The sequence below is a fragment of the Helianthus annuus genome, chromosome 4 (genome assembly GCF_002127325.2).
Source record: "Helianthus annuus cultivar XRQ/B chromosome 4, HanXRQr2.0-SUNRISE, whole genome shotgun sequence".
NCBI lineage: Eukaryota > Viridiplantae > Streptophyta > Magnoliopsida > Asterales > Asteraceae > Helianthus > Helianthus annuus.
In genome coordinates, this window is record NC_035436.2 from 166,633,167 (window position 1) to 166,705,255 (window position 72,089).

Genomic DNA, 72,089 nt, shown 5'->3' on the forward strand with positions numbered 1-72,089 from the left:
GCGTTTGTACGAACATCTTGCACCATAAGGGCATGGACCAACAGGCCACTTCGCCGGCGCTTTTGAATAAGTTGAGATGATCATCCGGGTCGGCGAGACCATCATACTTGCCAACCGTTTGGGGCATTTTAGGTTTTTCCTTGACAGGTGCCTCGGCAATCCTTCGAGTGAATTTAGACCGGAACGTCGCGTCTACCGGCTTGTACGGTCTAGTAAGTTCATCTTCTTCCACATTTGTAGGCTGCACTGGTGGGGCGTTCATACCTGGGACAGTTCCTACTATTGGGTTGGAGTTTCCTAATGGGGACACCCGGGGCCTGACTGTGTTTCCCCTGTCGTACACAGGCTCAGCCGTAGGCAGAGTCTGGGTATAAATCGGTTGTGGCGTTGGGACATTCCACCAGGGCGGCATGTAAGCCGCGTATGGCGATTGAGTGCTTCCCTGCATGGTTCCCTGGGGCGGATACGCCGAACCCCCGTACGAGGGTAAATACCCATAAGGGGGTGCATAACAATACCCAGGGAAGTATACTTGGTTTCCTGGTGTGACGGGGGCGTTCATTATTCCGGCCGGCATGACGACCGGCTGGTGAGGCGGTGTTGATAATGCCGCCGTGAGCGCCGCTGAGTATAGCGGTGGCATCGAGTTAGAAACCAGCGGTTGGTAGTATTGAGGCATGCTAGTTTGCGATACGATGGTGCTGGGGCTCGCCGACGCGATGACAGGGACGGAAGAGAGGCGTGAAGCCTGTGTATTAGTAGTTATCGCTGGGGTGAACATATTACCGTTAGCTCCCCCCAACTCCCTTGATTGTAGTTGTGAGGGCATGTAAAGAAACGGACTCGTCACCACTGTCTGGGAAGAGACGGTGGTGATGTTGTCAAAACCTGGCGGTGGTCCTTCTGCCTCGAATTCTGGGTCTAGCGACCTCGTAATGGCTGGGGAAGACTGTGGTACGGCACCGGGGCTCGCCCCCAACGCCAAGTTATTGTTTGTCATCGTTTGATCTGTTGCGTTCTGATCACTTGCCATGAGGTTCTGTCACTGAATAGGTCCCACGAATGACGCCAATGAAGAAACACTGACCTATGTAGTGACTTTGGGCTAGGACTTCAATGATTAGTGACCCGAACGCTTGGCTGCAAAACAGAAACACCGTTAGGACTCGTTACAGGAATGGGGTTATTCCTGTAACCACCCTCCGGCGTGAGAATAAGTCTCGGTTTTTGGGAGTAAAGGAAATTGAGGAGAAGAAGTTATATGAGAGTAAGATGATCATACCTTATACGTTTACCTCTATTTATAGGTTCTCCATTAGGGTTTCCTCTAACCTAGGATATATTCCGATAAGTTAGAGATTTACATGATCTTCCCGAAAAGTTGGAGATTTGGTTGTGTAACTTCCATGCAGATATGGAAAGTTCTAGAATAATCATTTATATTTACATTAAAATAATAGGTTGTAACCGGGCCGGATTGACCGATGCGGGTCACACCTCGTCAGGTAGCAATGGTCAATAGGTGGAGTGGTGTGGTGGAGCTGGTGGTGGTCAGAATGTGAGGTTGGTGGCGGTGAAGGTTGAGGTAGGGTGGGTGGTGACGGTGATGGTTGTGGGGTGGTGGGAGATGGTGGTGGGTGAAGTCTGAGAGAGAGAATTGTAAAGAGAGAGAGAGAGTTAGTTGTATATATAATTTTATTTTTATTTTTTTTTTAAATAATATTAAAAAAAATGACTTAAATGATCAAATTCCTTGTGTAATATGATTTAACAGAAAAATTTAACTGAGCGTGTAAGATTTTGAAACATTAAGTACAGAACTTGTAAACTTTTACGCTAAAGGGCAACGCCTGGAAAACTGTGTATAGATAAAGGACAAAACTTGTAATTTACTCTTTTACAAATTACCCTACAAGATCAAAATTACCCTACAAGATCATTTGTAGGGTAATTTTGATAATTACTCTACGAGTAAATAATTACGAAAATGTCACTGTGTTTTTTTACCTTTTCACCCTATTCTAAGTTTTGTATGACAAGGGTATTTGTATTTCATCTTTTGTCATTCTTTGCATCTATCCGGATCAGTAATCATTTTGTATGGATGAATATGGTTTGAATTGTTTTCTGTTAACAAATGAGGGGGAAATTAGGAACAATGAAAACTAACATTGATTTTAATCAACTAACCCCTTGCAAGCACAAAGCCACTCACTTGGGTTTTCCTAAATCGATCAAGAGTTGAATAAACTATCTGCTTGATGAAGAGATAATTCTGATTTGAAGGATTATCTGGAAAGTTAATATGGGTTAAAGATAATATAAGTTAGTTGGAGATAAAATTAGTTTGAATTATTTGTTTATTAGATAGGTTTATATTAATAAAGTTAGAGTTTGATTAGAATTAGAATATGTTTAGTATAAATAGAGGGTTATGTATTCAGTTTTATTTGTCGAGTTGAGTTTAATAATAAAAGAGAATGAGACGTATTGTTTGTATTTGATTTTATATGTTCATGATTGGAATCCTGGGCCAACACTTGATGCATTGCTGCAACTTTGCTATCATAAATCTTCCAAACCAAACCTGTGATATTACTGGAACCTTTGAATGACGTGGAAGCTTTCTAGAAAACTAATATACATGGTGTTTTTAGCATATGTCCTATGGCTTAAATGCTGTATAAATCAGTCACCACATTTTGTTGATGGATGGAGATGTATTTGTCGTAGTCAAGATGTCATTGTAAATACCATCATGCCCTGTTCAATTATTATCATTCATACTTCATCAACCAGCGTCCTAATCTAAGTTGATCAAACATCGACCGTCAATGAAAGGAGACTCAAATCAAGAAGAATCCATCGTCGAAACAGAACTACAAACCGAATTACTTGTTCACAATCATCATGATCTTAAGGGTGGTATGATAACCATGCCTTTCATCATAGGTACCCCAATTTCTTACTTCCTTTATTCCCATTCCCATTCCAAATTTTGATTTTGTTTGTGTTTCGCGGGGCAGTGAATGAAGCATTTGAGAGAGTGGCGAGTTATGGATTGATGCCGAACATGATATTCTACCTCATGGATGTTTATCACATGGAACTTGCCACTGGAACAAGCATACTTTCCATCTGGTCAGCGCTTTCGAATGGTCTCTCCATTTTTGGAGCTTTCATCTCTGATTCCTACTTTGGACGATTTCGGGTCATTGCATTTGGGTCTCTCTCCACTCTTCTTGTAAGCCAAAATCATCCAATTTTGCTCTTTCATCCTTATTTAGACATATTTATCCAAATTTTACGATAGTAACATTCAAACTAGAATTAGAATAATAACTAACACACAAACTTAAATATAAATAATAAAAACTATAACAATGTTGTTGTTGTATGACAGGGGATGACTTTTCTCTGGTTAACCTCCGTGGTTCCACAATTAACACCTTCTTCTTGCAATGAACCCGAAACCGGTTGCAACCCAACAACACCAACACAACTAGCTTTCCTTTTCTCATGTTTCATTCTACTCTCAATCGGGTCTGGTTGTATCCGACCGTGTTCCATAGCCTTTGGTGCAGACCAGCTTAAACACCATCCAACCCCAAACAACCAGAGGCTCATTGACAGCTATTTTAACTGGTACTATGTTTCTATAATGATCTCAACAGTGGTTGCTTTTACTGCTATGGTCTACATTCAAGAGCAACTTGGTTGGCAAGTCGGATTCGCAGTTGCTGTTCTCATTATGTTCTGTTCTGCTCTTATGTTCTTACTCGGGTCTTCTCTTTACGTCAAAGTGAAGCCTAGTGAGAGCCTGTTTTTAGGTCTAGTTCAAGTTTTAGTCGTCGCCTTTAAGAACCGTGGGATCGAACTTCTTCCTGATGACTGCTACAATCATAGTAAAGAACTGGACCACGCTGAGCTAACCGACAACTTAAGGTTCGAGAATTACTACCAAACTATAGCTTCCAATTTACGGTCGAATATTTATACTTGTAGAATGCGTCAACATGAAAAATAAGTATACTAAAGCGAAACCATGCTTACGCGCCGGATAATGTGTCGGGTGCATAAAAAAAAAGAAAAAAATAACTCTATTCGTGGGTCTTGAATCTTTGAGACAAGTCCCATCGATGTGTAAAGAGGCAGCACACCTCATGCCCTCTCAGGCGCGTGTTGGGGCGATAAGTGACGATCCCCATGGCCTTAGTTTTTCCAAGTTTTTAAACAAAAAAAAAATTAAGGTAAAAAATATTCAAAAGGCTATTTTCGTAAGTTTTTATAGCCAGAAGGGATGTTGTCAAGATTTTCCTTATTTTAAATGCACAAAACACCAAAACTGTTTATAACTAGGTGTTGCCCCACCCACGTTGCGGGGCACTAAGCCAAATATTTCTCTTTCATATACGTCTGTGTTTCGTTTACTTGTACATACTACTCATAACACGATCTTAAAAAACATTACATCTAGAAAACCAATGAAAACAAAACACTATCAATACTTTTGCTAAAAAAAAAACTAAAACGATGAAAAAACTATAATTTTTAACTGGGGCAAAATTGTAATTTTTCAGTACAAATGAGCGTCTACCACACAACCGCCTGACACGAATAAAAATTACACCGAGTCAATAATTAAAACAAAACACTACCATAGATTTGTTAAAAAGAAAAAACTAAAACGAAAGCATGACTGTAATTTTACACTGGGGGCAAAGTCGTAATTTGACAGAAAAAAACAAAAACAATGGCAAACCTGTAAATTTGAAACCAAAGACAAAATCGTAATTAGGATGGGTGAGAAAAAAACGAAACCAATGGCAAAACTGTAAATTTAAACGGCGCAAAATCGTAATTTGGCTGGACCATTGTGGGAACAAAATCGTAATTTTTGAAATGGGAACAAAATCGTAATTTTTGAAATGGGAACAAAATCATAATTTTGAACAGAGAGCAAAATCGTAATTATATTTTGAACTGGGCGCGGAATCATATTTTAAACTGAGGGCAAAATCAGAATTTTGAGCTATGAGGAAAAACATAATTTTATTTTGAACTGTCGGCAAAAACGTAATTTTGAGATGAGGGCAAAATCGTAATTTTGAGCTAGGGGGAAAAACATAATTTTATTTTTAGCTGGGGGCAAAAACGTCATTTTAAACGGAGGGCGAAACCGTAATTTTAAACTGGGAATAAAATTAAAAATGAGTTTTTGAACTGAGGGGAAAATCGTAATTTTAAGTCAGTGGCAAAAATATAATTTTATTTTATACTGTGGGTGAAAACGTAATATTAAATAAAGACCAAAACCGTAATTTTAATCTGAAATAAAATTAAACTAAAAGTGGGTTGGTTCAATGCCTGACACTATTCCCTAAAATGTATATGTAGTAAATTATATTTTACTTAAATGCACAAAACACCAAAACTGTTTATAATTATATTTACGCAATAGCTGTGTATGAAAAGTTAAAAAAATATTGAGAAAAAATATTTCTTCATAACACAACCCAACCAAACTCGTTTGGCATATTACTTATCCAGTAACAAACAACCTGCTTGACCTTCTAAATTTGTTACCTAACTAGTGTCATTTGGAGTTTAGGTTTTTCAACAAAGCGTGCGTTCTTAAAGACTTAAACATTGATTCTTCGGGGCTAGATCCATGGAGTGTGTCGAATGTTGAAAAGGTGGAATCCCTTAAATCACTAATCCGGGTATTACCATTGTGGTCCACGGGCATTCTATTATTCACGACCATTTCACAGAATTTCCCAACACTCCAAGTGAAAACAATGAACAGATATGTCACCTCATGGTTCGAGATCCCGGCTGCATCATTCACCATATTCATGGTCTTGACACTCACAATATGGATCGCATTTTATGATTGTATCTTGGTCCCATTTATAGCAAAATATACACACGAGCCACGTGGGTTCCATCCAAAAACTCGAATGGGCATTGGATTAGTAATCTCAACCGGGGGCATGATGGTATCTGCAATTGTGGAAACCAAAAGACGGGATTTCGCAGGTTCGAATACAACAACCGTCATGTCAGCAATGTGGTTGGTTCCACAATACGCATTGCTAGGTTTAGCTGAGGCTTTAAATTCGATTGGGCAGATTGAGTTTTACTATTCTGAGCTTCCCAAAGGCATGTCTAGTATAGCCATAGCCATGTTCCTAGTGAGCAATGCAATTTCTGGGCTCTTTGGAAGCCTTTTGATTAAAGTTGTGGACACAATCACAACCAAAGGAGGTAACATAAGTTGGCTTTCGAGTGATATTAACAAAGGTCATTTGGATTATTATTATTGGTTACTTTGCTTTTTGAACCTGCTTAACTTTTTCTACTACTTAGTGTGTTATCATGTCCATAGAAGTTCGTCATCGTAGGAGAATATAGGTTGGCGCATGAGCTCGGAGAAGAATCTGATTTTAGGCATTTCAAAGATCAAATATGGATTTTTAATTTTCCGTTTGTCATTACTGTTGGTTCAGGCCCTTTCACACTCTACACAAACTCATGTGTGTATGTAAAATTGTAGAGAAGAGGAAATATAAAAAAAGGAAAAATGAAAGTTGTTGCTGTATGTATTCGATAATCACAGAAAGATGGGTGTATCTTTCATTAAATAATTGAGCTATATATATAGCCTACTACACTAACAAACAAACCGAAATAAACCAAGTCTTCCTAGGAAATAGGTACAATGAGACCGACATGTTCAAAAGTATATACCAAATTCTACCTAATAAACTATTAGAATAAACCATGAAACATAAATATTCATGTTGACCATTTGAAACGTGACCGATAATGTGTCGACCCATGACCCATAAACGAACCCGATTAATCCAACAATTACAAGTATGTCATAACAATGTATTATTAAAAAACACGAATGTGGGTAATACAATTATATAAATATTATGTTAATTTCTTTTTTTAAGTTATAATTATAATATAAAATACACACCCAATTTTATTTATGATATAAAACATATTGTAAAAATGTGATATAATATAAATGGGTTAAACGGGTATGATATATTATAAATAGGTTAAATGAGTCAACCCACCAACCTGATCAAGTTGACCCGAATCCGACCCGTTTAGCTAAATGGGTTCACACGTTTAACCTGAAACTGACCTGAACCCATTTAAACTAAACCCTAACACGTGAATTTTCTGTTTTGTTCTTGTCGTGTCGGGAATTCACACCTTTACTTTAAATGTATTTATTTTAATATATTAAAACTAACAATACAAATCAATTACCTAGATATTTGTCATTTGGGTTGTAGCTCAGTGGTAAGAAGTAAAGCTTCTTTAGGGAAGACCTAGGTTCTAATCTTGGGTGTGGCGTAATTTAAGAGTAGTGTGGTGAATGTATCGTTAGCCTTTAAAAAAAATTAAAATTAGGCGTAACGTGATGAGTGTATTGTTAGCCTTTAAAAAAAGAGTAAACTGCCATTTTGGTCCCTGTGGTTTGGGCAGTTTTGCCACTTTAGTTCAAATCTCAAACCTTTTGCATCTAGGTTCCTGTGGTTTCAGTTTTGTTGCCATTTTGGTCCAAAAGTGAAATCAACTCAAATTCCTCAAATTAAATCCTGATGTTTTGTCCTTTTCCTCAAGGGTAATTTGGTCATTACAAGTATTATTTTAACAAATTATTAATTAAAATAATTAAATTAATTAATCCCTTTACCATATAAAAGAAGCACAGACCCAACCATCATCTTCTCCAAACCCAACTGAGAACTTCAATTTAGAAACCCTAACTCACAGATTTCGGCAACCTAAATGTCTGAAACAACAAAAATTGAATGCTGCAATGACACTTAGAGTTTGTAACTGTGTTGCGTATGAGATCGTGCAGCAGACGACGACGTTGGTAATGATTTCGTCCGACGAAGAACGATTCGATGAAATCTCCGTCAAATAATAACCCTAGATTACAGATGTCTACTACGTGAGAGTCTGGAACAACGGAAATGGAATGATGTGATGATATTTAGGGTTTGTAATAGTGTTAGGTGTGCCGCGGAGAAGACGGAGACAGTGGTCTGCTCAGGGGAAGACGTTTGATGAAATAACAACAAAAGGTACCGTCGGGACCGAGAATAGCGGTAGATGTGACATGCAGTTGGCTGTGGTGAGAAGAAGGAGATGCTGGCTGTGGTGAAAGGAGGTGGTGGAGGCGGTGGTGTTGAGGAGGGGAATGATGGCTGTGGTGAGAAGGAGGTGATGGTGGCGGTGGTGAGAATGTAGTGGTGGCGGTGGTGAGAAGGGGGAGGAGAGAGTGGTGTCACACCCCAACCGATGGCGGAAACATCGGGGTGCGGCACTGAGCGAAAAAGATTGTCCAGGAGAAATCCATAACAACTAAAATTACCAGATATTTAACATTATGTCCCATACCATAATATATCAAGTAAAAGCAGTTATTACAGACATTGTTTTCTCAAAGACAGAGACAACTTAGATTTTATTAGATTTGTTTCTAGACTCCATCCTAGCATGATTTCAACAAACATCAAGCAAAAGCATCCTAAACACCTGTCATATACGTTAAAATAGAGGTCAATACACATAACCAACATGAAACATGTAGCAAAGTGAAGCTAGTAGGTTATCGACAATGAAATATGCACATACGTGACTGCGAGTTGTAGAATGCGCAACACATATCCCCACCGGGACACGTGAAGTAAAGCCCTTAACAACCCCTGTCCACGACAGGTGCTGAGTCCAAACTATAGTACTATCGTTGCTAAGGTTTCAGGCAACAATCACTGTGTAAACATAACATACCAGCATTCATCGAGTAACACGTATAACATGCAGTAACGGTTAGCGTATAAAAGTGTTTGTGTTGTGTGTCGATTGTGATTTAAATATAGGTAACGTATGTAACACCCAAAAGTGTGTAAAGCGAAAAAGGAGCGCTGAGACATTAGCCTGAACAATTAACGATAGCATAAGCGAAGAACAACATGTTAAACGGTGCAAGTAAACTTAGTGACGAATGGTCATCCGATCGGATGACAATCCGAACAGATGGTCATTCGATCGGATGTCAATCCGTTCAGATGGTCATCCGGTCGGATGGCCATTCGGTACGATTGACATTCGTTTGGGATGGATGTGTTTGTGTATGATGGCTTTGAAGTTTTCATTGTAGCATTTTGAAAACAGAGAAGTATCTCTACCTTTCAGGTCATTCGATCAAACGGTCGTTCGATCGGATAGCGATCCGTCCGGCGAGGCATTTCTCAGAGAACAAGTTCACAGCAGGATTATCATTCGATCGGATGGTCTTCTGATCGGATGGAAATCCGTTAGCAACTGATGATCTTTGGAAATTGTGAAAATGTTTAAGTGTGGGAGACCAAGTGCAATCCGATCGGATTGTCGTTCGATCGGATGGCAATCTGATCGGACGGCAATCCGATCGGATTGTCGTTCGATCGGATGGCAATCTGATCGGACGGCAATCCGTTCCACGACCTGATCATTTTGAAAACTTGAATATTTTGCTTAGTTTGAAAAGTTCGCGGTTTGATCGAGATGGTATGACAACGTGTCAAACTACGGGAACTCCATCAGTCCCAAGTCATCCGATCAAACAGGAATCACCCTAATCCGACCAGTTAACTGTTCTTGACGATTGTTCATGTTTAACCTGAAATCGGTTGTCTCCTTGACAGGAATCAGATCTCAGTCTGACACTTCACTAGAAACGAGTAGAAGGCCTGAAAAGTTCCGATTCTATCGATTTTGAGTGCATTGAGTGTAAAAGAGTTGAAAAAAAGTTATGAAACCATCTTTCAATCCTTTTAACTCTGAAAACATTTAGATCTCGATGAAATCAGTGTTTAATCATGTTGAAATCACTTAGATCTGAGTTGTTCTTGGTGGAATGAGGCCAAATCTTGAAGTTCATAAGAACCTCATGATGACATCATCCTAGAACACCTCAAATCCGCTGATTTCACGGTTAAAAGTGAAGATTCAAAGGTGAAAATGATGAAGAAGTGTGTGTAGACGATGGATGTACAAGATTTGTGTTGAAAACTTACAAGAATCGCGAGAAATCGAGAGAAGAGAGCGCTGGAGGCGCTGGTCGAACGAGAGAGCTGTTACATCACTGTTTGTGATGTGACAGGGGGTATTTATAGGTTGCCAAAAGAGGAAAGGTGTGCACAAGTGTCGGATCAGATGGCAAACCGATCGCATGGCTATCCGATCGGATGGTCATCCAATCGGATGGTCATCCGTACGGATGACCATTCGATCGAATGGTCATTCGATCGAAGGTTTGCCACGAGTGGGTTTCGACGTTTCGTTTCGCGTGTTGAGCGTTGCGATGCGTTCAAGCGAGTATCGCTGCGATAGTATTAAACAGTAGCAACAAATAACCTAACCGACACTCACATAAATAATCTTCCGTTTAGCGTTTGCGATTAGTTTGCATTGCGATTGAGTTGCGATTGCGTCTTCGATTAATCACCACCAAACATAAGTAAACATGCACAAGTAACACATAAGTAGCAAACACATGTAAAACAATACCCAGAACACATAATTCGAGTTGCGATGCGATAGCGATAAGTCGATAAATAGATTAGCAATTAACATGCGATTAAACCTCGATTGTTATAGATACTCCACATAATACAACTAAAGCAAACAAATAATAGGATTCGATTACAAGTCACTGTGTACAATCAATAGTTAAGCAAGGAGTGACAGATCGCAATTAGCAATCTTTTCTTCCTTTGATTTTGACTTTGACTCGCACTTTGACTTTTAAAACACGGGGTGTTACAGCCTCCCCTTCTTTAGGGAATTTCGTCTCGAAATTAAGGCGAAGGCGTAACAAAGAGTTGAGGGTACTTCTCCTTCATGTCACTTTTGAGTTCCCAGGTGAACTCTGCGCATCGTTTGCCTTCCCGGCGAACCTTCACAATGGGAATGCGTGAGCACCTGAACTTCTTGGTTTCTCGGTCCATGATCTCGACAGGCTTCTCCACGAAGTGTAATGTTTCGTCCACTTGCAGATCCTCAAGTAGCACTTGTAAATCCTGCTCGGCCAGACACTTCCTGAGGTTCGAAACGTGGAAAGTCGGGTGGACGTTGCTAAGTTCATTCGGTAGTTCGAGTCTGTGGGCCACCTTCCCAATCCTTTCCTGGAATTTAAAGGGTCCAACATATCGAGGCGCGAGCTTTCCTTTCTTGCCGAATCTGATCATACTCTTACAAGGTGATACCTTTAGGAGTACGTGATCGCCAACGTCAAATTCAAGGGGCTTGCGGCGTCTATCGGTGTAACTTTTCTGACGACTCTGAGCTTTCAGCAGATTGTCTCCAATTTGGAGGATTTTGTCAGTCGTTTCTTGCAACAGCTCAGGACCGGTAATTTGCGCATCCCGGATCTCGTGCCATACAATAGGCAATTGACATTTTCTTCCGTATAACGCCTCAAATGTTTCCATTTGAATGCTAGAATGATAATTGTTATTATACGAGAATTCGACTAAAGGTAAGTGCATGTCCCAATTACCACCGAAATCTATGACACACGAGCGAAGCATGTCTTCAAGGGTACGAATCGTTCTTTCAGTCTGACCGTCGGTTTGAGGATGGAAAGCTGTACTTAGATTAAGAGTAGTACGGAGAGCAGATTGAAACGTTTCCCAAGGACGCGAGGTAAGCCGACCATCGCGGTCAGAGATGATGTCACGAGGTGTCCCATGTCGACAAATAATTTCGTCCGTGTAGATTCGGGCTAATCTTTCTACCTTAAAGTCTTCTCGTATCGGCAGAAAATGAGCAGATTTAGTTAAACGATCAACGACAACCCAGATGCTGTCATGACCTGATGGCGTGCGCGGGAGTTTCGTTATAAAGTCCATAGCTATACTCTCCCATTTCCACATAGGGATCTCGGGTTGGATGAGTAAGCCAGAGGGTCTTTGTTGTTTAGCCTTGACTTTTGAGCAAGTTAGGCATTTCGAAACATAGATAGCGATATCTTTCTTAATGCCCGGCCACCAGTACTTGTAGCGAAGGTCCTGGTACATTTTGTCGGCACTGGGATGAATAGAATATCGAGACTTGTGGGCTTCGTCCAGCAGAATTTTCCGTAAGTTGGTACGCTTGGGGATCCAAATCTGGTCTAGATAATGGAATATCCAGTTCGATTTATTCACCAACTGTTCGCTATTGTGGAGAATCTTTTCCTTCTTCAAAGTGCGTTCGGTAAAACAAGCATGTTGAGCGTCACGAATAAGAGCTTCGAGATTATGTTGGGCTTGGATATTACGAACGCTATGCAAATAGCTTCGTCGACTTAGAGCGTCGGCAACGACATTTGCTTTGCCAGGGTGATAACGAATCTCACAGTCGTAATCGTTGAGAAGTTCTACCCATCGGCATTGGCGCATATTCAGTTCTTTTTGGCTGAGGATGTGTTGTAGGCTCTTATGGCTGTGAAAACCATACACTTGGTACCATAAAGGTAGTGTCGCCAAATCTTCAATGCAAAAACAACTGCACCAAGTTCGAGATCGTGGGTTGTATAGTTCTTCTCATGGATCTTGAGCTGACGAGATGCGTAAGCGATAACCTTGTCCCGTTGCATAAGAAGACAACCAAGACCAAGGTTCGAGGCATCGCAATAGAAAACGAAGTCATCGTTTCCGTCGGGGTAAAGCGAGAACAGGAGCATTACATAGCATATGCTTGTGAGTTCGAAAGGCAGTCTCTTGTTCAGTTCCCCAAACAAAAGGCTTATCTTTATGCGTCAATGAAGTAAGCGGAACGGTGATTTTCGAGAAGTCAGCGATGAATCGATGGTAATAGCCCACCAATCTGAGGAATGAACGAATATCGGATGGTGATTTTGGAGTAACCCAACTCTTAACAGCTTCGATCTTCATGGGGTCGATGTGTATACCTTGGCTATTAACGATGTGACCGAGGAATTGAACCTCCTCTAGCCAAAATTTGCACTTGGAGAACTTGGCATACACTCGATTCCCCTGGAGTAGTTCGAGAACCAAACGTAGATGCTGCGCGTATTCGTCTTTCGACTTCGAATAGATAAGGATGTCGTCGATGAATACGGTGACAAAACGATCAAGAAATGGTTTACACACGTGATTCATCAAATCCATGAAAACCGCGGGTGCATTGGTTAAACCAAAGGGCATTACGACGAATTCATAATGGCCGTATCGAGTTCGGAAAGCGGTTTTCAGTATATCTTCCTCCTGAATTCATAACTGGTGATAGCCTGAGCGTAAATCAATCTTCAAGAAACACGTAGCACCTTGTAATTGGTAAAACAAATCATCGATTCGAGGCAAGGGATAGCGATTCTTGATAGTCAGCTTATTCAACTCCCTATAATCGATGCACATCCGGAACGATCCATCCTTCTTTTTGACGAAAAGGATAGGCGCGCCCCAAGGAGAGGTGCTAGGGCGAATAAAGCCTTTGTCAAGCAATTCCTGGAGCTGACTCGAGAGTTCGCGCATTTCAGACGGAGCAAGTCGATAAGGAGCTCTAGCAACAGGATTTGCTCCAAGAATGAGATCAATACGGAAGTCGATATAACGATTTGGAGGTAAACAAGGTAAATCATCAGAAAGACGTTAGGAAAATCACGAACCACAGGCACCTTATCCATTGCCTTAACTTCCTTTTTCTCCGCTACTACAATGTGCGCCAAGAAAGCTTGGTATTCCTTGCGGAGATACTTGCTAGCCTGGACAAACGACATAAGTTGGAGTTTCTTCGATGCGACTTCACCATAGACACACAATTGATCACCATTAGCGAGCGAGAAACGAATCATCTTATCAAAGCAAACAACTTTAGCACGATTTTCAAGAAGAAAATCCATGCCTACTATGATGTCAAAACTACCGAGCTGCATCGGAATAAGATTGATGTGTGCAAAATGCAACATATAAATTACATCAAATATGGCATAAAACTAACCCTTTTTTAGTACTAATGTTGGAAAAAGTATGTTTTTTTCTTCCTTTTTGTATTTTTAGGATTAAATGAGCTCATATGAACAAAAGAAGCAAAAAGGCAGCTAAATCTAACATAAATACAAGAAAAGGAACAAACATGTCATGCCCAACCCCCCGACAGCATCTTCCCTAGCAAAAACTAGAGAATAGAAGGCTGAACACGCCCCGTGCTCAGTGAGCATGGAGGCGTGCCCAAGTGTCTGCAGAAAAGACAAAGTTGTAGAAGCTTCTATCACCCACCACGATGGCGTGCCCAACGGACACGGGGCCGTGGTCAACTCTAATTCGCAGAATCTGAGGAAATCTTGATAGTACAGATACGCTTCTGCACACGGGGTCGTGCCAAGCGGACACGAGGGCGTGGTCAACTAATGCAGACAAACTGCAATTAATGAAGAAAGAGAAGATGGGTGGACACGGGGTCGTGCCCGACGGAAACGAGGCCGTGTCCGGGCTTCTGTGCATGCTATAAATAGGGGTGCTTGGCTCATTTTCAAACCATCCCTTGGCAAACCACCTCTCTCACACTTCACCCACCCACCACCACCATCACAACACCATCATCCACCACCATCATCCATCATAGAGTGTGTGAGTAGTCTCGGGATCCAAGATTGATCATAAGAGTTCTTGACAATCAAAGGCCATGTTTGCCTATGTCTCTTACATCACTTGGTGAAGACAAATGTCTAGTGTAATACTTTTTATTTTTAATCTTTTCACACTTTTTATTTGGTTATGTATTAATGACTTTAATAACTAGTTTCTTATGTTGAAGGTGAATCTTCCTTATCATTTATCCGTGGTGTCTTGGCATTATTTTACTGTCTATATAAAATAAAAGATTTTCACTATTCATATCTCCACGGTCTATATGGAGATATCTTGGCTACCTGGTCGGGGGTTAAGGGAATGCTTAGGTAAGAGTCTTGCCTTGTTCAGTGTATAGATCTTGCAAGGACCTGGGTTAAATTTAGTAGGACCTCCTTCAATACCCACTGGTATTGGATGGCGGGGGTCCAAACTCTTTGATCCCCTCATATGTAAGCTACTATTAAAACTTTAACCCGGCTACTTAGGACTGTATCCCTTCAAAAGAGGGGCCTACCACATTACGTATTAATAACTTAATTAATTATCTTTCAATAATCCAACCCTTTAGAATTGTATCCTTGCTGACTCAAACTACTGGGTTGAGGGTAACGTCACCTTCAAAAGAGGGGCCTACTACAATAACTAAGATAATCTCTTAAAAAGTGCAAAAGTGCGGAAATAATCAAAGGTTACACTAAACACGAGTCGGATCCAAGTGATTCATCTTGTCTATCTGTTTTTACTTTTATTCTTATTTTCAGCATTTTTAGTTTTTATTTTCTAGTTTAACATCTTTTTCTAAACTTTTGATTTGATTAGACGTTGAGGATAAACCTGTATTAAAAGCTCTTGTGTCCTTGGAGGACCTCGGTATCTTACCAACACTATACTATGCTCATGATGGGTGCACTTGCCCATATGTGTGTTTAATGTTAGTAAATATCGTGTTTTATAAATTTAAAACTTTGCTAAAAAGTGTTAAAGGGCTTAAAATATATATTAAAAACTATACGACACTTCACACGCATCAAGTTTTTGGCGCCGTTGCCGGGGACACAAGGATTTTAAGAAAGTTAGAAATCAACGGCCTAATCGTTTTTTCTTATATTTCTATTTTTTAGGGTTTTTCTTAGATTTTCAGCTTCTACAGAACTCAGCACGGGTCGTGCCCGCTAAACACGTCCCGTGCCCAATCTTTGGAACTGGCAATCCTGTTTTAAGTCAGACAGTAGCTGAACATGGGGCCATGCCCACTCAACACGCCCCGTGCCCAAGTATCAGTTACTGAAAACAGAACCGTAAGATCCCGACGGTTGGTAATTTCTGACACAAACATGAGTGATACTGATATTTTTTACTTTCGGCACTCTAATGGTACGTGGTGTCAAATATGTGGTGGCCCCCATAAAGATTTAGAATGTTATTTTCTAAATTATAAGCCCCATTATATAGACCCATTGTTTTCCTGTAGCCTTAAGAGGGGCGAAAGTAAAAATAATCCCTATCTCCCCCTCGAATGCTCTCAGTCGGACCTTCTAGGAGAAATGCTTCTTGATGAATTATTTCAACTAGACGATTTAATTCTTAATTGGTCAAAAGAACTTGAGTTGGACTTTCCATCTCAAGACGATACCCAAGAAGAATTGTTGGGATCGCATTCGAATAAAAACAACTTCGTTGTTCCCGATATTACCTCTAATTCTAGCGAGGACTTGAGCGACAGTCGTCCCTGTGTCGATTGTGCCGTGAAGGACTCTCCATCGACTTCGTTCGGTGCATACATAGTGTAACACCCCAACCCGGAAGGGCTGGCGTGTCACAATAACGGTAACATAACAAAAGTCATAATTCCATTTATTTATTTGATAAGGACACAACCATACGATCATTAAAGTTAAGACTAATATACAAGTGGAGACATTCATCTTATTTAATTAATATCTTCAGATTTATTCCTAGGCTTTATTCTTCTCTCTTTTCCCCTCCCAAAGTAGCCTGTGGACCTGTATATACAAAAAGTTTACGGAATGAGCCGAATGCTCAGTACGGAATTTTAGGCTCAAATACCAAATAAATGCTTCATATGAAATCTTATCCGGATGGAACTTTAGGCGAAAATGATACGATGCAAGAACAAAATTTCATAATCATATCTTACGGATGTACCCATGAGCAAACTTAAAACGTGACAATACACAGGTAGCTACTCCTACATAGTTATCACATGAGATGGTGAATTGGCATACCCGTTATCCACCTCCTTATACTTAAATCCTAGGATCGATCCATACGCCTCCTAATAGCCTTATGTACCACACTTGTACTTAAGAGACGCCGTGAACTGATCTCTCCGTCACGGATGGAGCACATGATGTTGATGCCACAACAACATGCTCGTGGGACACTCCACGAGAAGCGATACTCAGGGTATCAGAGTACAAATGGTCTTATTCACATAACTTATAAAACTTATTTTCATAACAAAACGGAACATATATTGGAACACGCGATAATGAGTATAACAACATAATACTATCGCATGACATGAAAGCTAAATCAAATGATAGGAATCGAACGGACTGTCAAATGAATCGATAATGAAAGACGTGAGGAGTTTTAAACAGATATAGTAATTTAGTGGTTTTCTAACAATTTGAATATGAAGCAATAAAGAGTGGGGTAAGGATCCGTACCTTAATAACTCCAAAGTGAAGCTACCTTGTGCTAATATTTTAGATTTATATGAGCAGAGTTTAGACTACTGATTAATCTTTTAACCTAATTTCACAATAATGTACACAAAACAGGGTTAGTGATCAATACAGCAGTTACGATAATTTACGAGATCAAATTCTCCCAATGAATGACCAAGTGCAATACTTCAACTCATTTATCGTATTAACGACAAACGACAAAGTATAATACTTCAACTCATTTATCGAATTATCGACAAACGACAAAGTATAATGCTTCAACTCATTTATCGAATTATCGACAAACGACAAAGCATAACCCAATGTGGGCGGCACTTAGACATTCTTTGGACATATTGATCCCGGAAATGAATCGTAATAGCGATCGAGTAATTACCCTGATTGCGGCAGCACTTCGTGATTCGTGTGTGTTTAATTGGATTGTAACTACTCTAATTCGACGTAGGTTCAGAGAATTTCCGTCGCTTTGACACCAGAAATCAAGTGCCAAAGTCGACTATTTATAGCCAGAAAATTGACGTGCCTACCTACCTGCTTGATTGACGTGCCTACCTACCTGCTTAATTGACGTGCCTACCTACCTGCTTGACATGCCTACCTACTTGCTTGATTGACATGCCTACCTACCTTCTTGATTGACATGCCTACCTACCTGCTTGATTGACATGCCTACCTACTTGCTTGATTGACATGCTTGGGTGTTTTAATTAGGGTTTTCTAGTGGTTTATAATTACTATTATTCTTTTTTTTTTATTTCTAGAATAATGATTTTAAATTTATGGGCATTACAACTATTACCCCCTTAAAAGAAATTTCGTCCTCGAAATTTTTCAAATAAGAATATAACCAATTGCATAAGTAACAGAAACGAAACTTTTATAGCAGAGTTACTAACTTATATAACCAGAATCTCCTAACCACACATGTGTATCTGAAATTCATAACTAAGGTTATGACTATACTGGTCAATTACCTTATATATGTGCCCTAATGGTCCTTTTATAACGTATCTTAATAAAATATCTTACCGTACGAAAAGTCAATATAGACTTACGGATACTTAGAGTGACTATTAGTACTGATATTTCCTACGTGGCGGACGATGAGGAGGCATCTATAAGAATAGACATAGGAGTTAAACCAAATAAGAGATCAAGTTGAATCCTATCATAGATATCTACCCATTCCTCACATGTCTTAATTACTATCTTCAAGTTTTCTACAGGAAAGAGCCTTTGCTCTGATACCATAGCTGTAACACCCCAACCCGGAAGGGCTGGCGTGTCACAATAACGGTAACATAACAAAAGTCATAATTCCATTTATTTATTTGATAAGGACACAACCATACGATCATTAAAGTTAAGACTAATATACAAGTGGAGACATTCATCTTATTTAATTAATATCTTCAGATTTATTCCTAGGCTTTATTCTTCTCTCTTTTCCCCTCCCAAAGTAGCCTGTGGACCTGTATATACAAAAAGTTTACGGAATGAGCCGAATGCTCAGTACGGAATTTTAGGCTCAAATACCAAATAAATGCTTCATATGAAATCTTATCCGGATGGAACTTTAGGCGAAAATGATACGATGCAAGAACAAAATTTCATAATCATATCTTACGGATGTACCCATGAGCAAACTTAAAACGTGACAATACACAGGTAGCTACTCCTGCATAGTTATCACATGAGATGGCGAATTGGCATACCCGTTATCCACCTCCTTATACTTAAATCCTAGGATCGATCCATACGCCTCCTAATAGCCTTATGTACCACACTTGTACTTAAGAGACGCCGTGAACTGATCTCTCCGTCACGGATGGAGCACATGATGTTGATGCCACAACAACATGCTCGTGGGACACTCCACGAGAAGCGATACTCAGGGTATCAGAGTACAAATGGTGTTATTCACATAACTTATAAAACTTATTTTCATAAAAAAACGGAACATATATTGGAACACGCGATAATGAGTATAACAACATAATACTATCGCATGACATGAAAGCTAAATCAAATGATAGGAATCGAACGGACTGTCAAATGAATCGATAATGAAAGACGTGAGGAGTTTTTAACAGATATAGTAATTTAGTGGTTTTCTAACAATTTGAATATGAAGCAATAAAGAGTGGGGTAAGGATCCGTACCTTAATAACTCCAAAGTGAAGCTACCTTGTGCTAATATTTTAGATTTATATGGGCAGAGTTTAGACTACTGATTAATCTTTTAACCTAATTTCACAATAATGTACACAAAACAGGGTTAGTGATCAATACAGCAGTTACGATAATTTACGAGATCAAATTCTCCCAATGAATGACCAAGTGCAATACTTCAACTCATTTATCGTATTAACGACAAACGACAAAGTATAATACTTCAACTCATTTATCGAATTATCGACAAACGACAAAGTATAATGCTTCAACTCATTTATCGAATTATCGACAAACGACAAAGCATAACCCAATGTGGGCGGCACTTAGACATTCTTTGGACATATTGATCCCGGAAATGAATCGTAATAGCGATCGAGTAATTACCCTGATTGCGGCAGCACTTCGTGATTCGTGTGTGTTTAATTGGATTGTAACTACTCTAATTCGACGTAGGTTCAGAGAATTTCCGTCGCTTTGACACCAGAAATCAAGTGCCAAAGTCGACTATTTATAGCCAGAAAATTGACGTGCCTACCTACCTGCTTGACGTGCCTACCTACCTGCTTGATTGACGTGCCTACCTACCTGCTTGACATGCCTACCTACCTGCTTGATTGACGTGCCTACCTACCTGCTTGATTGACGTGCCTACCTACCTGCTTGATTGACGTGCCTACCTACCTGCTTGATTGACATGCCTACCTACTTGCTTGATTGACATGCTTGGGTGTTTTAATTAGGGTTTTCTAGTGGTTTATAATTACTATTATTCTTTTTTTTATTTCTAGAATAATGATTTTAAATTTATGGGCATTACACATAGACCTGAGCGATTCGGCATACACTGTAACAACTGCCACTAAAATCAATAATTAGGACAATAATTAGTCAATAAGAGAACCCTAATTGAGACACCCAAGTAATTCTGCACTAACCCTAAAATTTTCAGAACAATCAGAATCAGGATTAGGGCCCCTAAAACTCGAGGGGGGCAAACCCTAGTTTAATATTTATCTAAAATTAACGTTGCACAGTTCTGATTGGTTGAAAAGTTGAGTCACCAAGGCTAGTCCCGAGCTAGGCAGCCTATGAAATAGACTGCTTAGCTTACGGACTGTAAACGGTCAGGCTTACGGTCCGTAAGGGAGTCCCAAAACTTGCTATAAATAGCCGACATTGGCATTAGAATTCTGGTGTTAAAACGTTGCACAAACCTTCTGTGAACGTTGAGTTATTCCGAAATCAGTCTAAACACACACACACGATCACGAGGTGCTGCCGCAATCAGGGTAATAACTCGATCGCTATTACGATTCAACGTCCGATCGATTATAACTATCCAACGATTGTCCGAGTGCTGCTCAAATTGAGCTTATATTTGTTAATCATTGTGATTTCAACTTGAATGTTTGAGTGCTGTTCGAATTCGGACTATGCTCTGTCATTCGTTGTGAATCCATTGAATTATTAAGTATCGCGCTTGATAATAGTTGTGAGGGTTTAAATCTCGTGAATTGACGTAACTGCTGAATTAGTTACTAATCCCGTTTGTGTGTGTGCATTGTTATTTAAATTAGGTTAACAGGCTAATCAGTAAAGCTTATACTCTGCTCGTAAATCTGCAATGTGAGTCTTCCCCTTTTATAAACTCTTTTCTCACAGTTTGTGAGTCATTCTCTTTTTATCAACTGTTTTACAAAACTCCAAATTATTTTCAAAGTTATAGTTACAGTGATTAAGTCTATGTAATCACCAAGTTACAGCCGGTATGTGGGGTTTTGTATACATTGCTTGTTTCCCGTCACACTTGGACAAACGGGTGGCCAAGGGGTGATCTGACCACAGTCACAGACACCATTGGACAAATGGGCTAGCCAATGGATGGTCGAGTGACAAATACTGTGGGTAGTTGGTTTGATATCAGAAACATTGTAATTCCCCTTAATACTGTAGATTATAACAAATGTGTCATTTTCAGTAAACTGAATGATTCACTCAGTATTTCCCCGCTGACAAAACCTTTTTCAAACATGTTTCAGGTGATCTGGTATGAGCAAAGAAAAGTGCCGTGGAGCACTCCCAGCTTAGAAAAGTGGCTCAATGTAAATAAATAAATGAACATGTTTTGAAAATAAAGATTTCCCTGAGAAATCACATTATTGTAAATTTCGGGAATTTATCCCTAAGTTATGAAATGAGCAGTTTAAATTATTAAAAGATCCTGTTTTAAAAAGACTTCCGCTGTCGTCTAAATTAAATACCACGGGATTCCTGTCCCGCGGCTCCTGCAACGGGTCAAACCGGGTCGGGGTCCGTGACAGGAAAAGGTGGTATCAGAGCCACTGTTTTAAGCTTACTGATTAAGCTCACTGTTCTAATTGATTTAAACCTATTACAATTAGGAAAATATTTATTTGTCATTCTGTGAATATATGTGTATTAACTGATTAATTGTTAAAATTACAGTATGGGTAAACAAAAGATTTCTACTATCTACCGCAAATTAGATAGTACACCTAAAGAACAGGGAACCTCTTCTTCCAAATCTCCCACCAATTTAGAAGAAGGAATCTTTGTCCATAAGGAAAATTATGAAAACCCACTTACACCGGAGAAAAGGAATTCAATCCTTAGAAAAGGTCAAGAGAAAAAGAAACCCCGAACCAAGAAAGTGAGGTTTAACCTAGAAATTCAGGAAATTAACAGTAATCCACCAGGGGAAAATAACTTAGATGAAAAATGGGCAAATCTGTATCTGCTCGCTACTGTAGCAGAAAATGCAAATCTTTAAGCTTTAAATCTAGAAATAAGTACTTCCCAGTAAATAAATAAATAAATAAATCTGAGTATGTTCTGTTTGCTGTTATGTTGTACAAATTGGTGTGCAATAAAAATGTTTATTTGTTAAGCTTTGTTCCAAAGTTTTAACTTAACATTTTGTGCATTTTGCATATATGCCGTACAGCATGAATGAGATGTCGGAAGCATTTCAGAACCTCAACCTCTATCCTGTGCCAATAGAAGTCTCCCACAACTTCACTGGTTACATTGCTGATATAGAGGAACCGCTAGAATTCCAAGCTCCACCGTTGGAAAAAGCAAAACCTAAAAAGAAGAGAAGATATGTAGGGTGGCGAAAAGTGCGCCGAAGGAAACCTAGGAGACTCCCTAAAATAGAAAATCCTGTGAGTGTGAGCAAGGGAAAAGAAATATAAACCGGAGAAAGTTCCAAGCCAGCAGAAATAGGAATAGACCTAAAGCAAAAGGGAATAGAGATAGGAGAAAGCTCTAAACAGCCTGAGGAAATCACATTCCAGGACGAAATAGACCGCCTACTGGATAATTGTGATATTCTAGAGCCTATCAACGATAATCTCTTCTCTTATCCTGCTACAGCCCAATTCCCAATAAACCTAGGACCAGCTATTCCAGACCCACTAGTTTACACCCGACCATTAGGCCAAATGGAGGAATGGTGGACCAATGACTGGCAATTCCAAAATATAGTTAATAGTCCATATAGTTTTCTCCCACAGTTTGATCCAGAACCTATCCCTAATCCGCCAATGAGCTATGAAAATTTAGCTGAACTGCGTCAGTTTGGTGAAGAACTGATAGGCACCGGGAATAGGATTCGGGAAATGGGGGAGCAGATTTCTTGGAAGTACGATGAGAGGGAGCGTCGTTACTGAAACTGCCAGTGAACCAAAAGATAGGAGGGGTTTGGAGAAGTTTGTTTGTATTATAACTAATATAGTAAAACTGACTTTGTAAAATGGGCAATAAAACAATGTAAGATAAAAGTGTGTATTGAAGCAGGTATAATATATAAACAGAAGTCGAGGCATCGACAATTTTGGCTATGTTTGCATGTTATAATGATCTGTGTATTTATCTGTGATTTTGTTATCAATAATTAGACACTAATAATTCCTATTAATACTAATTAGCAGATGAAAAACGCTAATAGTGAACCAGTTAATGAAGTAAATCAGTCTGAGCAAAATCAGGAAGATCAATATATAACTAGACAAGATATTGAGCACTTTATTGCTCAAGGGATAGCCAATGCTATTCCAGAAATTGTGGCTGCTGTTCAGAAACCTGCCAAACCACAATTAATTCCTAGTAAACGTACTCCGGAAGATAACGGCAGTAACAGCATAAATGGAGGCGGCAATCATCACGATCATGATCCGCAACAGGCCCCACTCCCTAAGAGAATGAAAGCTGCAACGCCTGGTTGCACTTACAAAGAATTTCTTGCCTGTAAACCCGCAGAATATGCAGGTAATGAAGGGGCAACTGCCACACTGCGTTGGTTAGAGAAAACCGAAGCAGTAATTGCAATAAGTAAATGTGCTGAGGAAGATCAAGTGATGTATGCATCAAACTTGTTCAACGAAGGGGCGTTAGAATGGTGGAACACGGTGCTACAAGCAAAAGGAAGAAGGGTGGCGTATGCGATGAATTGGGAAGAATTTAAGAGTCTTGTCGAAAGAAAATTATGTCCCGAATACGAGAAGGAACAAATGGCAAACAAGTTCCTGAGTCATCGTATGTTAAGAGTAGACTGTCGAGGATATACTTCAACATTCTTCGAATATGCGAGAGTGGTACCTTCCCTGGCTTCGCCAGAACCGGTACTCATTTCCCGTTATATTTGGGGATTAATTGGAGAAATCCGTAACATCGTTAAAGCTGCGAGACCACGCACGATTGACGATGCTGTGGAATTAGCTAATACCTTAACCGATGAACTAGTCCGCACCAGAGAGGAAGATCGCAAGAAGGAATTGGCTCAGAAGATTACCCAAGGATTTCGCGTGGGTAATAGTAATAATAAGTTCAAAAAGAGGGGAACAGGGCAATCCTCATCTCCTCCTTTCTGCAGAAATTGCAAGAAGAAACACTATGGACAATGCAATGTAATTTGCAACTTTTGCAAGGCAAGAGGACATCGTGAAGAAGACTGTAGAAGGAAAACAAGAATTTGTTATAACTGCAGAGAAACGGGACATTTCCAATCTGAATGTCCTAAGTTAGCTAAACCAGCAGACAGTAGAGCTAAAACGACCGAAGGAACTACTAGGAAAAATGTACGAGCATTCCAGCTAACCACTCAAGAAGCCGAACTCATTCCAGACGTGATAGCGGGTACGTTCTTAGTGCATAACGTTTATGCAAAAGTATTATTTGATTCTGGTGCAAACCAAAGTTTCATTAATACTGCATTCTGCCAAGCTCTTAACTTACCTCTAAATACCCTTAGGCAGATTATACAGTCGAAACGACAGATGGAAATTTTGCCAACATAGACAAGGTTTTGCAAGAAGGAAAGATAGAATTATTAGGCCATAAGTTTTCTGCAAACCTGTTACCCATGAATTTAGCCGGATTTGATGTAGTATTAGGAATGGATTGGTTAGTCACCAACCATGCTCGAATCCTGTGTGATAAGAATTCCGTAGAAATCCGTACCCCCACAGGAGAAGTAATCCTAATTACAGGAGATAGACCTCGAAAGCCACTGAAATTCATTTCAGTAATAAAATTGGCTAGTTATTCAAGGAAACAAGAAATGGTGTATATGATTTCTGTAATCATTAACACTAAAAGTAAGGAACTCCAGGACATCCCTATAGTTTCAGAATACCCAGATATCTTTCCAGAAGAATTACCTGGGTTACCACCGGATAGGGAAGTAGAGTTTAGAATTCATTTAATTCCAGGTACTACACCAATAGCTAAGACACCTTATCGATTAGCACCTACCGTAATGCTAGAATTGAAAAAGCAATTAGATGAATTACTAAGCAAAGGATTTATACAACCTAGTTCATCCCCTTGGGGTGCACCAGTGTTGTTTGTGAAAAAGAAAGATGGATCAATGAGAATGTGTATCGATTATAGGGAATTGAATAAAGTTACAATTAAGAACCGATACCCATTACCTAGGATTGATGATCTTTTTGATCAATTGCAAGGAGCTAGGTATTTCTCTAAGATAGACTTAAGATCAGGATATCACCAGCTGAAAGTGCAAGAGGAGGACATACCTAAAACTGCTTTCAGAACTAGGTATGGTCATTATGAGTTTACAGTCATGCCCTTTGGATTAACAAATGCTCCAGCTGCATTTATGGACATGATGAATAGGATCTGTAAACCATACTTGGATAAATTTGTGATCGTTTTCATTGACGATATACTCATTTATTCCAAAAGTTAGGAGGAACATTGTGAGCACTTACATACACTCTTAACTTTGTTAAGAAAGGAAAAGCTTTTTGCCAAATTCTCGAAGTGTGAATTCTGGCTACAAGAAGTTCAATTTTTAGGTCATATGGTGAATCACGAAGGAATTCACGTAGATCCTGCTAAAATAGAAGCAATCACGAATTGGAAAGCTCCACAAACGGCTATGGAAGTTAGAAGTTTTCTAGGCTTAGCTGGATACTATAGACGATTTATTAAAGATTTCTCTAAGATAGCTGTACCTTTGACTAAGCTAACCTGTAAAGCCGTTAAGTTCGAATGGGGAACTAAACAAGAAGAAGCCTTCAGGATTCTAAAGCACAAATTAACGAATGCTCCAATTTTAGCTTTACCCGAAGGAACCGAGGATTTTGAAGTATACTGCGATGCTTCAAAATTAGGATATGGATGTGTGTTGATGCAACGCAAAAAGGTAACTGCGTATGCCTCTAGGCAATTGAAAAAGCACGAAGAAAATTATACGACTCATGACCTAGAGTTAGGAGCCATAATTTTTGCTCTTAAGATTTGGAGACATTATCTGTATGGAAGTAAGTTTACTATCTATACGGACCATAAAAGTTTAAGGTATATATTTGGGCAAAAAGAGTTAAATATGAGGCAAAGAAGGTGGATGGAGATCTTAAGTGATTACGACTGTGATATTCAGTATCACGAAGGAAAGGCAAACGTAGTCGCAGACGCCTTAAGTCGTAAGTATCATGAAAAGCAAAAGCGAGTCCGTGCTCTTAGGTTAAATCTACAATTAGATTTAATGGAACAAATAAAGAAAATTCAAGAAACAGCAATCAAGGACGATGCCGAAGGAATGAAAGGTTACCTAAAGGAATTAGAACAAGGAAAAGATGGAATTTGGAGATTCCACAAGAAACGAATTTGGGTACCTAAGCAAGGAGAATTAAGAAATAAGATTTTAGAAGAATCTCATAAATCTAGGTATACTGTACATCCATGAAACAATAAGATGTACCAAGATTTAAGAAATAATTTTTGGTGGATAGGAATGAAAAAGGATATAGCCAAATACGTATCTAAGTGTCTAACCTGTTCACAAGTTAAAGCCGAACATCAGAAACCTTCAGGACTACTACAACAGTTAGAAATGCCTGTATGGAAATGGGAACTCATAACAATGGATTTTGTTACTAAGTTACCAAAAACCAGAAAAGGTAATGATGCTATTTGGGTAATTGTGGATCGATTAACCAAATCAGCTCATTTTCTACCAATGAAGGAAACCTTTAGCATGGAAAGGTTAGCCAAGTTGTATGTAGATGAAGTAGTATCCTTACATGGAGTCCCACTCTCCATTGTATCGGATAGAGATAGTCGTTTTACTTCCCGTTTCTGGACAAGTTTCCAAGAAGCAATGGGAACTCAACTTAATTTAAGTACCGCATATCATCCTCAAACAGACGGACAAAGTGAAAGGACAATACAAACCCTGGAAGACATGCTCCGAGCATGTGTAATTGACTTTGGTGGTAATTGGGATAGCCATTTACCATTAATTGAATTCTCCTATAATAATAGTTATCATTCGAGCATCGAAGCTGCTCCATTCGAAGCACTGTATGGACGCAAGTGCAGAACTCCCGTATGTTGGGCAGAAATAGGAGAGAGTCAATTATCAGGTCCAGAGATTGTGCAAGAAACTACCGACAAGATATCACAAATCAAGGAAAGACTGAAGACTGCTAGAGATCGTCAGAAGAGCTATGCAGACAATTGCCGCAAGCCGTTAGAATTCCAAGTCGGTGACAAAGTACTATTAAAAGTATCTCCTTGGAAAGGAGTAGTACGATTTGGTAAGAAAGGAAAACTGAGTCCAAGATATGTCGGACCATTCCCAGTGATCCAACGAATAGGACCAGTAGCTTATCGTTTACAACTACTAGAAGAATTAGCTGGAATACATGATGTGTTTCATGTATCCAATCTCAAGAAATGTTTATCAGACGAATCCCTGGTAGTACCTCTTCAAGATATAGAGGTAAATGAAAAGCTGAAATCCGTAGAGAAACCCTTACAAATAGAAGACCGGAAAATCAAGTTTCTCAAACACAAACGACTAGTACTAGTGAAAGTCAAATGGGAATCCAAGAGAGGACCAGAATATACTTGGGAACTGGAATCAGAGATGAAGCGAAAGTACCCTCATCTATTTCAGTAAATCTCGAGGACGAGATTTTTCTCAAGGTGGGGAGGATGTAACAACTGCCACTAAAATCAATAATTAGGACAATAATTAGTCAATAAGAGAACCCTAATTGAGACACCCAAGTAATTCTGCACTAACCCTAAAATTTTCAGAACAATCAGAATCCGGATTAGGGCCCCTAAAACTCGAGGGGGGCAAACCCTAGTTTAATATTTATCTAAAATTAACGTTGCACAGTTCTGATTGGTTGAAAAGTTGAGTCACCAAGGCTAGTCCCGAGCTAGGCAGCCTATGAAATAGACTGCTTAGCTTACGGACCGTAAAGGGTCAGGCTTACGGTCCGTAAGGGAGTCCCAAAACTTGCTATAAATAGCCGACATTGGCATTAGAATTCTGGTGTTAAAACGTTGCACAAACCTTCTGTGAACGTTGAGTTATTCCGAAATCAGTCTAAACACACACACACGATCACGAGGTGTTGCCGCAATCAGGGTAATAACTCGATCACTATTACGATTCAACGTCTGATCGATTATAACTATCCAACGATTGTCCGAGTGCTGCTCAAATTGAGCTTATACTTTGTTAATCATTGTGATTTCAACTTGAATGTTTGAGTGCTGTTCGAATTCGGACTATGCTCTGTCATTCGTTGTGAATCCATTGAATTATTAAGTATCGCGCTTGATAATAGTTGTGAGGGTTTAAATCTCGTGAATTGACGTAACTGCTGAATTAGTTACTAATCCCGTTTGTGTGTGTGCATTGTTATTTAAATTAGGTTAACAGGCTAATCAGTAAAGCTTATACTCTGCTCGTAAATCTGCAATATGAGTCATTCCCCTTTTATAAACTCTTTTCTCACAGTTTGTGAGTCATTCTCTTTTTATCAACTGTTTTACAAAACTCCAAATTATTTTCAAAGTTATAGTTACAGTGATTAAGTCTATGTAATCACCAAGTTACAGCCGGTATGTGGGGTTTTGTATACATTACTTGTTTCCCGTCACACTTGGACAAACGGGTGGCCAAGGGGTGATCTGACCACAGTCACAGACACCATTGGACAAATGGGCTAGCCAATGGATGGTCGAGTGACAAATACTGTGGGTAGTTGGTTTAATATCAGAAACATTGTAATTCCCCTTAATACTGTAGATTATAACAAATGTGTCGTTTTCAGTAAACTGAATGATTCACTCAGTATTTCCCCCCTGACAAAACCTTTTTCAAACATGTTTCAGGTGATCTGGTATGAGCAAAGAAAAGTGCCGTGGAGCACTCCCAGCTTAGAAAAGTGGCTCAATGTAAATAAATAAATGAACATGTTTTGAAAATAAAGATTTCCCTGAGAAATCACATTATTGTAAATTTCGGGAATTTATCCCTAAGTTATGAAACGAGCAGTTTAAATTATTAAAAGATCCTGTTTTAAAAAGACTTCCGCTGTCGCCTAAATTAAATACCACGGGATTCCTGTCCCGCCGCTCCTGCAACGGGTCAAACCGGGTCGGGGGTCGTGACATACACCTTCTTTAACGAGAGCCCGGGAAAGGGTTGTACTTGTCCACCTACATTTAGCATAGGAATCACCCTCACCGACAACCTCTTGCGTTCTCATCTTAATCTAGAGCAATTAAGGTATCTCAGGCACTTTGGGGTTGTTCCATCCAGTAAGGAACCGCCCGATCCAGATAAGTTCCTTAAAAATAGACGAAGCTTCATAAACAGCCTTTAGACACGGGGCCGTGCCCAGGTTAACACGTCCCCGTGTCCACCGAAAGATTCCTTTCTGACTTTTTGTCAGAATACGGACAAAATGTGTCAGGATCTGGCCTGCACACCGGGCCGTGTCCAGCCGACACGGGGCCGTGTGCAGCGTGCTGTCGTTTTCTATAAATGCAGCCAAGAATCCTGCACATTTGGACCATTCTAGGGACAGAGATTTGGTGGGATCTTCACACATACCATCCTAGGTATTTTCTAAAAGAAGGTTCTCAACAACCATCTTGTGCTTTCCTCTCTTGTCCATTACCTTCTTCTCCATTTTTCTACCTCAACACCTCCATTAGAGCTTGAGATCACCATGATTCCAAGCTTTATTGTGATGTTTGTTAGGTTTTTGTTCAAGGATTCTTGTTAAAAATAAGTTTTGCAACATTGTTTTAAGTTATTTCTGCTCAAAGATGCTTTAAAAGTTGGAATAATAATTTAAAACTCTAAGATTTCTTGTTCCAAAAATCTGCAGAAAGGTGAAAAGGAGCTGTGCTCATTTAGCACGGGGCCGTGTCCGGGGTTACTGTTTCATTAAAATGAACTCTTTTCCGTTTATTTTCGTAGAATGTCAAGCCAAAACAGTGTAACCTCTTCTTCGCACTCCAGAAACAGTCCAAGGGAAAGAAGGTCTTGAATTGAAGCAACTCTCGTACGCTACGTGATGGCATTACGTGAAGCTCTTGATGAGATGACATCGGTAGAGGAAGTCCTCATTGACCGTATAAATTATCTTACAGTGGGGTTGGAAAACAGTTTTCAGGAAATCAACCTCTTGCACCAGAGGTTGAACATTCTTGTGACACCTCCCATGGAACCAATCCTCCCTCAAGAAGATTGTAACCTAGCACTTGGAGTCAACAATCCTACCGGATGGGTTGACATTCCAGCGGAGCCTCCTCTTGATCTACAAGAAGTCCCGGTGGAGGTTGCACCCCCTCAAACCAATTCCAATGAGCCCGCCTTTCTTCTCCGTAGGGAGATAGAAGAATGGCTCGTCGACGTGTGAGGGACCCATGTCCGGAGGAAGAAGTTCTTCAAGCCACATCCAACCGAGAGAATTAACTTTTCGGAAATTTTGCTAATATAATAAACTTTAGACTAGAACTTCTTGGTTTAGACTTCTTGTGTTTCTTTTGACCTATTTATCTAGAATTTTAACTTATTAGGATTATTATGTAATTCTCTCTATTTTAAATGAATGATGGGTTTAGTTAAATTGGTGTTTGGATGATGTTGTAATGGGTAAAACACACTTGGGATGGTGAAGGATACCAAGGGAAACTTGAACCAGCACCCCATGCACAAAAACAAGGCCACCCGACAATTTTTCTTCATTACAGCAAGTTCAGCACGGGGCCGTGCTCAGCCAACACGCCCCGTGCCCAACCATCTGCAGAAAATACCCAGTTTAGGTAACTGGACACGGGGCGTGCTCACTGAACACGCCCCCGTGCCCAGGCTTCTGTTTCTTTTTACTAATTTCTGTTACTGGCGATATGAACACGGGGCCGTGCCCGGACACCATGGGGCCGTGTCCAGACGCCCAGTAACATAAATTTTTGGTTTTTCACACCTTTTTACACATTCAATCAACCTAAAAACTTATTTTTGGGACACATTCAGGACAATGTGTAATTTAAGTGTGGGGGGGGGGGATGCTAAAACCTTGAATCTTGCAAGTCCTAATTACAAGCCTTACACAAAACTCTATTGGAACCGCTAAACACCCCAAATTTTTTCAAAAAAATTTCATTTTTTTACTTGTCTAGGTTTAATTTGGGAATTTCAAGTTCTAAAAAGGTTATATTTTTACAAATTTACAACCGATAGCGTCGTGATAAAAAGAACCAACATAAGAAAATTATGAAACGACATGACAAATCTAGTTAAAATTTGATTATATATACTTGATCACATAAAAACCTATTCCCACAAAAAGTGAGTTTTGAGCCTTTATTGAGCACACAAATATAAATCTTTAAACTAAATGCTCATTTTTCGTTTCTTGTGCGAATAGCCGTTTGGTTCTTACGACTCTAGAACTTGCCACGACGATACATTCCCGGTCCTTACCAACTTAAACCCGAGTAAGTAAATGATGGAGGCATTAGGACTAACCCTTTTTATTTCTACACCATTATTTTTCTTTTTTTTTTTTACTACCTACCCAAAATCCCCCTAGTTAACCCCTTTGAGCCTAAACCTTTTCATTTCTTAACCCAAAACAAACACCTTTTTACCCACCAAAACCCTTTTCCATTTTAAACCCTTTATTTTAGTAACAAGCTCGGTTTTTCTTATGACTTCCTTATCAAAATAATAATAATAATAATAATAATAATAATAATAATAATAATAATAATAATAATAATAATAATAATAATAAATATTTTATATGATGAAGCCAAAAGAAATAAACAAACAAGTTTATCAAAAAGAACTTTGTTTGAAGAATTGCTTCATCAAAATAAAAAGTTGTAAAAAAATAAAAATAAAAAGTCTTAAGAAAACTGATGTTTTTTACGCCTTTCGCCCTTTTCTACTAACCACTAACCCAACCACCTACCTTTAACCCAAGCCTAACCCTTCCCCCAAAAGTCCTCTTGATATTTACAAAGGTGTATAGTTAAAAATGAGGAGGATTGATTGCTTGGCAAGCTTATGGTAGGAGTACGTTCCATGCCGCTCTCGAGTGTTTCACCAAAATACATCTTCGGCCGAGTGTTGAGTGATCTCCCGTGAGGTATGTGAGCTTGTATATAAATGGAATTTTAAAAAGGCATGTTATGCCCTAATAAGTAATTTATCTTATGTAATGTTTTAAATAAATCATGACGAATAGGATTGTAAATAAATAAAAGTAAAACTTAATAAAGAATCTTGGAAATCCCGACACTCTATGAAAAGCCCAAAAACCTTCTCTTCTACCCGTTCCATTTGGGAGTGTAAAAGCCACATTATAAAGAGTTTTGCTTCAGGAGAAGCAAAGATTCAAGTGTGGGGGTATTTGATGTGTGCAAAATGCAACATATAAATTACATCAAATGTGACATAAAACTAACCCCTTTTTAGTACTAATGTTGGAAAAGTATGTTTTTGTCTTCCTTTTTGTATTTTCAGGATTAAATGAGCTCAAATGAACAAAAGAAGCAAAAAAGCAGCTAAATCTAACATAAATACAAGAAAAGGAACAAACGTGGCATGCCCAACCCCCCGACAGCATCTTCCTAAGCAAAAACAAGAGAACAAAAGGCTGAACACGCCCCGTGCTCAGTGAGCACGGGGGCGTGCCCAAGTGTCTGCAGAAAAGACAAAGTTGTAGAAGCTTCTATCACCCACCACGGGGGCGTGCCCAGCGGACACGGGGCCGTGGTCAACTCTAAGATTCGCAGAATTTGAGGAAATCTTGATAGTACAGATACGCTTCTGCACACGGGGTCGTGCCCAGCGGACACGGGGGCGTGGTCAACTAATGCAGACAAACTGCAATTAATGAAAAAAGAAAAGATGGGTGGACACGGGGCCGTGTTCGGGCTTCTGTGCAGGCTATAAATAGTGGTGCTTGGCTCATTTGCATACCATCCCTTGGCAAACCACCTCTCTCACACTTCACCCACCCACCACCACCATCACAACACCATCATCCACCACCATCATCCATCATCCATCATAGAGTGTGTGAGTAGTCTAGGGATCCAAGATTGATCGTAAGAGTTCTTGACAATCAAAGGCCATGTTTGCCTAAGTCTCTTACATCACTTGGTGAAGACAAGTGTCTAGTGTAATACTTTTTTATTTTTAATCTTTTCACACTTTTTATTTGGTTATGTATTAATGACTTTAATAACTAGTTTCTTACGTTGAAGGTGAATCTTCCTTATCATTTGCCCGTGGTGTCTTGGCATTATTTTACTAGTCTATATAAAATAAAAGATTTTCACCATTCATATCTCCACGGTCTATATGGAGATATGTTAGCTATCTGGTCGGGGGTTAAGGGAATGCTTTGGTAAGAGTCTTGCCTTGTTCAGTGTATAGATCCTGCAAGGACCTGGGTCAAATTTAGTAGGACCTCCTTCAATACCCACTGTTATTGGATGGCGGGGGTCCAAACTCTTTGATCCCCTCTTATGTAAGCTACTATTAATACTTTAACCCGGCTATTTAGGACTATATCCCTGCTGACTCAGACTACTTAGCCGAGGGTAACGTCACATTCAAAAGAGGGGCCTACCACATTACGCATTAATAACTTAATTAATTATCTTTCAATAATCCAACCCTTTAGGATTGTATCCTTGCTGACTCAAACTACTGGGTTGAGGGTAACGTCACCTTCAAAAGAGGGGCCTACTACAATAACTAAGATAATCTCTTAGAAAGTGCAAAAGTGCGGAAATAATCAAAACTTACACTAAACACGAGTCGGATCCAAGTGATTCATCTTGTCTATCTGTTTTTACTTTTATTCTTATTTTCAGCATTTTTAGTTTTTATTTTCTAGTTTAACATCTTTTTCTAAACTTTTGATTTGATTAGACGTTGAGGATAAACCTGTATTAAAAGCTCTTGTGTCCTTGGACGACCTCGGTATCTTACCTACACTATACTACGCTCACGATGGGTGCACTTGCCCATATGTGTGTTTAGTGTTAGTAAATATCGTGTTTTATAAATTTAAAACTTGGCTAAAAAGTGTTAAAGGGCTTAAAATATATATTAAAAACTATACGACACTTCACACGCATCAAAGATTGATAAGGAAGACGTGATTGTTGAGTTCAAGAGTACAATCACGTAGGATAGAATTGACAGCGACGGTTCTTGCAGTGGCAACTTCAACATCGAACGTCATAAGGAGATGGCCGTGCTTACGATTAAGGAGCTTTTCGAATTCTAACGATACAAATCAGTTATCTGCTCCAGTATCAAGCAAACACAAAGCGTATATACCATTCACAAGGAACGTACCATTAACCACGTTGTTGTCTGCTTGAGCCTGGCGGGCGTTGATGTTGAAAGCACGTCCGCGGGCTATTGGCTGCTGCTGCTGCTGAGGCTGCTGCTGTTGATGTTGTTGCGGCTGCTGTTGTGGCTCTTGCTTCACCACTCTGTTAGGGCACATGTTTGCAAAGTGGTTAGGGATCACCACATGCAAAGCAAGCTCTAGCATGAGCAGCGGGTGCAGGAGTTGCTTGTTGGCCCTGGGGAGCAGGAAGGAGAGCTTGTGGTGCAGGAGCTTGACCTTGACCTTGACCTTGAGCTGGAGCTTGATGAGGACCAGTACGACAGTTAGCAGTAAAGTGGCCGTACAGGTTGCAGTGAACACAGAATCTTTAAGAAATCTCGGTAGGATGATGATAATACAGGTAGGGCAGAGCGGGTGAGGACCAGTATATGCACGCTTGGCTGGCGGTGCATTGGTCACCGGGGACACTACTTGGCGGTTCTGAGGCTGCGGTGGGGCGGAAACAGCTTGGAGCGGAGCGGCGGCTGTGACAGCGCAATTCTTGCTACTGTTGTTGTTGTTGTTGTTGTACTTTCTCTTGCGGCGGGAGGACTTGGAAGCTTGCGGTGCGACGGCGGTTTCAGCCGTAACTTGGTGAAGATTCTTGGAGGCTTTATCAAAGTAACCAACCGAACTCGCTTGTCGTTAATCTCGACAGCGAGCAGGAAGGTTTCCTCAATAGTTATCGTCTTCGCGGCTTGCACGAAATCAGCCACACAATCCAGTAAAGCACGGATGTATTTCTTGATGGTGATTTCAGGGGTAGTAACTTGACCCGGACAAATGACACTCAGCTGCTTTAAGCGGGCAGTTAGACCAGCGTTGTCGCCCCCCTCTTGCTTGATGTGCCAGAACTCGTCCTCCAGCTTCTGAAGCTCGTGGGGTGGGCAGAACTCTTTCATCATGATGTCTTCAACTCATCCCACGTAAGCCCATAGGCTGCATCATTTCCATGCTTGTTTCTTTCGGCAGTCCACCAGTCCAGAGCCCTGGACAGGAAAACGCCAGTGGCATTAACAGTGCAGAGATTATCAGGACAACAGCTTTGGCATAGGGTGACTTCGATCGAATCAAACCATTGAAACATGGCAGTAGGTCCATCTTCTCCGGTGAATTCGTTGGGTCCGCAGGCTTTAAACTGCTTGAAGCAAAAAGTAGCACGGGGAGAATCAGTCCTGGACTCGTCAGAGGACTTGCTAGCGTTTTCATTCAGCTCATTGACGATTTGCGGGATAACTTTCGCCATTTTCTTAGCGACGAGAGCAGCGATACGTTTGTCCTCGTGATTACGACAGGCGGAGCGAGCAGTGTGAGATCCAAATGACGATATTGTCTGCAATAGACATCGCCACAGGATTCAGACACTATATGTCGAATCTCACCTCACAACATACTTAATACCACTAAAGCTTAGTAACACGTCTACACATAAGCACGTAATCAAGTAGGCACATAATCCACAGAAGCACGTAAGCACGTAGAGTACAAAAGCACATGATGCACATAGAACACAACAACCATGAGGACACATTATATTTTGCACGTATTCACCCTTCTATATTGCACATATTTACTTATCATTCGCAGCTGCGTAAAGCGATCGAGAGTTGCGAGTGCGATTAGCGTGGTTGCTAGTAAGATAGCATACGATTCGTTGACGTTTTAAGATAGACGTGCAGTGCGAGTCGGGTGTGTCGTTCAAAGCGAAGAGCGTATAAATCACCAAAATCAAAACACGTAAACAGATAAAACCACATAAAACACATAAAATTCTCACATAAAGCAACAAATTTCAGAGTTAGCGGCGGTGAAATCCAGAATCGAAACACATAAAATCGAAAATAGATTGTCTTGGGTGTTTAGATATCGACTACCCAAAGTGGTTCGACTATTGACAAAGATTTCGAGCACACGTTTTAGCCTAATGGACTGTGCTCTATCACCGGCGTACGGTGAATGGCACGCATCTTTTCGGTTACAACGTGACTCAAGTCGTTGGAGTCCGTCGAGACTTTGGTGAGAGTGTTGTAAAACCAAAATAGAGAGCGGAACAAGTCACCAAGATTCGGGTTCCACCCCTAACATAACGACTACGTTCCTATTTGTGTGATAGAGTCACGAGATAGAGGGAGAAAATTGCGTCGAAGTACGGATTCATTCCTGATTCAACGCAAATTCTCTTGTTTATAGTAAAAATTGCGCGTCGAACAAGCGATCTGATCGAGAGTTTGCGGTTTTCACACCTATTCTCGATCTAATCACTCGTTCATTTTTTAAAATAGTGCTGTGCAACTGCCTTAGGAAAGGCAGAGTGATAGAGTATAGCATGATTGCGAGTCGATCGAATAGTAGAAATAGGCTCGTGCGGAACCCCTACCGAGTTTGAATAAGGCGGTCTGTTGGTACTTAGACTATAGACTAGGTCGTTTCTAAGACATCGACCCGGACTAGGTCGAGTCTTGCCTAATTCCCTATAGTTATGGCTCTAATACCAATCTGTCACACCCCAACCGATGGCGGAAAAATCGGGGCGCGACACTGAGCGAAACAGATTGTCCAGGAGAAATCCATAACAACTAAAATTACCAGATATTTAACATTATGTCCCATACCATAATATATCAAATAAAAGCAGTTATTACAGACATTGTTTTCTCAAAGACAGATCAAATGTTCCGACAACTCATATTTTATTAGATTCGTTTCTAGACTCCATCCTAGCATGATTTCAGCAAACATCAAGCAAAAGCATCCTAAACACCTGTCACATACGTTAAAATAGAGGTCAACACACATAGTGCAAAGGTGAGCATACAAGTTTAGTAGTATAAAAGATAGCGAAAACGTTTTACGCATAACCAGCATGAAACATGTAGCAAAGTGAAGCTAGTAGGTTATCGACAATGAAATATGCACAGACGTGACTGCGAGTTGTAGAATGCGCAACACATATCTCCATTGGGACACGTGAAGTAAAGCCCTTAACAACCCCTGTCCACGACAGGTGCTGAGTCCAAACTATAGTACTATCGTTGCTAAGTTGTCAGGCAACAATCACTGTGTAAACATAACATACCAGCATTCATCGAGTAACACGTATAACATGCAGTAACGGTTAGCGTATAAAAGTGTTTGCGTTGTGTGTCGATTGTGATTTAAATATAGGTAATGTATGTAACACCCAAGAGTGCGTAAAGCGAAAAGGGATCGAATATACTCACATATCGTGTTTAGTAAATAAACACTCTCTTGGATTGAAGGGAGCGCTGAGAGATTAGCCCGAACAGTTAACGGTAGCATAAGCAAAGAACGACGCGTAAAACGGTGCAAGTGAACTTAGTGACGAATGGTCATCCGGTCGGATGGCCATTCGGTAGGATTGACATTCGTTTGGGATGGATGTGTTTGTGTATGATGGCTTTGAAGTTTTCGTTGTAGCATTTTGAAAACAGAGAAGTATCTCTACCTTTCAGGTCGTTCGATCGGATAACGATCCGTCCGGCGAGGCATTTCTCAGAGAACAAGTTCACAGCAGGATTGTCATTCGATCGGATGGTCTTCCAATTGGATGGCAATCCGTTAGCAACTGATGATCTTTGGAAATTATGAAAATGTTTAAGTGTTGGAGACCAAGTGCAATCCGATCGGATTGTGCCATCCGATCGGACGGCAATCCGTTCCATGACCTGATCGTTTTGAAAACTTGAATATTTTGCTAAGTCTGAAAAGTCCGCGGTTTGATCGAGATGGTATGACAACGTGTCAAACAACGGGAACTCCATCAGTCCCAAGTCATCCGATCGAACAGGAATCACCCTAATCCGACCAGTTAACTGTTCTTGACGATTGTTCATGTTTAACCCGAAATCGATTGTCTCCTTGATAGGAATCAGATCTCAGTTCGACACTTCACTAGAAACGAGTAGAAGGCCTGAATAAGTTCCGATTCTATCGGTTTTGAGTGCATTGAGTGTAAAAGAGTTGAAAAAAAGTTATGAAACCATCTATCAACCCTTTTAACTTTGAAAACGTTTACATCTCGATGAAATTAGTTATTAATCATATTGAAATCACTTAGATCTGAGTTGTTCTTGGTGGAATGAGGCCAAATCTTGAAGTTCATAAGAACCCCATGATGACATCATCCTAGAACACCTCAAATCCGCTGATTTCACGGTTAAAAGTGAAGATTCAAAGGTGAAAATGATGAAGAAGCGTGTGTAGATGATGTATGTACAAAATTTGAGTTGAATACTTACAAGAATCGCGAGAAATCGAGAGAAGAGAGGGCTGGAGGCGCTAGTCGAACGATAGAGCTGTCACATCATTGTTTGTGATGTGACAGGGGGTATTTATAGGTTGCCAAAAAAGGAAAGGTGTGCACAAGTGTCGGATCGGATGGCAAACCGCCGATCGGATGGCCATCCGATCGGATGGGCATCCGTGATCGAATGGTCATTCGATCGATGGTTTGCCGCGAGTAGGTTTCGACATTTCATTTTGCGTGTTGAGTGTTGCGATGCGTTTAAGCGAGTATCGATGCAATAGTATTAAACAGTAGCTACAAATGACCTAACCGACACTCACATAAATAATCTTGCGTTTAGCGTTTGCGATTAGTTTGCGTTGCAATAGAGTTGCGATTGCAACTTCGATTAATCACCACCAAACATAAGTAAACATGCACATGTAACACATAAGTAGCAAACACACGTAAAACAGTATCCAGAACACATAATTCGAGTTGCGATGCGATAGCGATAAGTCGATAAATAGATGAGCGATTAACATGCGATCAAACCTCGATTGTCATAGATACTCCACATAATACAACTAAAGCAAACGAATAATAGGATTCGATTACATGTCACTGTGTACAATCAATAGTTAAGCAAGGAGTGACAGATCGCAATTAGTAATCTTTTCTTCCTTTGACTTTGACTCTTACTTTGACTTTCAAAACACGGGGTGTTACAAGTGGTGGTGGTGGTGAGAATGGGGGTCTGTGCTTCTTTTGTAAGGTCAAAGGATTTATTAATTTAATTATTTTATTTAATAATTTGTTATAATAAAACTCATAATGACTATTTTGCCCCTGAGGAAAAGGACAAAAGACAGAATTTAATTTATGAAATATGAGCTGATTTCATTTTCGGACCAAAATGGCAAAAAAATGAAACAATAGGGACCCAGATGTAAAAGGTTTCAAATTTGGACTAAAAGTGGTAAAAGTGACCAAACCTCAGAGACCAAAATGACAGTTTACTCTAAAAAAATTACCTAGATATTTAAAGCCTAAGATGAGAAACAGTTCTGGTATATGATTGGGGTGTTACATCAATTGGCAAATCAATGAATGCCATGTGGCATCAACAATAAAAGAGCAAATAGCGTTGTGGTTTTGTTATAGTATGGACAATAAGGGGACCTGAGTTCTAACTTCATCCTTCACAATTTTTGTTTTCTTTAGATGTTTAATTTAACAACCCTATACTTTTTAAAGTAAATCTATAGTTTCTAAGTTTTATTATTTTTTTCCTTTGGCGAACAAATTTTTATCAACGTTTTGATATATATTTTTTTGTTGAGATTGTGTTATGAGTTGTAATGTATAAGCAATCAAAACATAAATGTACATGTTATCACAACAAAGTTGTAATGTATAAGCAATCAAAATATAAATGTACATGTTATCGCACCAAGAATAATTCGGGTTGTTACGCCGCAACGCACATGAGGTATAAAACCAGTTTTTTTTAAAGATAGCATATACAGGTACTTTAAAAGATTAACACAAGAAAACAGTGGCGGACCCGGGAATTTTTTCATGGGGGTGCAAAATATTTTTAAAGATTTTAGGCCCTTAGCTATATAACAAAAAAGTCGGTTTATATCGGGTCGGATCGGAAGATGATTCAACCCCTTTACTCTTGATAAATTGCATTATAACTTCCCCTACTCATGGCTCCTAACTTCCTATCAAATATAAGACAACAAACCCATTTAAAACAACAGTAAATACTTAAAGTCTTAAACAATCATCAACCATACTTCATAATTTTCAATTTCAATTTTCAAGCGCTAGTTTTAATTGTTGATTACTTGTACTAAACATTTAAACAAAAAAAAAACTTTTACTAAAACAACAAAATCACCCTACTAAAGTCTACAACACACACACACAAAAAAAAAAAAAAAAAAAAAACACAATAAAACACATAAAATTTCAAACCCTTTTAACATCTCTTTTTCTCCTAAAAATACACATAAAACAACAAAAAACAACATAAATGAACGAAGCATACCAGTGTGGTTTCAGATTCCGGTGATTGCAGGTGGTTGGAATTTCGATTTTCTTGCGAAAAAAGGGTTGCCCTCTATGTTGTTTGCGTCACTGGGAATCAGAGCGGGAGCCGAGAATTGGAGAGGGCGGTTAGGTTGGGTTATTTTATGTACTTCAAATTTGATTAGGTTGGGTTTGGCCTTGGGTTAATTACAATGGAATCTTTATTGAGCTAAATTATTAAGTGAAAGTGATTAAGTTAAATTGTTAAGTGAAAGTGGTTAAAAATAATTATATAAATTAGGTTATATTTTATCAAAAATCAGTGTTAACAAATTTTTTTTTTTTTTTATAAACTCATAAGATTTTTTTTATGGGGGTAGTTGAAAATTTCGAAGGGGTACGGTTAAAAATTTTCAATAGGTATGGACAGAATTTTCCGTGGAATTTAACATTGAAAACTTTTTCTTTCAAGGTGTGCACCCGCCCACCCAGGCCTAAGGGTGGGTACGCCCGTGCAAGAGAATACAAATCAATTTTTTAAAGTCTTCGACTTTTTTAGGTAATTAGGTTCGACCCCAAAATGGTTATGCGACCATTAATTAATCTGTCTTTCATATTGTACGATTCCAGTTAACATGAAACTTTTTTAAACATGGTGTTTCTAAGCATACATGTTAATTGTTGAACATGTTTTATGGGCATTTTAAGACAGATTATGTTTTTTCTTGAGATCCACGTTATAAACATGTTTTATGACTTTATGTACATTTCCTCTTCAAGATACCCCTTTCTCATTGTAATATCACCCAATTCAACTTATCACCACCCAATCAGCATCCTAATCTAAATCTATCATTCAAAGCAAAACATTAACCATCAATGGAAGGAGACTCAAATCAACTAAAATCGAGCATCCATACAGACTTACAAACTGAATTACTTGTTCCCAATCATCATGATCGTAAGGGCGGTATGAGAACCATGCCTTTCATCATAGGTACATCAAATTCTCCCTTCCTTTTTCTGACTTACAACTATGATTCTAGTTTTGACTTTACTTTTGTTTTTGTTATTGGGACAGTGAATGAAGCATTTGAGAGACTTGCTAATTATGGATTAATGCCCAATATGATATTCTACCTCATGGAAGTTTATAACATGGAAGTTGTGTCTGGAACAAGCATACTTTCTATCTGGTCAGCACTTTCTAACGGTCTATCTATTTTTGGTGCTTTCATCTCTGATTCTTACTTGGGTCGGTTTCGGGTCATTGCAATCGGGTCTTTCTCCGCCCTTCTTGTAAGCCAAAACCATCCAGTTTTGCTCTTTCATCTTTCTTTTACAGTTTTATGTAATTGGATTGGATTGGATTGGATTGGATTGTAGGGGATGATTTTTCTCTGGTTGACTTCAGTGGTTCCGCAATTAACACCTTCTTGTGATGGACCCGACACCAGTTGCAACCCACCATCACTAATCCACCTGGTTTTCCTTTACACATGTTTCATTCTACTCTCAATCGGGTCGGGTTGTATCAGACCGTGTTCCATAGCCTTTGGTGCAGACCAGCTTAAACACCACCCAAGTCTAAGCAACGAGAGGGTCATTGAACGTTATTTTAACTGGTACTATGCTTCTGTATCGATTTCAACAATCATTGCTCTTACTGCTATGGTCTACATTCAAGAGCAACTTGGTTGGCAGGTCGGATTCGCAATTGCTGTGTTGATTATGCTTTGTTCTGCTCTTATGTTTGTTCTGGGGTCGTCTCTTTACGTCAAAGTGAAAGCCAGTGAAAGCCTGTTTACCGGGCTGGTTCAAGTTTTAGTCGTGGCGTTTAACAACCGTAGGATCCATCTGCTTCCTGATGACTGCTACAATCATAGTGAAGAAACGGACCAGGTTGAGCTAACCGACAACTTAAGGTATGGGAATTAGTACCAATTTGTTTGGTTAAGGGGACGGTATCCTGGTAAATTTTTTATTAATAGTTTAGCGCACCCAATTTGTAACGAAATCTCTAACAAGTGTCATTTGTGTTTTCAGGTTTCTCAACAAAGCGTGTGTTCTTAGAGATTTAAACCCTAATTCTTCGAAATTGGATCCATGGAGCGTGTCGACTATTGAAAAGGTGGAATCCCTCAAATCGCTACTTCGGATATTACCGTTGTGGTCCACAGGCATTCTAATATTCACAACCATGTCACAGACTTTCCCAACACTCCAAGCAAAAACAATGAACCGTCATGTCACCTCATGGTTCGAGGTCCCTGCTGCATCATTCAACATATTCATGATCATGACACTTACAATATGGATTGCGTTTTACGACTGTGTCTTGGCCCCATTTCTAGTAAAATACACACACCAGCCACGCGGGTTACATCCGAAAACCAGAATGGGAATCGGGTTGGTAATCGCAATCGTGGCTATGATTGTATCCGCAATTGTGGAAATCATAAGACGGAATAAAGCAGGTCTGAATACGACAGTTGACATGTCAGCAATGTGGTTGGTTCCTCAGTATGCTTTATTTGGTTTAGCGGAGGCGTTTAATTCGATTGGGCAGATGGAGTTTTACTATTCTGAGCTGTCGAAAAGCATGTCGAGTATAGCCATATCCCTATTCATGGTGAGCAATGCAATTTCAGGGCTCGTTGGAAGCCTTTTGGTTAACGTTGTGGATGCACTCACAACCAAAGGAGGTAACATAAGTTGGCTATCGAGTGACATTAATGAGGGTCACTTGGATTACTACTACTGGTTACTTGGTTTACTGAATCTCCTAAACTTTTTGTACTACTTAGTATGTTGTCGTGTTCATCGGAGTTCTTCATCGTCACAGAATAGGCTGTCACCTGAGCTCCGAGAAGGATCTGATTTTAGGCATTGAAGATCAATTTTGTTTTCTAACTTCAGTGTCTTAATACGATGTATTATTCAATAACAATATTAGTTATATTAGCATGTTTTAATAGGGCACTTAACATGAGATTTGACTATATAACGTGTCTAGATGGAGGCAGCCTAAATGACATGTCGGGGTGGAGGGAGTGATGGACCCATGAATTTTTTACATGGGACGGAAATTTTGGGGTTCAATTAGACTAAATTTTCGGTTCGGGTCGGATTGACTCGAGTTGGGTCATTTAGAAAAGGATAAATTAGACTAAATTTCATATGAATAATAGAAGTACGCCATTTTTATTAAAAATGCATAACGGAAATAAAATATTTCTAAAGTTATTATCTAAGGGTTTTTATTTTTTTGAAACCTAGTCAAAATATCATCTAAAGAGACATTTCTAAGCAAATCATTTTCAATAAAACAAATACAACTATCGCTCAAATTCTCATCATTAATCCAAGCACGCAAATTGGAGTTTTACATACTTCATTGGAGAAAAAAACTTCTCTCAAATGTTGTCGATGGTGTCTGTGAGGTGAATTTGATAAGGGGCGATTGAGATAAATGTAACTTTTTTTTTTTTTTGTCTTGGAGGACGTTAGGCCCATGTAGTTATACCATGGGTCTACCAATTGGTAAAGGTGGATAGTGGTGGGGATGAAACGGGATTAGACCATATGTAACCAAGAGAGAGGGGGCAAAAATGACATAGTTATTTTGTTTTATTTTATAACTTACAAATAAAAAAAAGAAAATCTTTTTACAATAAACGTACTTTCTTTTTTTTTTAAAGCTAATGAATACTACTTATTTAACAAAGGTAAGATCAATTTTTTTATGAAATATTATATTATATTATATTATATTATATTATATTATATTATTATATTATATTATATTATATTATATTATATTATATTATATTATATTATATTATATTATATTATATTATATTATATTATATTATATTATATTATATTATATTATATGGGTAAAGTTCTTGTAAAATAATCTTAACATACTAAACATACAAGTTGAAGGAAAACTCAAAAAGACAAGTTGGCATTTTTGTAATTATCAATAACTATCAAAGTTACTCTACAAATATACCTAAAAAAACCTAACCACTCCCCCCACCCCCAAAAAAAACCTAAACCCCCCACCCTACCCCCAAAAACCTAAACCCCCCCACCCCCCCCCCCAAAACCTAACCCCCCCCCTCCACCCCCCAAAAACCTAAAAAAAAACCTAACCCCCCCCCCACCCAAGCTAAAATGCTAAAAACTAAACCCCCAAAAAACCTAAAAAAATCTAAAAAATAAAAAAAAACACACAAATTATTTTTTTTTATTTTTTTAACATTTTTTATTAAAAAATCGCTACTTTTAGTAGCAGCCAAAAAAAAAATTTTTTTTTTTTTTTGCTAACGAAATGTAGCGATTTTTTAATAAAAAATGTTAAAAAAAATTTGTGTTTTTTTAGGTATTTTTGGTTGTAACTTTAATAGTTGGTGGTAATTACAAAAATGCCACCTTGTCTTTTTGGGTTTTCCTTCAATTTGTATGTTTAGTATGTTAAGATTATTTGTATTTGATCTTTTGCCTATATTATATTATATTATATTATATTATGTTATATTATGTTATATTATGTTATATTATATTATATTATATTATATTATATTATATTATATTATATTATATTATATTATATTATATTATATTATATTATATTATATTATATTATATTATATTCTTTTAAAAATGTAAAGAAAACTATCAAAACGAAACATAAATTTTAAAGCAACTACAAAGCACGATATCACAATAAAATATTACAAATAAAGTACCATAAGTCTAACATTGAAAACGAGAAGTTGGGAATAACCACTCTACATTACTAGTTAATAGTTTTAGGGTTTGAAATCTATTGATAAAAATTATTACTTAGGTTTTAATCATGGGCCATGTAGTGGGTTTGATAATGAGTAAATTTAATACTTGGAATAAATTTTATAAATGATTTATAGTATAGCCCAATAAAAGTTATATATGTATTATATATAAAAATAATAAATAAAAATATATAATTTTTATTCGAATTTCAAATCGAATCGAATCGACTTTGAAATAATAAATTCGTATTCGATTCATATGTGATTTAGTTGACTCGAATTGAATTGCATTGAATTCTTATAATCGAAACGAATTCTTGATAATTGAATCGATTTTAACCGAATTTCTAATTCGAAACGAATTCTGAACACCCCTAATCTGGATAAATCAATTTTAGATCCCAAAAATATAAATCAGGCAAGCAATAAAAATTGTACTTCATGTAATTAACTCTTGAAAATACATAAGTGAGCTCCCTTGGTAAGCTATTACCAAATGTCTTATGTTATTATAATAATGATGAAACACGTGTTGGTAAGAGATGTAAAAAAACTAAATGATTGAATATAGGGATTACATGAGAAAGGTTATTGTATAAATGGAATGAAGCGTACGAAGTTTGGGAGATCCTTGATTTGCAAGATTAATGGTTGAGATTAAGTGGTTCTAAATTTAGAATTCACAAGACTAAAAACAAGGGAAACAAGCCGGGAAAATGGTAAAACAGGACAATCCAATGTTCTTGACTCATAAACACACCTCCCCATTAATTTTTAAATGAATATAACTTTTTTCATACGTTAATAACTTTTTATAAAAATTACACGTATTAACAACGGGCATTTCATTATCTTTAAGTTGAGCAGCCTAATAGTTTTCTTAAAAAAATTTAATAGGATTTTGAATACCCATTACCTTACCTGATTACGTGATTTTGAATACCCATCACATGACTACGTGGTTAAGTGATTTCATTATCTATACTATTTTGACAAAATTGAAGTGCATGTCCTTTACGTTTACATTAAATTGCAATGTACGTCCTTTCTATTTAAAAGTTTCGGTTCACGTCCTTTACCTTTATATTTTGTTGCAGTGCACATCCTTTACCATAAACTTAGTTAGTTTTCTTAGTTAACATAAACACATGCCTAGCACATGATGGACATAATAGTCATTTTAAGAAAATAATAATAAAATATATAAATCCGAACCTTATTCATATTGGAGCCTTTATAGTAACCAAACCATGTCGAAATAAATTGTAAATCATGTTCATAAGAAAATGTAAATAAAATGAAAAAAATCAAATCATGACCAAAAAAATCTTAATCAAACATAGTAGCCATAACATAACATAATAGTACCAAAACAATTGATCAAACTGTTATGACAAAATCCATCCCCAAATGACCAAAAAACACAATTAGCCAAAAAAGGTATAAAACGTAAAATCATTTATTCTTGTCTACACCCATTTTACTTGTTTCAATACTCTTGTTATCCTTGTCAACAGTTTCTTACCCTTGTCAACTGGCTTCTTACCATTTTCAACAGTCTTCTTAGCTTTGTCAACTCTCTTGTTACCCCTATCAACAATTTTTTTCTACACCTCATTAATTATTTTCTTAAAATGACTAATTTACCCATCATGTTTTAGGCATGTGTTTAAGTTAACCAAGAAAACTAACTAGGTTTGTGGTAAAGGACGTGCATTGCAACAAAAAATAAACGTAAAGGACGTGTATTGAAACTTTTATACATAAAGGACGTGTAGTGCAATTGAGTGTAATCGTAAAGGGTGTGCACTCCAATTTTGTCTACTATATTATAATGTATGAGAGAATAACATTTTAAGATACCCGAAAAAATAAGAACTTTTTCTCACTTAATTTATAAACACACCCCTAAAAATGAGGGGAATTAGTCTTTTAAACAATAATTATATTTTAGCCCCCCATCTTATTACATTTAAATCCATAAGTTTAACATAATTATGGATAATTAGTTACACTTTTCTCCCTCCACAACAAACTTATAATTCTTTTTCGTATTCTTGTCATATCTTATAAACTATAATTGTTAAAAAAATCCAACAGTACCGTGACGACCTACTCATTTTTGTCGACGTTTTGATAGTTGTATTGGTGAGTATTGGCGTGTGGATTAAAACGTACAAGTAGATGATGCCTTAGTGTACAAGTAATTAAAGCCTAACCTACTTAGTCATTATTCTAAAACGTTAAATAGCTACAGCGGTTAAACCCTCAACTTTAATAAAATTATAAATATTAGTTAGTAGTTACACTTTATCCTCTTATATAAGATATACCACTAATAGTTTTTAAGTTTAAACTACCAAGGATGAAAAAAAACATGGGTAACAGTACTTGCATGTCCCAAAAAAGAAGTAGACATCTAATAGTTACAAAAAACAGTCATCATTTAGTCTACACAAACACCAGAAGCATTAGATTATAGATAATGTGTTAACCTGCATTAACCGGATCCACCTTTGATAAGATCAGGAGATTTCGTGAACATACAAATGTGAAATACAATGTGTCACCGAAATGAATGCCATTCTCCTTCATGAACATCGGCCAACCTTCGATAGCATACCTTACAGCATCTCCATTCTTCTGCCGCCTAATATTCATATCTATTGTTTTTCCATTCAAGTTCATCACTTTTAACTCATGCACTTTGTTTTTGAATCCTCCAATTCTTACAACATCAGCAGGCATTCTCTGCATGAACACCATAGTTGTATAAGAAAATTACCCTTATTGATGTTATACTATTTGTGTTTGTCATTGACTATTTTTAAAAATCATACCAAGCGGTTTTCTCCATTCTTTGTGAACTCATGAATACCAGTTTTGTGAACATCATTTATCCTTGCAACACCTTTTGGTTGCACATCCAATATCTTCAATGCTTTCCCATATCTCTTTGTATTTTCTTTAACCTTACGAAACATGATACAAATTTTATTATTAGACTAATATATTTAATCCCATCAGTTATAATAAACCTTCATCACTAAATGTTGTTAACTTAAGCTATACGTACCAAGCGGCTGTGTGTTCTCCGTCCAACAGTTGAGACTTCTGGCATTTCCACTTCTGATTCACATATCAGGCTTTTACTGTTCTCTTGATTACAACATTCTGAAATCTTTTTTCCTTTAGTTTTAAGCTGTTAACACAACTACTAACGTTAAATAACAAATGAACAAATATTAACTAAATATATCTAAATATATTAATGAAAGTACTCATCTATTATTTTGTTTAAAATAAGTATATCTGGTTTTGTTGGTTGGTTAGTCTCTTCTATGATCAAACTCTTTCTTCCTGCCTTTGACATTTGTTTTCCACCATTGTTCTTATTATCCTCTTCTTTGTTATGACCTTTAAGCATATGTATATGTTAATTAATAAAATCCACAAATTCTTATTGTAATTTTTTAAATCTATAGCAAGAATAGGTTATTATCTTACTAATTATTTGATCTGTTGAGTCATCATCTTCACAGAAATTCTGTTATACAATAAGATACCTAAATAAGTCATATTTACGTAAAATACTGTTATACGTTAATTTAAATTACTTACAAAGTTAACGTTTTTGTAGTATGTGTCTCTAGGTATTTCCAGCAGAGAGTTCTTCTTTGTTTGTAAAAACTACCTCAACTCCTCTACGATAAATTTTCAACTCAAATGTGACGTTGTCCGTCTTCTTCAACAAGAGTATATCATCGTCTTGTATTGCAAGATTATGAAATAACTTCGGACAACCTTTTGTAAAAACATAATTATCATTGATTTTGTCCGTCTCAACGTTCCAAGTCTGACCTGCTGCATAAATTTTGTAACAATCTTTGACTGGCGAATAAGCGTAACAGTTTGTTACGTAAACTTCAGGAATCACCTGAAAAGTTTTGTAATATTTTATTGTTGGATATATATGTATACCATTTATTTTAAAACTATAACAAAATAAATCTTAATTTAGTCATGTTAGTAGACTTACTATAATCTTTAAAATGCCGTAACGGTTTACCATCACAAAAGATTCACCACATATGTTTTCCACGAAACAATTGATTTCAATGTTTTTGTCTTCGATTATCCTTTACCGCAATAACGTCTTCTTTGGCAACTCAAGCTCCCTTATGACATTACTCCATCCGTCAGTGATAACGGATTCCCCACTTACACTTCTCAAAGAAACTGGCCAACTTTTTCCACTTTCATGATGTATCATTATTTTTTTCTTTGCCAATAATTTCCATATATGTTCTTAACAAACTCAATTGGAAGCACCTACGGTTACATTTATGTTATACATTTTAGTTAATAAAAGATATATAGAATTGTTTGTGAACATTGTAGCATACCAGTTTTAACGATGATTGATCTTCTAACGAAGCGACACATGACGAGCTCATTTTTAAATACCTGTAATATACAATATATTTTAGAATCATTTACTACTGAACATTAAGTCATACATATTTGTTCATAGCGATATAAAAATTACGTGTTAAGTAATATTAGATAAAAATTTTTGATAACTATCACTTTATGATTGTTATATCTATAAAATTTAAACTGTTATAATGTCAAAAAATTTTTGCATTATTTATAATCCACATATAAACAATACTAAAGGAACTGTTATCAGATGATCATATCTGATTACAAATAAAGAATGATTCATTGTAGAATATTAGGCTATACATATATTGTAATTGATGAGCAAAAATATAAATACATAACTTTAATAAAATCGTATGTCAATATAGGTGAAAAAACAATAATGTAAATCATAAATTTTATGCAACAACCAAAACCATTAAATCATCCAAATCAAACTATAAACCAAGAAAATCAATTTTTTGATAAGTATATCAACAGAATCTTTCAACCAAATCACACTATTAACCCATAAAACTAAAGTTCCAAGCACATGCAATACATATAATCCCTTTTAAATATACATAAAACACTAATAATTGAATTTCTTTACAAATAGTTAAACTCCGATTTCAACTCTATTTAGTCATTAGTCGGTTCAAAGAAACAAAATCTTATGAGTCATTTGTAGTAATAAAGACAAGTTCAGTTGATAAATCAAGATAACAATCGGCGTAGAAGTGATCAGAGATGTAATCGGAAATTTACCTTTACTAATTCTTCAACCGCCGTTTGGGTGGTTCTTGAGCTTTGTGAAAGAAGGTGAAGGGAAGTTGCAGAAGATGTAGGTGATATGATTGTATGATTTTGAAAGATATTGTAAGAGGTAATTATTTTTATTTTTTAATTCAGTTATTTCATAATTAACATTCACCTTTATTTTTTTTCTATTTCCAATATTCACTCTAATAATTTACATAAATTCTTAATTCGTAAATATTTGTATAATTTATTTGGTAATTTGTTTGGTAAATATTTGATAATATACCACTACGATTGAATCAACGTATATATGTCTTCTTAATATATATTTGGAAATAGAAATCTGCCGAAATTTTATTTAAGTTTTTAGACAATTGTTTTCGAATTATAAGTGAATAGAACAAAGGAAATACAAATCATAAAATGCAAAATATGTATCTTAACGGTAATAACATTGATTTCAAATTATTATAACCTATATATATATTTCGAATTCTTATTGTTATATTGTAAGAAAAGACTTTTCCACATTAGCCATAACAGGAATAACAATTAGGGTTTGTAGGTTTTCAATATGGGTGAAAGTTCATCAAGGTATTTTTGGTTCTTAATGTTATCAATCTTTGTTTATTTATTGTTTGTAATTTGTGTTTCGGAAAATACCATTAATATGTAATGTTTTATTAATATCATCTTTTTTGAAGCAGTATCAGACATCCTTGCTTTTGTAGACACATGAATCGAGCGGACGAACTTTTACTGGTAATTTCTAAATTCAGATATGAATTATAGTTATAACTTATTTTCGATTCTTTGCTTTACCAGGCGATTTCTTCAGACGCTGCGTCCAAATTGTGGAGTAACGAAAAAGGGTCTACAAATGTTCTGATAGAAAGTGAGGATGGCCTAACATTTAATTAATGTTTCTTTAAGCGAAGCCAAAGGAAAACATTTTTTTTCCATGGTTGGTCGAATGTTGTCAAACATTTACGACTGAAAGAAGGATGTTTGGTAGTCTTCAATCCTTTAGATTCTACTACATTCAAAGTAACATATTTCATTGATGGTGTGAGTAGTAGCTCTTTCTGGACGTCGATGTTACCTACAATATCTCACTTTACTGTAAGATTATTTTTTTACTTTCTCTTTATTTATTTTAATATATTTAGATTTTGTTAAGAAAAGTAACATTTAGGTTTTCTTATAACAAAAGTAACATTTTTATTATTTTTCTTATTATTCTTTCTACAACTCATTGCCGAGTCTATACTGCCCAAGTTCTTTGATTATACATCAAATGATAGAATTTCCATTATAGATATAGGCAACAAAATCTTTCACGCTAAGATTGAAACGCTTGATGGTAAAGTCGGTTTCACCATTGGTATTGATGCAATTTTTAGTCTGTTTCAATTGGAGACCGGTTGCTATTTGTTATTTACAAGAGGTTTTGGGAATTATTTCCATTTAAGAATTTTTGGTAAAAACGTTGTTGAAATTAATTTTGCTGATGTAGAATTTGATGAGGTAATTACACATTTGTTTGGTTCTTTATATATTTAATTACTATATTGTTATTCTAATAAATGTTATATGTGATTTTCATCCTGTAGTTGCACCTATTGATGCACTTGATGAGCCAGGTATTGATGAAAAACAACATGATGGTCTTTATAAGTTAGTTCGTATAGCTTCTAAAGATTTCGTAAGTTTTAACATTATTTTAGGAACTAATATATATTAAATATTACATTTTTTTATTCACATAAAAATACATTATTAATTTTATATTCTTTTTCTTATTAATTTTTATTTTAAAAACAATACAGCTACTGCCTGATAATGTTTCAAGGATGGCTAAACTTGATTCTGATTTAAAACCTCTGACTGTCAGACTTTTGCATCTGACTGAGCAAGAGGAGTTTACCAACCGTACCAGATGTGAAAACAGAGAAGAAGGTTTTCGTTATGCATTATGCAAATGGTCGAGATTCATGCGACGTGCGTTCATTAACGAGGGTGATACGGTTCACTTTTCTTTTGATGAAACTCATCAAGTGTTGAATGTTGAATTGGTTGTAGCTCAAAAAACGAGTACTGATTAGTTTTTTTACATTTAGGTTTTGGATATTTGGTTTTCATATGATATACACTTACTTTGTTATGGTTAATAGTTTTTAACAATGTTTAATGGTTTTGAATTTTAAGTTATTACATCTTATCATATACTAGTTTACTATTACTGTTTCTTCTAATGGATAACACAATTTTGATATTATTTAGTGTGCTGATGTGTGTAAAATGCAACATATAAATTACATCAAATAAGGCATAAAACTAACCCTTTTTGAGTACTAATGTTGGAAAAAGAGTGTTTTTGTCTTCCTTTTGTATTTTCAGGATGAAATGAGCTCAAATTCACAAAAGAAGCAAAAAGACAGCTAATTCTAACATAAATACAAGAAAAGGGACAAAAGTGGATTGCCCGAACCCTCAACGGCATCCTCCCAAGCAGAGAAGAGAAAACAGAAGACTGAACACGCCCCGTGCTCAGCCAGCACGGGGCCGTGCCCAAGAAGCAGCAGAAAAGACAAACCTATAGAAGCTTCTATTGCCCACCACGGGGCCGTGTCCAGTGAGCACGGGGGCGTGGTGAAAGTACAGCAGGCGCATTAATTGTAATTGCGAATTACAATTAATGAAGAGAGAGAGTGTCAGACGGGCACGGGGGCGTGTCCAGCGGACACGGGGCCGTGCCCAGCCTTCTGTTCAGCCTATAAATAGGAGTGCTTGGTTTCATTTCAACTCATCCCTTGGCACACCACCTCTCTCACACTTCATCCACCACCCACCACCACCATAACACCATCATCCACTACCATCATCCATTGTCCATCATAGAGTGTGTGAGTCGTCTCGGGATCCAAGATTGATCGTAAGAGTTCTTGACAATCAAAGGCCATGTTTGCCTAAGTCTCTTACATCACTTGGTGAAGACAAGTGTTTAGTATAATACTTTTTATTTTTAATCTTTTGCACTTTTTATTTGGTTTTGTATTAATGACTTTAATAACTAGTTGCTTATGTTGAAGGTGATCTTTCTTTATCGTTTGTGTGTGGTGTCTTGGCATTATTTTACTGTCTATATAAAATAAAAGATTTTCACCATTCATATCTCCACGGTCTATATGGAGGTATGTTGGCTACCTGGTCGGGGTTAAGGGAACGGTTTGGTAAGGGTCTTGCCCTTGTTCAGCGTTTAGAGGTCCTGCAAGGGACCTGGGTCAAATTTAGTAGGATCTCCTTCAATACCCATAGGTATTGGATGGCGGGGATCCAAACTCTTTGACCCCCTCATAAGTTAACTACTATTAGTACTATAACCCGGCTATTTAGGACTGTATCCCTGCTGACTCAGACTACTTAGCCGAGGGTAACGTCACCGCCAAAAACGGGGCCTACCATAATTTGCGTTAATAACTTAATTCATTATCTTCCAATAATCCAACCCTTTAGGATTGTATCCTTGCTGACTCAAACTACTGGGTTGAGGGTAACGTCGCCTTCAAAAGAGGGGCCTACTACAATAACTAAGATAATCTCTTAAACAAGTGCAAAAGTGCGAAAATAATCAAAGGTTATCTTAATACACGAGTCGGATCCAAGTGATTCATCTTGTCTATCTGTTTTTATTTTATTTTTATTTTTCAGCACTTAGTTAGTTTTTATTTTCTTAGTTTAAAAATCTTTTCTAACTTTTTGATTTGATTAGATGTTGAGGATAAACCGGTACTAAAAGCTCTTGTGTCCTTGGACGACCTCGGTATCTTACCAACACTATACTACGTCCACGATGGGTGCACTTGCCCATATGTGTGTTTAGTGTTAGTAAATATCGTGTTTTATAAATTTAAAACTTGGCTAAAGGTGTAAAAAGGGCTTAAATATACATTAAAAATATATAACACCTCACACACATCATGTGCAAACTTTATCGATAATTGTTTCTACTTCTAATGCAGTTTTTGTTATGATATCCATTCATATAATCAGCCACAGACCGTTTTATCATTTATTCATACACCTTATTCATCATACAATTTTTCGTTTATTAATATAAATGTATATATTTATTTGTTTAGAAAGATAGATTAACAACCCGTGAGTATTCACGGGTTATAACCTAGTATTATAATAAATTAAAAGAAGTTATTTTCCATATGGAAGCATTTCATCGGCTAAGTGGGTTCCTTGTTTTTACCTCAAGAGTGTATGGATGGTCACGGTGAAATCACTCACATCATCGCGTCACGGTGTTCCATGAGTGTGGGTCTGATGTGGTAACTCCATCTCTTAAGACCATGGCACATTACACTTGGTCAAAGGGTTTTATTTTTGAAATTTAAGGGTATTTTTATTATTTTACACACACTTAATAGAAAATTTTATGGAAGTTAGTGGTTGATCTAGGGTGGGAAAATTGTGACACGACCCACGAACACAACACGACTACACATGAAGTTAAGCGGGTTTGCATTTGAGCTAAACGGGTCCATTTCATAAATGGGTCGACACGTTTATCACAAGATTAAAATAGTGTCTAAATGGGTTCAATCCACCTAACTTGATAATTCCACGATTAAACGTGTTTACCTATTCCTGTTAAATGGGTTAATAGGTGATCGATACAATTATAATATGTTCATTAAACTATATAATGCATTTACTTATTCGTGTTAAACGAGTTAGTCGTGTTGTGTCACTCGTGTTTTTTAACCCGATATATTTCGCCGTGTCATAAACGGTCGTGTATATAACCCGTTTATTAAATATGTCTATGTTTAAGTAAATGACACATAGAGTAATAGTAGTGTTAGTGTTTGGTATCCATGTAATTTATAACGAGTCGTGTTTGACAGTTTAACGCGACTAGAAAAGTTTTGCTAGCAATAGGTAGATCCCAAACTTGTTACGTAATTAGATACTCAAACATGCAATTTTTTAAACTTATAATTGGATATGAACACAACAACCATACTTAGTAAAATCCTACCAATAGCAAAACAATTCTTAGAATTTCAGGAGGGTGAGATGTAGGCTAACAATACTTTTATCCTATATAATAGAGAGACGACTAGTCACAGAGAGGCCCAACTATAAAGCCTATCTGGATTAGGGGTGTTCATCGAATAGAATATCGAATTTTCGAATTATTCGATTTCAGATCCCAAAAATATAAATCAGGCAAGTAATAAAAATTGTACTTCATGTAATTAACTCTTGATAATACATAAGTGAGCTCCCTTGGTAAGCTATTACCAAATGTCTTATGTTATTATAATAATGATGAAACACGTGTTGGTAAGAGATGTAAAAAAAACTGAATGATTGAATATAGGGATTACATGAGAAATGTTATTGTATAAGAGGAATGAAGCGTACGAAGTATGGGAGATCCTTCATTTGCAAGATTAATGGTTGAGATTAAGTGGTTCTAAATTTAGAATTCACAAGACTAAAAACAAGGGAAACAAGCCAGGAAAATGGTAAAACAGGACAATCCAATGTTCTTGACTCATAAACACACCTCCCCATTAATTTTTAAATGAATATAACTTTTTTCATATGTTAATAACTTTTTACAAAAATTACACCTATTAACAACGGGCATTTCATTATCTTTAAGTTGAGCAGCCTAATAGTTTTCTTAAAAAAATTTAACAGGATTTTGAGTACCCATTACCTGATTACGTGATTTTGAATACTCATCACATGACTACGTGGTTAAGTGATTTCATTATCTATACTATATTGACAAAATTGAAGTGCATGCCCTTTACGTTTACATTAAATTGCAATGTACGTCCTTTATATTTAAAATTTTCGGTTTACGTCCTTTACCTTTATATTTTGTTGCAGTGCACATCCTTTACCATAAACTTAGTTAGTTTTCTTAGTTAACATAAACACATGCCTAGCACATGATGGACATAATAGTCATTTAAGAAAATAATAATAAAATATATAAATCTGAACCTTATTCATATTGGAACCTTTATAGTAACCAAACCATGTCGAAATAAATTGTAAATCATGTTCATAAGAAAATGTAAATAAAATGAGAAAAAAAATCAAACCATGACCAAAAAAATCTTAATCAAACATAGTAGTCATAACATAAAATAATAGTACCAAAACGATTGATCAAATTGTTATGACAAAATCTATCCCCAAATGACCAAAAAACACAATTAGCCAAAAAAGGTATAAAACGTAAAATCATTTGTCCTTGTCAACAGTTTCTTACCCTTGTCAACTGGCTTCTTACGATTTTCAACAGTCTTCTTAGCTTTGTCAACTCTCTTATTACCCCTATCAACAATTTTTTTCTACACCTCATTAATTATTTTCTTAAAATGACTAATTAACCCATCATGTTTTAGGCATGTGTTTAAGTTAACCAAGAAAACTAACTAGGTTTGTGGTAAGGGACGTGCATTGCAACAAAAAATAAACGTAAAGGACGTGCATTGAAACCTTTATACATAAAGGACGTGTAGTGCAATTTAGTGTAAACGTAAAGGGCGTGCACTCCAATTTTGTCTACTATATTATAATGTATGAGAGAATAACATTTTAAGATACCCGAAAAAAGAAGAACTTTTTCTCACTTAATTTATAAACACACCCCTAAAAATGAGGGGAATTAGTCTTTTAAACAATAATTATATTTTAGCCCCCATCTTATTACATTTAAATCTATAAGTTTAACATAATTATGGATAATTAGTTACACTTTTCTGCCTCCACAACAAACTTATAATTCTTTTTCGTATTCTTGTCATATCTTATAAACTATAATTGTTAACAAAAATCCAACAGTACCGTGACGACCTACTCATTTTTGTTGACGTTTTGATAGTTCTATTGGTGAGTATTGGCGTGTGGATTAAAACGTACAAGTAGATGATGCCTTAGTGTACAAGTGATTAAAGCCTAACCTACTTAGTCATTATTCTAAAATGTTAAATAGCTACAGTGATTAAACCCTCATCTTTAATAAAATTATAAATATTAGTTAGTAGTTACACTTTATCCTCTTACAAAAAACTAATTCCCCTTCCCCCACGATATTTAAACGTTCATAACTTTTTGGTACGTTATTTTGTTTTAAATTACACCATATAACCGAGTATTTTCGTCTCTTTAATTTGAGTATAGCATTTTTATAGTTTTTTATAATTAAAAAAACTGATATGTTACTTGATTAACTGTAGGATCGTTTGCACAACCAAATGAGTCGTTCAGAAGAGTTCTAATCAATATGAGAGGCGGAAACAAACATATCGACTTTGAATCAGCTTGATTTACACACAGAATTACTTTAATTGTCTTGTATATTGATATAACAGCTTATTACAGGCAGTAGACATTTCGGCAGCACCTCGGTACCGGAATCAGAACTATTACAAATGAAATCAAAGCTCAGGTATTTATAGGCGATGCATTTCGCACAGAATGACTATAAACCATTTCGTGTGAAATGATCAATTGTCATTTCGTACGAAATGGCTCTTTGCCATTTCGTGCGAAATGGTTACTCATCTCTAAAACCCCAATTTCTCGTACTTTGAGCTTTGTTCTTTCTAATCTAGAAACAAGACTCGATACAAGACGAAGTCGACAGACATATGCACCAACAGACTCCCCCTTGGATGATGACGAAGTCTTTAGTGTCGAGTCTTCAAAGTCTCCAGTCTCGATCAGTCTTCTCGTGCTTTCCAAAGTATCTGACAGTGTAAGCATCCTCAATCTCTATCTCTTCTTTCACTCTCTCTTTTCCAGATTCTCAACCTGCCTCTATCCTCTCTTGATCAGATCTCTTGATTCCTTAAGTTCATCAGCATCAGCAGCTTTCATGAACATTAGGATTTATACCTGGTTTTCTATCATTCAAACTCCCTCTTGAATGTTGATCCATAATCTGGCTCAAACTCTGCTCATGCTTTGCAGCCTTTACAGGATCAGGATCGAAGCCTGGCTCTACATATGCTTATGCAGAAACACTTCAGGAATCGGAACCTAGATCTTCCAAGCTTCATTCCTACACATCCTCTACCCCAAAATAAATTTCACAAATTTAACAATTTGACAAATTTATATATCACTTGCAAGTATTTAACAAATATATAAATGTTTGATGACCACTTGTAAGCAAAACATTCAAATTTGGTTTCATCTTAATGAACCATTTAATCATTTCAAAATCAATTCTCATTTCAAAACACACTCTCCCAAACCAATTGTTCATCATGTTTAGCACTCAGGATTTTGAAAATCAGCTTTCCAACATCAGTTGTCGAAAAATAAGATGAGATAAAATCTTTTTTAATTTGCCACAAATTTAAACTAAAACACATTCTTTTTGGGTTTTGATTTTAATGAAAAGCAGTAAAGAAATATTTACAGACAATATTTTTGCGAGTTTGTGTAAGAGGATCATATCAGTTTTTGAGATAAATCACCAACACCGTTAAGCTTTAAACATTTTAAGTTCTAAACGATTCACTTATGTTGTCAGTATACTGATCCACTTAAATTTTCACACAAAGTTCAACTTTTTCGAGATACGATATTAGTGTTTTAAGAACTTAAACTTATTCGCGTGTCCCACCTCAGAATATACTCCCGTATCCAGACTTCTATATTCAGTCTTATAGGTGAGTGTACACTAATGATATCTGTAAACGGGTAATGCGAGACCATGAGAGCTCAGGTTAGAACTTTCGTTCAGACAAAGAGATGATGGCTCGTCTTTCGGTGTGTCCCGTTCGGGGATCTTTTCTTCAACAGCATATGATTAGCATTTTTTCAACGTTTCATCATTTTTATGCTGAGGGTAAGCTTTAAGATTAAAGCAGTGCAAAGCATTATACGAGGACTAGGCTATTGCTTCCGCAAAATCAGAAGTCTAGGTATAATACCCCAGATATCATCACGCACAAAGACCTAGTATGTCAGAAATAGAAAATCATTCAAACAAGATTTCGGGGGTTACCCGTATATCCGAGAGATGTTCCCCACGAGATAAGTAAGTATTTTAGGTTTATATCTCGAAAACAATCTACTGAATGTATAAAACCTACTGGCATATCATCAGTGAGATCGTTTATCACATTTAACTTTCCAATTCTTTAGTGTGTTGTGATAGTCCACTGATATACTATCATTTCCTATTTTTCACAACAAAACTCATTTTTGAATTTTCGATGTTTTTGACTTTTGATATTTTATCATGTTTTTGACTTTTTCAAATTTTCGAAATTTCTAAATTTTTACTCCCCCTAAAATCAAAATTATGTTTCAAATTTTGATTTTGAACGAAAATTTGAAAACAAACTGTACAAGAAAAATGACAAACTGATTTGAATTGCTTTAAATCGCCATCCACTTGGCATAAACAATCAGGACTCCCCCTGACAACAAACTATTTTCCCATTATGATTTCAAGACACTTAAGTTTGTTTTAATCGAAATGGTTTTTCCGGAAAATAAGTTTTGTTGATTATATAAATCGCTTGTAAGATCGGGGACAAACTCATCATTTTGTTTTTCAACCATTTGTATGAAAGTTAAATCAAGTTCAACTTAATGACCTTGATTAACCACTTGTAGGTGAAAAACCTCTTTTTCAACCACTTGTAGGTTTGCTTATCAACCATACCACTTAAAAATCGAAATATGACAATTATCAAGAATAACAATACCACTTATAGGACGAAATATCACAGATGTGAATTTCTCAAGAAAGATGCCGATTCCTACTCCCCAATTACCAACCTGGGAGTTCCGGGGAAGTCAGGATTTTAAGTAGAAAATGTTGTCACCCAAGCCTGACCAGCCTTGGGTGATTGTGATTCATCTCTATCCCACCATCTTTTTGATTTGTAAAAATCTTTCACACCCTTTACCTTCCCGTCAACCATCTTTCCAAAGATATGTTTTACTTTTCCATTAAAAGCTTTTTCAGCATCAAATTCTTCTTTACCAGAAAAGAATTGATCTGAAATTTCAACCTTACCAACTTTCAACTTCAAGTTTTCTTTTGACAATGGCGGGAAGTTTTCATTGTTCATTTCTGGAACGGAATTCTCATCATTTTTCTCAACAAATGACTCCTCTGACTTTGACGAGTCAGATTCATTGTCAGAACTACTCTCTGATTTAATAACCCATTTCTGTTTGTTCAAATCGACTTTTCTTTTGTAAAAACGTTTCGAACTTTTATCAACTTCGAAAGTCGAATTTTTGAACTTTTTAAAGCTTTCTGTTGGTTGTTTCTTTTCATCAACACATTTCTTTTTCAACTTTGAGTTAGAAATAACTCCCTGTTTTGTGTTAGTTGGCTTTGGACAATTCCAAGCGATGTGTCCAACTTCTTGACATTTGAAACAGGTTCTTCTTTCAACTCTCTTCTCAGATTCATTCACCACATTCTTTTTCTTTTCGGCAAGAAACTCTTTATTTGACTGTCTTCAGAATGGTTTCTTCTCTTCTTCTTCAGAACTTGTACCTGAAACAAATTATTTTTTGGTTTATAGGTTTTCTCATTTTTATAATTTTCTGGGGGAATGAAACCTAATCCATTCTTTTTGAAATTACCGCTGTGGTTTGGTTTCTTTCGATAACCTGAACCAGAACTGTAACCCTTTTTCTTGTTTAATTTTTGTTGAACTCTTGAGGTGTAAGGTTTAGGTTTTTTAGCAAGATTTACATCTTTTATTTCAGAAATATTAATTTCTGTTAATTTCAAAACCTATTTGATCTATTCAGTTTTAACACTTCTTATTGGAAATTCTTCATCAGAAAATAATTTGTCAGAATCTTTCAAAGTATAAGCTACTTTGAATGTTTCATCATTCAAATTATTTTTCGACAACAGAAAATCTTTATTGTAAATCTGTTTGACTGGTGAACTCGGACTTTTGTCTGATAAACTCGAACTTTCAGATTTAGACTCCGACTTTGACTCTTCATCCATATCCAACACCTGATCGACCACTTTCTTTAATAACTCAGACTCATGATCAGTGTCAGACGCTGTGAATGTGACATCAATGTTGTCTGGTAACTCATCTATGGTTTCAGACTTTAACTTTATGTTGACTGCCTTTTTTAATCATTCCTCATTTGGTTTTCGGGGAGAATAACTTTCCCAGATCGGAGGCGGGCATTTGTTATACTTGACACTTTGTTTCTTACCAGTATCCGTATCTTCCGACTTTTTATCTTGAAAAACTTCAAGACCTGCAACAGTAGGATAAACGCTGTCAATCAAATAATCACAAGTTGTATAACTCAGCAACAATCGTTTAATTCTTTCATTTTTAATCTTTTCGAGCTCTAAATCTTGCTTCAGCTTTGCACAATCTTCAATATACTCATTGATGACCTTCTGCTTCGTCATTAATGTTGAACTCATCATCGTCTGAGCAGCTCCCATTTTCTAGGTTTATCTTGTTCAAATTATCAACCGTTCTGTTCAGCACATCATATGATTCCTTCACATACTTCACATCAAACAACAATTTTTCTTTCAACTCTTCTAGTTCACTATACTTCTTGTCTTTTTCTTCACAATGATTGCATGATTCCAAACATTTTAGACAAGGTTTAGTGACCTCGACAATCTTTTCAACTTCGATTATCTTTTCAACTTAGATGATTTTTTTCAACTTCAACAATCTTTTCAACTTCGACTATTTTTTCAACTTCGACGATTTTTTCGACTTCAACAATTTTCTCAACTTCGACGATCTTTTCAACTATTTTCTCAATTACCTTTTCAGTCTTCATTGGTTCTTCATCGAATTCTATTTCTACTTCCCACCCTTCAACTTCGACCTTTTCCGTCGAATTTTCTTCAACTTCTGCTTTCTCAGCTTCCATTTTTGCCTTTTCTTCAGCAATCCTTCTTTTTTCCAATTCTTCCAATTCTTTCTTCAGTCGAGCAGTCCTTTTCTCTTTCAACATTTTGATTTTATCTGCAAAAAACAAATTAAAACTATAAGTATCCAGATCTTTTCTAGCTTTATTGATATACTCTTCTTCGTCATCGGTGTCTGCATCATATCCTAATTCCTTAAAAATCGGTGTTCTTTTCGGTTTAGATTTGACTGACTCTTCTTCCAAGATTTGAGCAACAAAATCTGATTTTTCTAAGTATTCTTTATCTGGAATGTATTTATCCCAGCTAAATCCCTCTGCAACTTTTTCATCATCTTGATTTACAAGATAAGCTTTCTTTTTTCCATCTTCAATGGCCCGGGATGATGACGGTTGTTGAGCAAGCTGATGATAAATTGATTTTCGATGATAATCACTGTTTCCAAACGGATCTTGTCTTCCGGTTGCTTCTTTATTTTTACATTCTCGTTTAAAATGCCCCTTTTCTCTACAACAAAAGCAAGTAACCTTTGATTTGTCAAACCCTAACGGAGATGTAGCAACATCACGAAGATCATCTCTACCGGTGGATTTGTGTAAATTTTTCTGCTTTTCTTACAGCACTTGCTAAACACCACTTGATGTCCATCAACTCAAGTTCTTCAACATCAATCTGGTCATAATCCTCTTTGGTGAGCATCGGATTTCCAATTCATCCAGCAACTAAACTTTCATACGACTCTAACATAGTAACAAGTGATGCCATGTGTTGCTTAGCCACTTCTGGAGAAAGATTTTGACCATTTTGAATATTCAATGTAACATTGCATTGCAGATTTGTTGAACTCTGTCGTTGAGGACTTGTTGTTGTGAAATTTGGATCAAAACTTGAATACGATGACGAATATCCACCACTCTGAGTTGTAGTGCTAACATTTGTTCCAGAAGAACCATCAGCACTGAAAGCAGTCTTAATTTTCGGACTTGGAGTCTCAAATTTGCTTCCTCTGTAGTATAGACTAACATCCTGTTGAGCATTTGGATTATTCATGATAGCAGTTTTCTGAATATCCAATTCATGTTCTTCTAGCTTCTGAATGAACTTAGCCAAATTCATACTTTCAGATTTTCTCCTATGTTTTAAGATCAACAAATATGTTCCCCATTTATGCTGTGGTAGCACATCAGCTAGCTTATCAACCCATTCATCATCTTCTTTGTTGATTTCCATCCTTCTCATCTCCTAGACAAGATGACAATATCTATCGATAGTCGTTTTTGTTGATTCACCTTCAAACGCTGTAAACATATCAAATGATTTCTTTAATAATGCACATTTATTTTTTATCATATCAGCACTTCCCTTAAACTTGTTAATCAACGCTAACCAAATTGATCTAGCAGTGTCTTCATGTTGAAGCAAAACAAAGATATCTTTTTTTACTGCTTGTTGGAGAATACTAATCATCATTTTTTCACTTGTGTATTTCAATTTCTCAACCGCTGAATAGTCACTTAAAGCTTTTTCAATCCCACGTTCATTTTTCGACTTAACATAATCTACATCTAACGAACACCATGCATCAAACTTATAGGCTTGCACCCAGTTTTCAAAACAATTTTGCCATCCTTTAAAACCCTCGATGTACATAAGCTTTGGATGCTTTTGAGACGTTCCCGTTTCATTTTCGATTTCAAGAGTCTCGGCAACTGTAACTGGAGCAGCTAGAGTGGTAGCAAATGCATTATAAAACTCTTCTTCCATGTTTCGGTGTTGAAAATTCACAAAATCACAATGTTCAAGCAAAATGTAGGTTCAAACGAAATGCCTTTGATGCGAATTGGAACTTTGGTTCGGAATGGACAACTTCAAGCGAAATGATTCTCTAACAGACCGTTTCCTACGAAATGGAGTTCCTTTCAAGCGAAATGGCAACTTTCATGCGAAATGGCAACTTTCAAGCGAAATGGAGATCCATTTCGTGCGAAATGATATCTCTATAGTCCAATTCGTGCGAAAAGATATTTCTATGGTCCAATTCGTGCGAAATGATGAACTATAACCCAATCCGTGCGAAATGAGATGCTGACGTCACCCAATCGGTCTGATTTTGGTCAAAATTATCAGATTTTAGCTCGATTTTAGGTCTAATTCTTTCAAGGATTGTTTAAAACAATGTGTTGCACGTTATATGTGAAATTCAATCCATTTTAACCGTAAAATCTTGTTAATTTTGAAAAAGAAGGTGTAGAAGTCAGAAATTTTGGTGAAATCAGGCTGATTTGGTAAGAACTCTTCCTCCTGAGCTCTGATGCCACATTTAGGATCATTTGCACGACCAAATGAGTCGTTCAGAAGAGTTCTAATCAATATGAGAGGCGAAAACAAACATATCGACTTTGAATCAGCTTGATTTACACACAGAATTACTTTAATTGTCTTGTATATTGATATAACAGCTTATTACAGGCAGTAGACACTTCGGCAGCACCTCGGTACCGGAATCAGAACTGTTACAAATGAAATCAAAGCTCAGGTATTTATAGGCGATGCATTTCGCACGGAATGACTATGAACCATTTCGTGCGAAATGCCATTTCGTGCGAAATGGTTACTCATCTCTAAAACCCTAATTTCTCGTACTTTGAGCTTTGTTCTTTCTAATCTAGAAACAAGACTCGATACAAGACCAAGTCGACAGACATATGCACCAACATTAACTGTATCTAAGGGTGAGTAATAACTTAATCGTTAACCAAAACCAAACTGAAATCAACCAAAAAATGAGTTAACTGAAAACTGATTAACCAAAAACCCGAATTAACAAAAAACAGTTATCGATTATTTGTATCCTTATTTGACCAAAATTAACTGAACCAAACCATTCATATTTTCATATATTTTTAGCTTTTTATACCTTCAGTTCATGTATTTTATATTTATACCCCCAATCTATGTATTTATAACTCCATTTCATGTATCTATACATTCATTTCGTGTATTTATACGTAAATTTCATGTATTTCTAATCAAAACCTTTAACCCAAGTTTGGTTTAGGCTATTAACTGAAATTAAATGAATCAAACCAAAATCCATCAATCTAACTGAATAAACCAAACCGATTAACTGAAAACAGATTGGTTAATAAAATAGACTAATGGATAACCTCGATTTCAGTTAAGGATAATAATAATCTAACCAACCGAACAATGCACACCGTGGCAATATCTGTTTTTCCCGCCGCATCATGCGCGCACCTGTCAGTTATTAACCAAAACCGGTTATCGGTGAGCAATAACTAAACCAGAAATAGAAGAAACCGGACCGAAATAAACCAAAAACTGAATTAACCAAAAACCGGTTATTAATTTTTTTGTACTCTCATTTATCCAAAATTAGCTGAACCGAACCGAATCATTCACATATTTCTAACTTTTATACCTAAAATTCATATATTCCATTTTCCGTATCTTCATTTTTTATATTTATACTTTCATTTCATGTATTTATACATCAATTTCATATTTAAGTAAAAGTTTTAACCCAAGTTTGGTTTTTGCTATTAAGTGAAATTAAATGAACCAAACTCAAAACTGTCAATCTAACCGATAAATCGAAGTAATTATCCAAAAACCGATTGGTTAATAAAATAAACTAACTGATGACTTTGGTTTTAAAACCGATTGGTTAATAAAATAGACTAACTGATGACTTTGGTTTTAGCTTCAGTTGAGGATAATAACCGAACCGCCCAAACCATGCATAATACAATGAAATGAATTACTCAATTACTTCGCTTTTAATTTATATTTATCACAGTAACACTACAATAAATATTATACGAGTACGGAAACTACCAAATACGAGTATTGCAATGCGATGTGTAGCTCTCGCCGCATTGCGCGAGCATCTTGCTGGTAGTATTTTATGTGAAACCCCACTAAGTGATTATGTAATTACATAACAATAGTTGAGTATGTATTATTGAAATGTGTAATCATGTAATAAACATAATTGTAATAACATTAGTTATAACAAATCATATTGAATGTGTAATCACGTATTGAATTTATATTGAATGTGTAATCACGTAATAGATTTCATTATCATAATTTTATTATTGAAATGTGTAATCACGTAATAAGCATAATTGTAATAACATTAGTTATAACAAATCATATTGAATGTGTAATCACGTAATGGATTTATATTAAATGTGTAATCGCGTAATGGCTTATGTTGAATGTGTAATTACGTAACGGATATTCAAAATCATGTAGTCATGTGCTGTGTATTCAAAAATCACCTAATGGACTAATGGGTATTCAGATTCTTGTAAATTTTTATAAGAAATCTATAGCAATAGGCTGCTCGAATTAAATAGAATAAAATGCTCGCTAATACGGTGTAATTTTATTTTTGAAAAAAATATTAACGTATGAAAAAGTTAAAGCCGTTTGAAAATCAGGGGGGGAAGTTATGAAGTGAGAAATGACTAAATTACCCTTCATGCCAATGACACTTGTTCTCTTCTCCTAATTTCGTACACTTCGTATGTAAATTTGCACTTATATGTGATCTAACCACTACATTATATAGAGAATATATGAAACTCTAGAAACCTAAGGTGAGACCGCGGGCTCACACTAATAACAATAGTAAGAGCATTCATAATGGATCCCTTATACATTTGTGAGTGGGTTATTTATATTATAAGGAATGGTTGTGAGTGGTTTTGATGTTTATGAGTGGAGGGGATAGAAAATGTTACCATTCATATGTAAATATATGAGAAAATTGTTCACCTTATAATTTTTAGGCAAATTGGATTTAAATAATCCTTTCAGGTTGTTTTTGACCAAAAATAATCCCAACTGAGTTTATTCCCGCCAATGGTCCAACCTTTTTCATTTTGTTTGTATAATGGTCCGCCGTTGAAAAACATATTTCCGAATTACAAACCAATGTTTTAGTGCTTTGGATCATAACGAGGATACGAGTCGGTTGATGTAAGGTTTAACTCGAAACAATGCCCCAAACAACGAAAACGATGTTTCAATTTGGGTGTTTAAACTTCCGATTAACAAAACTCAAGCTTGTTTGGAGCACCTTTTCAAGGTAAGTTTTACATCAATTGACTCGTATCTTGGTTCTAATCAAAAGCCCTAAAATATCAATTTGTAATTTGAAAAAAAAAATCTTAACCCCGTTAAGTTATTTTTAACAGTAGACCATTATACAAACAAAATAAAATAGGTTGGATCACTGGCGGGAGTAAACTCAGTTGGGATTGTTATTGGCAAAAAACAGGCAGATTGGATTATTTAAATTCAATTTGCCTAGATTTTTTAATATTTTTTTAAATTGGTTATGAATAGAGAAGAAAGAAAAAATAATGATAAAGGTAAAAAATATATTATTTAATTGAAAGGAGAGAAAAATTAATTATTTTTAGTGTAACTATAGGAATAGAGATAAGTCATTGAATGTGAATACTCTAATATAGTCTAGTATTCCATTGTAATCAAAGCGGAAGGAAACCGAAAGCTAAGACTGGAAAAAACATAAATAAAGGACGGTCCCAGATTCGGTCAAAAGTTTTTTTTAATCTTGTAATCTAATAATCTTCAATGAGAATCCATTTTTTAATGATCCCGTGATCCAACAAGAAGCATCCAATGTTGCGGCTGGGCGGCGGCGGCCGGTAGCGGTGCAATGAACTATAGTCTTGCAGGCGGCTTGATGGGGGACCGTAGTCTAATGAGCGGCGATGACAATGAGCAGCTAGGGGTGTTCAAAAATATCCGTATCCGAAAATCCGATCCGAACTATCCGATATCCGTTCTAAAATATCCGAAAATTCGGATATCTGAAATTCGGATATCCGAATTTTCGGATTCAGATAGTGATTTTGAAAATTTTTGGATATTTCGGATATCCGAAATATCCGAAAATTTAATTTTTATTTTTTATCGGATACCCGAAAATATCCGAAATTAACCGAAATATCCGAAAATTTAATTTTTATTTTTTATCGGATACCCGAAAATATCCGAAATAACCGAAATATCCGAAAAATATCTGAAACTATCCGAAAAATATCCAAAATTTTTTATTTGGATATCCTAAACTATCTGGAATATTTGGTTCAGAATATTAAAAAAATAATAAAAAAATTAAAATTCAATAACTAATGGATATTCGGATATCAGATTCACTATCCGATCATCCGAAAATTTGGATACGGATTTGGATAGTGAAATCAGGTATCCGAAAATTTTGGGTATCCGAATTTTCGGATATCCGATTTTGAACACCCCTATGAGCAGCATGACGGAAAGCAAAATCAACAAGATGTCGTAACATAATATGGGTGGTTTTCTGGGCATCCATTGAAAAAGAGATCGAACCATTGCGAATACAATTAAACACAACCGAAAGGTTCTTAAAGCAAAAAGTATTCATACAAGTTTGTCCTGCTCGAAACTCCTATTCATACGGCTAGGGTTTGTATTTTGTGGTGACGCAACATAGGAAAAAAAGTAATCAGAAATGTAAGACTCTGATACTATGTAAGATGGTTAAACTAATTGCTTTATTGATTCAATAGGGTACATTATATAGATAATTTATAAAACCGTTGTATAGATAATATGAAACCATAAAAACCTAAGATGAGCCTGTTAGTTCATTATTAGACTATATCATATAGATAATAGTAGTATAGTCTAATAAAATATATATCCCAGATATATCGGATCAAAGACTTAAAAAAAGACACCGAAAAGACTTGTCAACCTTCATTTCATCTCTACCGGTGAAATTAATAATTCAAAGCGCTTAGCTAAAATTAACTGAGTTGAAAATAGTAAAAGTGTATTTTTTACACCCTAAAATGTTTTATTCAAAAAGTTATATTATTGTTTGAGTTAAATTCCCGATAGTCCCCATGGTTTTCCATTTTTTTCACTTTTAGTCTCTAACTTCTAAAATTACAGCTATAGTTCCCAACTTTTCAATTTTCGTTCCCAGATAGTCCCTGTGCCTAACATCAGTTAGTTTTCTCAATAAAGAGGGTGTGAAACGACAAATATACCCTCATCTTCTTCCTCCCCCTATCTCTCTAAAACCCACCACCACCACCACCACCACCGCCACCACCTTCAACCCACCACCACCACCTTCAATCCACCACCTCCACCGTCACCTTCAACCCACCACCATTTCCACAGTCACCTTCAACCCACCTCACCCCCACCCTTCACTTTAATACTAAAGCAAAGGACAGACCAGGTATATCGCAGTGCAAACCACAACCACCACAAACGTAAGAAACGACATGCCTTCCCACCATTGCTTAAATCTTGTAGGCAAACCTACCTGTTCAGAACACAAATCAATTCAGTACCAACATAAACACCATTACACCGACCCAATGAAATCTATCAAAAAAATCAATCATTCTGTTGACAATTATCCATTTCCCCCCTATCTAGGTACTGGATCTGTAATTCAACAAAATATCATAACAACAATCCAGAAATCACACAATCAAATAATTAGGAATTCTCACTACGATTCAGTTAAACCTAAAATAAATATAGGATAGCACTCAATCACCTAATTTTCCTACATAGTAACTTAGCATTTGAAACTTGTGTTATGAACTTATGACCACTTTAAAACCCGATAGATTCCTAATTCGATTGTCATCAAATTAGGAACAAATCTAACTCAACTATTATCAACCACAGGCGATGTTACCTATAAGTGATGAAAACGTAAACATCGGAAGCTAATCAAGCTATTCAACTTTACCGGTATCGATTCAACTTTGCAGGCGGAAAGGATTAAACGCCAGAGCGGTTGCAGCGACGGGAGAAGAAGCAGAGGAGGAGGTAGATGGAGGCGGAGATGATGATAGCTAAGGCGATAACGATAATCACGATGATTATTGATGAAGACGTTGATGTGGATGAGGAGGATGTTGATGTAGCAGGTGATATGTGTAACAACCTGACTTTTCGGATCGTTACCCGTTCGCTTTTGCTTCGATTTGTAACCGTTTTGTAATCCGGGATTCGATATAAATAAAGGGTTATGTTATACTAAATACATTTTTATCACACCACATCGCTATGCGTTTAAACGCTTTATATTTTCAACGCTTACGTAACACGAATTCTAGAGAATTATTCTATTTAAATTACCGAGTGTGTTTGTTTGTTCGGTAACCACTCGCGCCTTCGCATTCGCTTATCACGACTAACACGCTAAAACGCAACCGCTGTTATTAGTAGTAGAAATGTTATGCTATGTGTTCTTATATGCTTTACTTATGTGTGCTTTGTTTGTTATGGATTATACGCGCAAACGCTATCGCAACGCAAACTCAACACTACTCGTACAACTCGATTTATCACTCTAAAACGCAATGCGACCCGAAACTCGATGTTACACTAAAATACTTATAGTGCCAATCCTAACTAACACAACGAAACGCATTAAATGAGCATCCTACACGCGAAACGAGGAGATTTCCACTCAGCACATCACCTCCGAACAAAGCCAGCTGGACTCGTACGAAGGCACTGCCTTCGTATGAAGGCAGCTGCTTCGAACAAAGGCTCCCTATTCGAACCCACCATCTCTATAAATACCCATGCCCCTCCTCATTCATTCTCACTTGCTGATTTCATACCGAAACTCTGCCGAATTGCTGTCCGACCGTTTCCAAGTAAGATTTAGCAGTTTTATTCAATTACACAACATTTTCCACTTCAATTCTCGACGAGAATCACTTTGATTTCATCAAAACTCTTCTACTTTTCATCCAAAATTCATCTTTTTCACTTAAACTCTTATCTTTTTCATCTTAACTCCTTTGTTTTCATAAAATCTTCATCTTTTTCATCAAAACTTCTTCTTTTAAAAAAGATTTACACTTAACCGAGTGTATTGGGACTAGCTACGAATTTCCAAGTTAGAAATCTGTTGGTTTCACACTCACCAAGTGTTAGAATCTGAGTTAAAACTCTTTAAAACCTGTTTAACTTGATTTTTATACTAGAACGGACTTAAAACGGCATGTATTTT

The 72,089-nt window shown here is 36.9% G+C and overlaps 2 protein-coding genes across 4 annotated transcripts; both read left to right on the forward strand.

Moving 5' to 3' along the window:
- The first annotated feature begins 2,667 nt into the window (after positions 1–2,667).
- LOC110937235 (protein NRT1/ PTR FAMILY 1.2) lies at positions 2,668–6,604 on the forward strand. The gene is made up of 4 exons (XM_022179630.2): positions 2,668–2,952; positions 3,027–3,244; positions 3,404–3,945; positions 5,612–6,604. Exons 1-4 carry the CDS (start codon positions 2,835–2,837, stop codon positions 6,405–6,407), a joined length of 1,674 nt encoding a protein of 557 aa, XP_022035322.1. The 5' UTR covers positions 2,668–2,834; the 3' UTR covers positions 6,408–6,604.
- Positions 6,605–41,830: 35,226 nt separating this feature from the next.
- LOC110937236 (protein NRT1/ PTR FAMILY 1.2) lies at positions 41,831–44,022 on the forward strand. Of its 3 annotated transcripts, XM_022179632.2 has the most exons (5): positions 41,911–42,053; positions 42,138–42,355; positions 42,443–42,981; positions 43,103–43,187; positions 43,266–44,022. In XM_022179632.2, exons 1-5 carry the CDS (start codon positions 41,936–41,938, stop codon positions 43,947–43,949), a joined length of 1,644 nt encoding a protein of 547 aa, XP_022035324.1. In that variant the 5' UTR covers positions 41,911–41,935; the 3' UTR covers positions 43,950–44,022. The 3 variants fall into 3 exon arrangements, with proteins under 3 accessions (XP_022035323.1, XP_022035324.1, XP_022035325.1); XM_022179631.2 differs by having other exon boundaries at positions 41,831–42,053; positions 43,103–44,020; XM_022179633.2 differs by having other exon boundaries at positions 41,945–42,053; positions 42,138–42,252; positions 43,103–44,020.
- The last annotated feature ends 28,067 nt before the right edge of the window (positions 44,023–72,089 follow it).

What these genes read in the sequence shown, in the direction of transcription:
- LOC110937235 (XM_022179630.2), top strand. Translation starts at nt 2,835, where the DNA reads ATGAAAGGAGACTCAAATCAAGAAGAATCCATCGTCGAAACAGAACTA. An exon ending in GGTCTCTCTCCACTCTTCTT is followed by an intron (nt 3,245 to 3,403) that starts GTAAGCCAAAAT and finishes GTTGTATGACAG; the next exon opens with GGGATGACTTTTCTCTGGTT. An exon ending in GAGCTAACCGACAACTTAAG is followed by an intron (nt 3,946 to 5,611) that starts GTTCGAGAATTA and finishes TTTGGAGTTTAG; the next exon opens with GTTTTTCAACAAAGCGTGCG.
- LOC110937236 (XM_022179631.2), top strand. Translation starts at nt 41,936, where the DNA reads ATGGAAGGAGACTCAAATCAACTAAAATCGAGCATCCATACAGACTTA. An exon ending in AACCATGCCTTTCATCATAG is followed by an intron (nt 42,054 to 42,137) that starts GTACATCAAATT and finishes TTATTGGGACAG; the next exon opens with TGAATGAAGCATTTGAGAGA. An exon ending in GGTCTTTCTCCGCCCTTCTT is followed by an intron (nt 42,356 to 42,442) that starts GTAAGCCAAAAC and finishes ATTGGATTGTAG; the next exon opens with GGGATGATTTTTCTCTGGTT.